The following is a 72,089-nucleotide window of genomic DNA, read 5'->3' on the forward strand; positions in this document are numbered from 1 at the left end:
TGTCTACAAGAGAATTTACCTCACCTTATAAGGACACAAATATGTGCCAACGGAAACCAAAACAGAGGAGCAGCAGCTATACTTATATCAGGTAAAACAGATTTCGAGACAAAAATGAGGCCATTAAATGATGATAAGGGGATCAATTCAGCAAAAATATATAACAATTTTAAATTTACATGCACCCAATGCTGGAGAATCAAGATTTACAAAGCAAAGATTATTAAGCTGATGAGAGAGATAGACCCCAACACAATAATAATTGTCGACTTCAAAACCCCACTTTGGGCATTTAATGGATCATCTAATGGATCATCTAAATAAATACTTAAACAATAACAACAACACGAGTAACAAGTGGCCAAGTGAACCTCCCTTAACACAGGGAAGTGGTGAGCGAATGTACACCCTGGGAAATAGTGCTCGATGTTTCTCCTAAGGATCTTTTAACACTCCAGTCAGGAGATCCCCTCATGATCCCACTTCACTAAGGCCTTGGGTTTCATGCACAGAGCTGTGTGAAGTCTTGGCAGAATAGCTGCTCAGGTACACACAGAGTATCAGGAGAGGTTGGCACACTTTGGGTCCAGGATCACCAGCAAAGGTAGCTGCAACTCAGGCAAAGTGAGAGATGAGATTTTTGTACATAACCTTAGGAAGAGAGCTGAATCCAGGAAGCTGAGCAGCATCCTTCTGTGGGCCCCACTTTCATGGCACCTCACAGGATAAGACTCACCAGCTTGGAATTCCAGCCAGCTCCTGGCAACAGTGTTGGGCCAAGCTTGAATGGCGCAGAGTTCTTAGGAGAAAGGGAAGGTTGTCATCCTTGCTGTTTGGATGGCTCAGCTGTTCCAGCCTGCAGGTTTAGGAGAGCACAAACAAAACTGACCAGGGGATGAAAGGGACTCCCTGGCACACCACAGCTGCTCTACCAAAATGTGGCTAGACTGCTTCTTTAAGTGGGACATCGACCTGCTTCTTATCTCTGGGGAGGGGCCTCCCAACTGGGGCCTCTAGCCACCCCCACCTATATTCTCCAGCAGTTTTAATTTCTCCCTGGATGGAGTGCCAGGGGAAGGGTTGGCCATGGTCTTTGCTGTTTGGAAAACTCAGCCATTCCAGCCTGTTGTCTTAGCAAAGTCCAAACCATGCAGGGGCAGACAGTACCCTAGTACAGCACATTATCTCTATGAAAGCATGGGCAGAATTATTCTTTAAGCAAGTTCCTATATGTTCCTCCTTACTTGGCGGGACTTCCCATCCAGGGCCTCCAATCACTCCCACTGATGTTCTCTGGCCAAGAGAGGTTTGAAAACTTCCTGGGACAGACTTCCTAGAGAGAGGAGAAGTTGACTTTTTTTTTGCTTTTTTGTCACCTTAGCAATTCTGGCCTGCAGGCTTCACAGAGTCCAACCAGATAAGTTCTGCAGAACTCTGCATCAAAACACAACAGAATATACATTCTTCTCATTGTCACATAGCACTTCATCTAAAATTGATAAAATAATTAGAAATAAAACACTCGTTAGCAAATTCAAAACAACTGGAAATAAACAGTCTGTTAGACCACAGCACAATCAAATTAGAACTCAAGACTAAAAAATTCACTCAAAGCCATACAATTTGCATAGACATTGAATGGCCTGCTTCTGCATGACTTTTGGGTAAATAATGAAATTAAGGCAGAAATCAAAAAATTATTTGAAACTCATGACAACAAACCTACAATGTGCCAGAATCTTTCCGATGCAGCAAAGGCAGTATTAACAGGGAAATTTATAGCATAAATGCCCACTTTAAAAAAAAAAAAAAGAAGGTTGTCAGGTTAACACCCTAACTTCATAACTAAAGGAACTAGATAACCGACAGTGAACGAACCCAAAAGTTACCAGAAGACAAGAAATAATCAAAAATTCTTTTGAGGTCAGGCCAAATGTTCCTATTCAGTCAGCCAAGATGGCCGAATAGGAACAGCTCCGGTCTACAGCTCCCAGCGTGAGTGACGCAGAAGACAGGTGATTTCTGCATTTCCATCTGAGGTACCGGGTTCATCTCACTAGGGAGTGCCAGACTGTGGGCTCAGGACAGTGGATGTAGCACACCGTGCATGAGCCAAAGCAGGGTGAGGCATTGCCTTACTCAGGAAGTGCAAGGGGTCAGGGAGTTCCCTTTCCTAGTCAAAGAAAGGGGTGACAGACGGCACCTGGAAAATCGGGTCACTCCCACCCTAATACTGTGCTTTTCCAATGGGCTTAAAAAATGGTGCACCAGGAGATTATATCCCTTACCTGGCTCGGAGAGTCCTACGCCAGTGAGGTCTCGCTGATTGCTAGCACAGCAGTCTGAGATCAAACTGCAAGGCGGCAGCGAGGCTGGGGGAGGGGCGCCTGCCATTGCCCAGGCTTGCTTAGGTAAACAAAGCAGCCGAGAAGCTCCAACTGGGTGGAGCCCACCACAGTTCGAGGAGGCCTGCCTGCCTCTGTAGGCTCCACCTCTGGGGGCAGGGCACAGACAAACAAAAAGACAGCAGTAACCTCTGCAGACTTAAATGTCCCTGTCTGACAGCTTTGAAGAAAGCAGTGGTTCTCCCAGCATGCAGCTGGAGATCTGAGAACAGGCAGACTGCCTCCTCAAGTGGGTCCCTGACCCCTGACCCCAGAGCAGCCTAACTGGCAGGCAGCCCCCAGTAGGGGCAGACTGACACCTCACATGGCTGGGTACTCCTCTGAGACAAAACTTTCAGGGGAACGATCAGACAGCAGCATTCACAGTTCACGATAATCTGCTGTTATGCAGCCACCGCTGCTGGTACCCAGGCAAACTGGGTCTGGAGTGGACCTCTAGCAAACTCCAACAGACCTGTAGCTGAGGGTCCTCTCTGTTAGAAGGAAAACTAACAAACAGAAAGGACATCCATACCAAAAACCCATCTGTACATCACCGTCATCAAAGACCAAAAGTAGATAAAACCACAAAGATGGGGAAAAAACAGAGCAGAAAAACTGGAAACTCTAAAAAGCAGAGCGCCTCTCCTCCTACAAAGGAATGCAGTTCCTCACCAGCAACAGAACAAAGCTGGATGGAGAATGACTTTGACAAGTTGAGAGAAGAAGGCTTCAGACGATCAAACTACTCTGAGCTACAGGAGGAAATTCAAACCAAAGTCAAAGAAGTTAAAAACTTTGAAAAAAATTTAGACGAATGTATAACTAGAATAACCAATACAGAGAAGTGCTTAAGAGCTGATGGAGCTGAAAGCCAAGGCTCGAGAACTACGTGAAGAATGCAGAAGCCTCAGGAGCCGATGCGATCAACTGGAAGAAAGGGTATCAGTGATGGAAGATGAAATGAATGAAATGAAGTGAGAAGGGAAGTTTAGAGAAAAAAGAATAAAAAGAAATGAACAAAGCCTCCAAGAAATATGGGACTATGTGAAAAGACCAAATCTATGTCTGATTGGTGTACCTGAAAGTGACAGTGAGAATGGAACCAAGTTGGAAAACACTCTGCAGGATATTATCCAGGAGAACTTCCCCAATCTAGCAAGGCAGGCCAACATTCAGATTCAGGAAATACAGAGAACGCCACAAAGATACACCTCAAGAAGAGCAACTCCAAGACACATAATTGTCAGACTACCCAAAGTTGAAATGAAGGGCAGCCAGAGAGAAAGGTCGGGTTAACCATAAAGGGAAGCCCATCAGAGTAACAGCGGATCTCTCGGCAGAAACTCTACAAGCCAGAAGAGAGTGGGGGCCAATATTCAACATTCTTAAAGAAAAAAATTTTCAACCCAGAATTTCATATCCAGCCAAATTAAGCTTTATAAGTGAAGGAGAAATAAAATACTTTACAGACAAGCAAATGCTGAGAGATTTTGTCACCACCTGGCCTACCCTAAAAGAGCTCCTGAAGGAAGCGCTAAACGTGGAAAGGAACAAGTGGTACCAGCCACTGCAAAATCATGACAAATTGTAAAGACCATCGAGGCTAGGAAGAAACTGCATCAACTAACGAGCAAAATAACCAGCTAACATCATAATGACAGGATCAAATTCACACATAATGTAAATGGACTAAATGCTCCAGTTAAAAGACACAGACTGGCAAATTGGATAAAGTATCATCACTTTACTGAATACATCAGTGTGCTGTATTCAGGAAACCCATCTCACGTGCAGAGACACACGTAGGCTCAAAATAAAAGGATGGAGGAAGATCTACCAAGCAAATGGAAAACAAAAAAAGGCAGGGGTTGCAATCCTAGTCTCTCATAATACAGACTTTAAACCAACAATGATCAAAAGAGACAAAGGCGGCCATTACAGAATGGTAAAGGGATCACTTCAACGAGAAGAGCTAACTATCCTAAATATATATGCACCCAATACAGGAGCACTCAGATTCATAAAGCAAGTCCTGAGTGACCTACAAAGAGACTTAGACTCCCACACAATAATAATGAGAGAATTTAACACCCCACTGTCAACAGTAGACAGATCAACGAGACAGAAAGTTAACAAGGACACCCAGGAATTGAACTCAGCTGTGCACCAAGTGGACCTAATAGACATCTACAGGACCTCTCCACCCGAAATCAACAGAATATACATTTTTTTCAGCACCATATCACACCTATTCCAAAAGTGACCACATAGTTGGAAGTAAAGCTCTCCTCAGAAAATGTAAAAGAACAGAAATTATAACAACTGTCTCTCAGACCACAGTGCATCAAACTAGAACTCAGGATTAAGAAACTCACTGAAAACCGCTCAACTACATGGAAACTGAACAACCTGCTCCTGAATGACTACTGGGTACATAACGAAATGAAGGCAGAAATAAAGATGTTCTTTGAAACCAATGAGAACAAAGACACAACATACCAGAATCTCTGGGACACATTCAAAGCACTGTGTAGAAGGAAATTTATAGCACTAAATGCCCACAAGAGAAAGAAGGAAAGATCCAAAATTCACACCCTAACATCACAATTAAAAGAACTAGAAAAGCAAGAGCAAACACATTCAAAAGCTAGCAGAAGGCAAGAAATAATTAAAATCAGAGCAGAACTGAAGGAAATAGAGACACAGAAAACCCTTCAAAAAATTAATGAATCCAGGAGCTGGTTTTTTGAAAGGATCAACAAAATTGATAGATTGCTAGCAAGACTAATAAAGAAGAAAAGAGAGAAGAATCAAATAGAGAGATTCTCTATTTGAGAATAGAGAGAAAAAAATAGAGAGAAGAAAAATAGAGAGAAAAAAATCTCAGGACCAGATGGATGAAGAGCTGGTGCCATTTCTACTGAAGCTATTTTTAAAAACTGGAAAAAAGGATCCCTTCCCTAACTCATTCTACGAAGTTAGCATCACCCTGATACCAAAATCAGGCAGAGACACAACCACCACCACCACCACCACCTCAGGCCAGTATCTTTGATGAACACCGATACAAAAATCCCAAACAAGATACTGAGAAACCAAATACAGCAGCATGTCAAAAAACATATCCACCACAATCAAGTAGGGTTCAGGCCCAGAATGCAAGGTTGGTTAAACATATGGCAATCAATAAATGTGTTTCATTGCATAAACAGAACTAAAGATTAAAACTACATGATTATCTCAATAGATGCAGAAAAGACTTTTGATAAAATTCAATATCACTTCATGTTAAAAACTCTCAATAAACCAGTCACGGAAGGAATGTTGTAGGATTTATTTAAAAATTACTATAAGCAGATGGGAGGGAAAGGGGTCCTTCAGAAGTTTTTTTTCTTTGAAAGCAGCTCCAGAAATGTTTCTTGTCTACCTGAATAGCCCCTGCTCAGAGAGCCGGGCAGCAAGCTATGATATGAAAATGCTGCCCATCAGAAACTGGGTCCACCCAAACATAACAATTCCTGCCCTTTTCTTCCTTGCCCCTACATGTACCTGGCAAAATGACCACCCCCACATACCCTACATGTGTAGAACATCATGGTGCCCTACATTTGCATATTAAAAGGCTAGGGTGGAAGGGCCAGATTTTTTCTGGGCTATGTAAATGGCAAGGCTGGTCAAACCAATCTCCTGAACCCTATGCAAATCAGACACCACCTCCACCAGCTTTCCCATATAAGCAGCAACTTTTCTCTGCACACAGGATTTTCTCTTTGTTAGAATCCCTCTTCCCCAACTCCATCTCTGTAATGGTACCTGTTTGCTTCTTCCTTGCTTCTTTCTTATTAAAGTTTCCACTCCTTAAAACCACTCACGTGTGTCCATGTCATTTTATTCAATTCAGTGCAAGAATAAGGATCCTAGTGCTACTCCACTTATCGGGGCCATATCTGGAACATACCTCAAAATAATGTAATGAAAGTCATGTATGAAAAACCCACTGCAAACATCATACTGAAAAGGCAAAAGCTGGAATCATTTTCCTTGAAAACTGGCACAAGACAAAGATGTCCTCTGACACTACTTGTATCCAATATAGTATTGAAAGTTCTGGGCAATCAGGCCAGAGAAAGGAATAAAAGATATTGAAATAGGAAGAGAGGAAATCAAATTATCCCTGTTTGCAAACAATATGATTCTATATGCACACAAATCCATCATCTCAGCCCCAAAGCTTTTTAAGCTGATAAACAACTTGAGCAAAATCTCACAATACAAAATCAATGTGCAAAAATCATTAGCGTTCTTATACACCATCAATAGTAAAGCCAAGAGCCAAGTCATGAACAAACTCTCATTCACCATAGCCACAAAAAGAATAAAATATCTAAAGTACAGCTAACCAGGGAAGTGAAAGACCTGTACAGGAAGAACTATTAATACAAATCACTACTCAAATAACTAAGAGATGACATAAACAAATGGAAAGTATTCCATGCTCACAGATAGGCGGAATCAATATCACTAAATGGCCACTCTGCCCAAAGCAATTTATAGATCCAATGCTATACCCATTAAATTACCATTAACATTCTTCACAGAACTAGAAAAATCTATTTTAAAATTCATGTGAAACCAAAAAAGAGACTGTACAGCCAAGGCAATTTTAAGCAACATAATCAAAACTAAATTCATCATGCTACCCAACTTCAAACTACACTACAGAAGTACCGTAACCCAAACAGCATGGTACTGATAAAAGAACAGACACATAGACCAAAGGAATAGAATGGAAAACCCAGAAATATGACTACATGCTTACAAGTATCTGATTTTCAAGAAAATTTACAAAAGCAATGGTGAAAAGACTCTCTATTTAATAAATGTTGCTCTGAGAAACTGGCTAGCCATATAGAGAAAATTAAAACTGGACCTTTTTATTACTCCATATACAAAAATTAACTCAAGATGGATTAAAGACTTAAATGTAAAACCCAAAACTATAAAAACCCTAGAAGCAAATCTAGGCAAAACCATTCAGAACATAGGCAGGACTAAAGACTTCTTGAAGAAGATGTCAAAAGCAATTGTGACAAAAGAAAAAATTAACAAATGACATCTAATTAAACTAAAGAGCTTCTGCACTAGCAAATAAACCATCAACAAATTAAATAGACAACGTACAGAATGGGAAAAAATTGTAAACTATGCATCTGACAAAGGTCTAATATCTAGCATACACAAAGAACTTAAACAAATTTACAAGGAAAAAACAAAGAACCTCATTAAAAAGTGGGCAAAGGACATGAACAGACAATTCTCAAAAGAAGACATACACATGTAGACAACAAACATCTTAAAAAGCTCAACATCACTGATCCTTATAGAAATGTGCATCAAAACCACAATGAGATACTATCCCAAATCTGTCACAATACCTATTATTATAAAGTCAAAAAATAACAGATTCAGGTGAGGTTCTGGAGAAATAGAAATGCTTTTACACTGCTCGTGGGAATGTAAATTAGTTCAGCATTATGGAAGACAGTGTGGCAATTCCTCAAAGACCTAAAGATAGAATTATCATTCAACCCCACCAATCCCATTACTGGGTATATACCCAAAGGATTACAAATCATTCTGTTATAAAGATACATGCACATGTATGTTCACTGCAGGTATTCACAACAGCATATGTACATTCACTGCAGCTATTCACGAAAGCAAAGACAATGGAATCAGCCCAAATGCTCATCAGTGATAGACTGGATAAAGAAAATGTGGTAAATATACACCATAGATTTCTATGCAGCCATAAAAAAAGACAAGATCATGTCTTTGCAGTAACACAGCTGGAGACCATTATCCTTAGCAAACAAATGCCAGAACCGAAAACCAAATACTGCATGTTCTCATTTATAAGTGGGTGAGTGGAGCACAGGAGGAGGGAGAGAAGCAAGAAATATAACTAATGGATATTAGGCTTAATACCTGGGTGATGAAATAATCTGTACAACCAACCCTATCACACAGGCTTACTTATAAAACAAACCATCATATCCTGCACATGAACCTCTCAACTTAAAAGTTAAAGAATATATGTATTACAATAAATGAAGTTAGCAAGGTGGCAGAACACAAGATCAACATACAAAAATCAATCATATTTCTGTGTATCACCAACAAACCCTTAATAGGGGAAATCTTTTAAAAATTTGATTCATAGTAGCAGAAATAGAATAAGATAATCTGAAGTAAATTAATTTCAAATACATATAATACATACTAAATACTAATATACATAATATACCAAAAACTATAAAACTTTGTTGCAGGAAACCAAAGAAGACCTAAATAAATTGAAATACATGCTTCGTCCATGTATAGGAAACTTAGATGGAAATATTTCCTAAATTTGTCTGTAGATTCAACATTTCTGTCTCAGTCCCAGCTTGCCTGTCTGTAGAAACCCCAGCTTGTTTTTCTGTAGAAACAGGCAAGGTAATAAAAATACAAGAAACAAATAATAGCCAAACAGTCTCGAAAAAAACAAGAAGAAAGTTGGGATTACTCACTTTTCCCAATTCAAACCTTCCACAAACTACAGCAATAAAAACAATATGGCATTAGAATATATACATACATATAAATATGGAACGAAATTTAGAGTCCAAGAATAAACCCATACATTTATGGCCAACGGAATGTTATCAAGAGTGCCAAGAACAATTAATGAAGCAATAATAATGTTTCCAACAAATTCTGGGACAACTGGATGGCAACACGCAAAAATATTGAGTTGGATCATTACTTCACAGTGTTTACACAAGTTAACTCAAAATGTATCAAAGACTTTAATGCAGAAGCTAATACTATAAAGGTCCTAGAATAGAGTATAAGAGTACATCCTTGTGATTTTGGGTTAGACAAAATCCCCTCAGAGGCAACACTGAAAGTAGAAGTGACAATAGAAAAAAGCAAACTGGATAAAGATCAAATTAAAAATCTTTCTGTTTAAAGTTTACTATTAGGAAAGAGAAAAGCCAGCTTACAGAATTATTTTTTATAAAAATCAAATATTTGATAAAAGAATCAGATAAGATTACAACTAAACAAAAAAAGACAAACCAATGTGAAAAGAGCCAAAAATTTTGAATAGACATTTCTCCAGAGAAGGTATATAAAGCATATGAACAAGCCAACAACCTTATGAAAAGATGCTCAACACTACTGTATCATTAGTAATTCAAGAAGTCCAACTCAAAACTCTGTGAGATCTCATACACATTGTAATGGTCAAATCAGTAAGTCATGTAATTATAGTATTGGTGAGGACATGAAGAAACTAGAACGGTATTCCACTTTAGATGGAAATTAAATGATGAAGATGCTTTGGAGAAGAAAAGTTTAAACCTAAATTTCCCATATAACCCACTAATTCTACTTGTAGGTGTATACACACGAGAAATGACACTAAGCATGCACACAAAAACCGGTACACAAATGCTAACAGCAACATTATTTATAGTAGCTAAAAGTAGAAATTGAAATATCTATTTACTAATGAATTAATAAAATATAAAGCTGTATTATAATGAATTATCTTGAACTGAGAAAAAAGATCTGATCATTTGAAATACTACAGGCTCTATAACTAATTTTATGAAATAGAACTCTATAACTCTAACTTTATGAAACAGAAAAAGTATGTAGATAAAATTGGGAAAATGAAAGCAGAAAATTAAGTAACAACTTTTGAAACAGGAATATATATGTAATGTAGCATAATAAACTCATGAAGCCGATAATCTAGATGAAATGGATAAATTGTTAAAAAACCACGGAAATGCCAAGAATCGTACAATACGAAACAATTGTCAAACTATCAAACTTGAAGGCACTTCTGGCAGTGCCCTTCCAAATAAAATCTACCATTTGATTTTTAAAACTTACCTTTTGCGTATTTTTCAAAAATATATGGAGAACAAAAAGATACTACAGTAGTGAACTGATTCAAAAAAAAACAGAATAGCAATGTACGGGGATTTTTGCTCAACGGGTGTAAAATATTGTAAATAAAATTATAGGAAATAAAGTGTAACATCTTGTTTTGAAATAAAACATCGCAATAAAGTATAATTTCCCTTAAAAACAGCATATTTCCACATCAAAAAACGGATCATTAGCAGTGTGTTTCTTTTGATTTATGGTACGTGTGTTTAGCGATGTTGAAGGTTTACTGTAATCTGTCCAGGTCTTTGTGATCATTTTAAAATTTAGGGTGCTCCTAGGTAATTTTTAAGGGATGTTTATCATGTGCAGTAAAGGTTTTATTCAAAAACATTTAGCACTTCTTTTCCCCGTCCTAAAGTCCAAGCTCGAGTTGGTAAAAAATCCAACGACAAATGTGCCCACTTGAAGTGCACTGTTAATGCAACAGTTTACAAGAACATAAATATATTGTACCGACATCCTGCCTCCTAAACGTCCTGTGACAGGAACGTTCTCGAGCTGAGAACCCAGTGAGTCTTCAGAGAATGTTAGTAAACACTTTCACATGAACGGATATCGCCAGCGGTTTGTCCTGGCAGGAAAAAAAAAAGGTGCGTTTCTACGGACATTTCCGCAAAGGAGGAATTTTCTCCGAGAAATCCTTCGTTGATCAGCACCACAGCCTTTTACGGTCCTTCCCTGCAATACGCAGGCGTAACTTGCGCAGTGGTCCCATTTTAAAAAAAGATCCGGCCATACTATTTTTATCTTGCTTTTTCGTTCTGTCGCAGTACTGTTTAATATGAGTCCAGCGACGGCTCTGTGACTATTTTCCTCTGGTAAAATCGCTCTTGCGTCCTCAGCGTTTATCTCAGGTGCGGAAGGTCTCACAGGTTTGGAAATAGCGCCGGAAAAATCGATCCGCGGAGTGAGACGGCTCGTACCACACCGCAGGGCTCGGAGGTCAAGATGGTGGTTGTAAAACTAGGATCCCTGACGATTGGTAAGCAGCTACGGGATTAAAGTAACCTTGAAATTCTCAAGAAAATGAAATTTTCCTAGGCCTTTTAGTAGGAGGAACCAGCGAGTCATTAAAGACAATGTGATTCTTATTTTACAGCTTAGCATTAAGGCCCGACATGGAACCGGGGTGTAACGAGTTCCTGCCGCCACCGGAGTGCCCGGTTTTTGAGCCTAGCTGGGCTGAATTCCAAGACCCGCTAGGCTACATTGCGAAAATAAGGCCCATAGCAGAGAAGTCTGGCATCTGCAAAATCCGCCCACCCGCGGTAAGTCTTTGAAACAAAATTTGGGAATGGGTAGCCTTTGGTTTGAACGTTGGGGCAGTTTACCACTTGGCGAGGCGTTATTTACACTCATGACCAGAAACCCTTAGCACCAAATTTCTCATTTAACTTTTCTGACCCGAACAAGCTGGCATCAGAATATTAGTATCAGATCGCCGCATTCCACGGGGTTCTAAACATCTGACTGCTGTAGGGACGAAAATATAAGATTCAAATATTTCTACGTTTTGCTGTTATTAAATATAGTTTAGGCATACACAAGCTTTTATTACATTTAACCGCAAAAAAATAGCTTACTCAGAAGTACTTGATCTATGACAGAAGCAAGTTATATAAGCTTGTGTGTTAACCCCTGGGACTGGTGTTTTCTTACTTTGATATGACCTTAGATGTATGTAGCAAATATAGCAAATAATGGGAGTGATGTGGCATCCTTTGCCATCAATTAAATTTATATTATTAAACGTAGACCATTTTGGTTTGCTATACTGAAAACTCCTAAATGAACCTCGTAGAAGTTTGACTGAATTAAGAATGTAAACTGAAATGAGCCTGGGCTGTCGTCGTGAACAACTAACAAAATATTCAGAGAAGTCAAAAAGTTTTCGCAGAGCATACAGCTTTTTTCTCATATATTGAACCAGGCTGCAACGGTATTTTTATGTGGATGTTCGCACTTCTCAGCATTTGCAATTAAACTTTTTCGTACTGCTGGGAGTGGGAAGAGATAATGGCTTAGGTTTTAAAAAATGAAACAATTTTTTATCTGCATTACATTTATCTTCATTTTAGTAAGGACTCATAACCCAAATAGCATAGTGTTTGTTCAGATGTGCGCGTCATTCCTTGGAAGTCGAGTCGCTTTCTAGCCTTGGGATTATAGAGGTTTTTTTTTTTTTTTTTTTTTCGTCTGTTACGAAGGACACATATCAAGGAGAGTTTTGGATTTGCAGGGTTTTTCCTTTTTTTTTTTTTTTTTTTGCAGTTAATCTTGATTATGAAGAAGGAATCATTTGAGGCCCTTGTGTACAAAAATGGTTACCAGAAGACTTTAAAAGAGTGGGAACAAATGATTGTGGTTTTCACTATCTTCATCCTTTACTGTGCCATAGTTACCAGGTCCTTACACTTTCTTCTAGGATTGGCAGCCTCCTTTTGCAGTAGAAGTTGACAATTTCAGATTTACTCCTCGCATCCAAAGGCTAAATGAACTGGAGGTAAGATTGGGAGGCACACTTTTTTTTAAAGGAATCTGATCTTTAATCTTGCCGTTGTAGTTTCATAATAATGTAGAACTTAAGTTTCGAAATCTAATGTATTAAATTTGAATCCGAACTCCACCATTTTCCAGAATACTGATTTTGGAGAAAGTCTTCTATAAAATACATAATTTATGTCCACAAAAATGGTAGAACACAAAGGCTTTAAATATCTGAGGAAGAATGATGCATTGTTTCGCTGTTCAATAGTTTCAGGTTAGAACTATCAAAATGACAGTACCTTTCCCATTTTGTCTTCTCGTACTCACATATTTAATGAATGAATTTTTTTTTTTTTGAAACAGAGTCTTACCTTGTCTACCAGGCTGGAGTGCAGTGGCGGGATCTCGCCTCACTGCAACCTCCACCTTCCAGGTTCAAGGGATTCTCTTGCCTCAGCCTCTCAAGTAGCTGGGATTACAGGTGCACACCAGCAGGCTCAGCTAATTTTTGTATTTTTAGTAGAGATGGAGTTTCACCGATTTCGTCATGCTGGTCTCCAACGCCAAACGTCAGGTGATCAGCCCGCCTTGGCCTCCTAAAGTGCTGGGGTTGCCGGCATAAGCCCCTGCACCCAGTGTGACTAAATTTTTTTTAGTTCTTTAACAGAAGCAGAGTTCAGACAAGAAATAGGATCTTTTAAATATCCAGCAACAGAGTGATGGTATTACATATGTTCTGCTTTAATAAAATGTCAGAGGCAAACTTGCTTTTTAAAGCAGTCAACTCAGTCTTCACAGTTTAGTATTCAATATAGAAAGTATATGAATGATTTGTCATTTTCTTTTACTCTTAGGATTTTGACTATGATCAGTAGCTAGAAGCTGTGTATGAGTTAGGGTAAGAAAGCAGTGATTCAGAAACTGGTTTTGTGTCCAGCTCTTTTACATGAACTAGAAAAATATTTTAATTCTTTGAATTATATATCAGTACATTCTAAATGAGAGTCTTGATGATATTGAGTCTAAATACTGTTGGAGCCTACATATTTTTGGTCAAGCCACCTTTAAGTCCAAGAATAATTCCTTAAATTTAGATATGATTTAGATTCTAAGACGGCACATTCTTAGCTCTTTATAGATTAAAGACTCAGCTTATTTGAGCTTTTCGTGGACCCCGCTGGTGAGATAAGACAGTGAAGCTGGGGCTCCGGCACGTTGGTAGAGAAGTGTAGATAGCATAGAATAATACTTGTTCATTTACTGCATACTCGACGAAGTCAGGTTAAGGAGTATGCCAATCTTATAAGGCCCTCTCTTTCCCAGGCCCAAACTAGAGTGAAATTGAACTATTTGGATCAGATTGCAAAATTCTGGGAAATTCAAGGCTCCTCATTAAAGATTCCCAATGTGGAGCGGAAGATCTTGGACCTCTACAGCCTTAGTAAGGTAAGAGTAGTCTACTTTCTAAAGGAAAAACAAAAAGCCTTGCCTCAAGGATCTTCTGTGGTAGAAATAATAGGCAGGAAAGGAAAGAACACAGAGCCTGGCAGCGTTTCTTGATGTAATCTGAGAGTCTTGGAATGATTGGTGTTAGGGGAAGGGCACAGCCCCCCATATTCAAGTCTCATTGCTGTGTTGGTAGCCCTTTCCAGTCTGTTCACAGTTCATCCATATTGTTTCTTATACTTTCAGATTGTGATAGAGGAAGGTGGCTATGAAGCCATCTGCAAGGATCGTCGGTGGGCTCGAGTTGCCCAGCGTCTCCACTACCCACCAGGCAAAAACATTGGCTCCCTGCTACGATCACATTACGAACGCATTATTTACCCCTATGAAATGTTTCAGTCTGGAGCCAACCATGTGGTGAGGGCCCTTAAACTGGTTTGTGGCCTGATTGGATTTTGTTTTCTTTTGTATTTTTTCTTTGGATTGGACTTTTCTCTTGAGTAGTCAGGGTCTATAGATTCTAAATCTCTAGAGTGAAGATGTTCCAGGAATTGGCCCTAGAAAATACTTTGCAGCCTCTTTATGTGGCATAGTTTTATTCCTGCTATACATAAGTAAGAACTAGAGTGACCTTTCTATCTTATGAGGTTGATGTTTACTAAGATCTTTTTATGGAGAAGATCTTAAACTAGAAGTTAGAGGAAACCATTTCCTATTTTAAGTATCTTACATGAAAAAGATAATCTTTTTTTTGAAATGGAGTGTTGCTGTGTTGCCCAGGCTGGAGTGCAGTGGCAGGATCTTGGCTCACTACAAGCTCCTCCCGGGTTCACGCCATTCTTCTGCTTCAGCCTCCCAAGTAACTGGGACTACAGGGGCCTGCCACCACGCCTGGCTAATTTTTTTGTGTTTTTAGTAGAAACATGATTTCACCATGTTAGCTAGGATGGTCTTGATCTCCTAATCTTGATCTGCCTGCCTCGGCCTCCCAAAGTGCTGGGATTACAGACGTGAGCCACCATGCCTGGCTGAAAAAGATAATGATGTTCCTAAGCTTTCATGAGGCTGGTTCACTTGAAGATAGTTTAGGTTAAAAGCTTAGTGTGACTTGGGTTTAACTCAGCATGTGGAAACTGATTTAGCAGGGTATTTTTACATAAGTTTTTAATTGTTTTTGTTTGTTTGTTTGTTTTGTTTTTGAGGCAGCTTATCACTCTCGCCAGGCGGCCTCCACCTCCTGGATTGGAGTGATTCTCCTGCCTCAGCCTCCTGAGTAGCTGGGGCTACAGGCGCATGACTATGCCCACTCATTTTTGTATTTTTCATAGAGATGGGGTTTCACCATGTTGGCCAGGATAGTCTCGATCCTTTGACCTCGTGATCCACCTGACTCAGCCTCCCAAAGTGTTGGGATTACAGCCATGAGCCACCACGACTGGCCAGTTTTTAGGTTTTATTATCCATAAAACTTTAAAATATTTTATAAAAACTGTGTATTTATGTTTATAAACGTTTCACTTAGCGTACATAATTCTAAAGATTCAGTATTTTTGTTTTGTTTTGTTTTGTTTTTTGAGACAGTCTCACTCTGTCACCCAGGCTCTACTAACTTTTGTATTTTACCGAGACAGGGTTTCACCATTTGGCCAGAATGGTCTTGATCTCTTGACCCCATGATCCACCTGCCTCAACCTCCCAAAGTTCTGGAATTATAGGCTTAAGCCACCACACCCAGATTGAGTATTTTTATTACTTGTTTTTCATCCAGGAAATTGAAGCACAAAGAGAGAGGTTCAGTATGTTTGCTGAAAGCACACAGAGAATAAGAGTAAAAACCCAGATTGATATCAATACAGTCCAAAGACCATGTTCTTTCATATTCTGTGCTGCTCATTCATAAGCAGAGGCACGAAAATTGTCAGGGTATGTGCTCTATCCAAAGAACAAGAGGAGTGGACCTGTGTAATTTAGAAAGAACTACAGCTTTATTTGCTAGAGTTGTAAATGAAGGAATCACTTATTACAAATATGACTCAATTTCTGATTCTATATATTTTTTCCTCTCTAGCAATGTAACACACACCCGTTTGACAATGAGGTAAAAGATAAGGAATACAAGCCCCACAGCATCCCCCTTAGACAGTCTGTGCAACCTTCAAAGTTCAGCAGCTACAGTCGACGGGCAAAAAGGCTACAGCCTGATGTGAGTGACTGTTACTCCTGTTATCCTATAGCTGAGAAGGTTCATCTAGACCTTGATATTGGGGAAAATTCATTGCTGAATGCATTGTTTTACATATGCCTGGTTCAAGATAAAATTAATTGAAATGAATTATGAATTATTTTGTTCATAGGTCTGGTTTATAATATTTTGTCTTTGTAGTTTTGCTTTTATAAATTTTAAAACATATTGCTGTTGTTTTAAGTGATGGGGTCTTGCTGTGTTGCTAGGCTATTCTCGAACTCCTAGGCTTAAGTGATTCTCCCTCTACAGCCTTTGGAGTAGCTGGGGTTACAGAGGTTAGCCGCCATGCCCGGTTATAAGGTATTGTTAATTTCTGTGAATCTTGGAATGATTTTTGCAAAGCACGCTGTACAAATCAGTTATTGTTAACTGTTGGTTTTATTCTATGATCTTCCATGTGATGGTCAGTAGGTGTGACCACAGAGACTCAGGAAAGCAAAGTTTATTATTATCACAGGCCTTAGAGAGGTAGTCACTATATGCTACACAGTGCTAGAGGGGAAAACCTATCTTGGACATGGCAGAAGAAGCAGGAATAAGAAAAGCACCTAGGCCATAGCCTATATTGGGTTTACCAAGGGAAAGGCAAGACAGAGCAGGATAAGAAGTATGGGATTGGCTAGTTTGAATAATTTTGGCAGGCTCTAGGCTACAGCAGTATTCCCTAGTTGCCTGACCCTAGAATTAAAGCAGAGGAACTTTGCCTCATGAATTGTATGGGCTGAATAGATAAGGATTAGCTTTGGATTTGTCAGTGAACATATTAAAGACACATTAAAGTCATACTCCTGGGTGAGCCATTTGGTATTTGTAGGAGTAGCTAACCCTGGGAGGACAATCTGTCATAACCAGAAAGATTTAAGATGTTAAAACATCATAATATTCAGAAAATGAAAATATAAACAATATATTTTTAATAACTTTTATGTAAGTGTGTTTTCACTGCTCCATATGCAACATTTTCATAAGATTTGGATGTTTTTATTTCTGAAATACCTTAAATAAGACAATGCTGTGTATCTTTAGGTGTTTTCTGGGTAATTCTAACAATATTTAAATTTTGAGATATTGTAATATTAGAAATTAGACCAAAGTGAGAAATTTTATCTAGTTAAGATTATCGAAATGCAGATGGATTCTGTATTAGTACTTTAGTTCTTTATAGTAAGAATTATGTCTGGAAGAAACTGAATAAGAAAAATGAACATGTAATAACTAGGAAATCAGTAAAATTTGTTTCAAGTTGTAAATACCAGTAAAAGGTCTTAACATTTTTCCAGATAAAATGGATCCTTAGACACTTTTTTGGCAGGGAGAGTTCATTGTCCACTTTGCAGGAAAGGTTTTAAAAATTGTTGGGCCAGGCACAGTGGCTCATGCTTGTAATCCCACAATTTTAGGAGGCTGGGTTGGGTGGATTACCTGAGGTCTGCAGTTTGAGAACAGCCTGACCCATGTGGTGAAACCCCATCTCTACTAACAATATGAAAATTAGTTGGGTGTGGTCGCAGGCAATTGTAATCCTAGCTTCTCAGGAGGCGAGACATGAGAATCACTTGAGCCTGGAAGACAGAGATTGCAGTGAGCCAAGATCATGCCACTGCACTCCAGCCTGGGTGACTGAGCAAGACTCTGTCAAAAACAAAACAAAATTGAAAACTGTACAGTGTACAAAAATCAACAGTACTTCCAAAATATAAAGAAAAAAAAAGTTACAAATTCTGCATAAAGCAAGAAAGGAGAAATAAGGACTAACACATCTTTTCTATTTTATGTGTGTTTGTAATTCAAGAATGGGTAGTAGACTGTCCGAAATGTAGAGTAGTATGGTATTACTTTATTCTAAAACAAGCAAATATCAGCTCTTTTAAAAAGTATTTAATGGTTAGAAACAACCTATGTGACATTAATGTAAAATATATAATGTACATAATATAATATTTCGTGTATAAAATTATATATTGTGCTTAAAAGTTGTAGAAGCACGAAACTGATTGAATCTTTTCTTTTTTATCATAGCTTATTTTCAGGTTTCCTTTTCTAGCAACCCTGATGAATAATAAATCAAAAGTGTTTAACCTCGCTTATACATTGAAAATATGAAGTAACCACATATCCCTTTCACATAACTGGTTAGGAAATGGCCAAAATGTGTCAAGGATATGAGGAACTAGGCATTGTGTGCACTCTTTGTAGTAGTGAAGGGTTGTATTAAAATTAAAATTTGAAGTTACTAAAATTTTAAATGTTTACGTCCTCCTGCTTAACTTCTGTTAATTGTCTTTTGAGAAGAATAATGCAGCAAGTACGTGGGTACTAATGATTTGTGCCCGAGTCTTAGTTTATAGACATGATTCAGTAATGGTGAGATGGAGAGGTCAATGCTAAAAGTTTAGTGTTGCTGACTGTTTATTTCCAAATGAGATGTACAACATACCCCACAGAGCCACAGTAGTCAGTCAGGAGGTAAAAGGTAAGGTGAAAGGCACAGGTCACAGCCTTTATTGGTATTTCTGTGAGACAGGCAAGGCAGGGCAATCAAATGTCGGAATTGGCTAGTTTGTTAGAATAATTCCAGGGATCTGTGAGGCATAGTGGATTCCGGTAGGTTTTTGGTACATGTCTGTGAGTTGGTTTACAGGAGGGGAAATACTGGTTGTATATGATAGTTAAATAAAGCAAACAGTTAGAGGTTTGGACTCGGGATTGTTTGGTTTATATGATAAAGGTATGGTTTAGTTTAGTTTAGCCAGCTCTGAAAGAGCTGGTCTCCCTAGCCCACGAGGTACCCCAGAAATGTCAAAACAATATAAGGTATATAAAATAAAAATTAGATTAATACAGTTAGTTACTTAGCTCTTCAGAATGTCAAAAAGTGGGAAACAGCCTCAATGTTGTATAATTAAAAAGTTAAATGATTGCTGGAATAGTATTATAATAAGCAATGTATTCTCATAGACGTAATGCAATATACGTTTCTGCTTCCAGAAATTGCCGTGGGAATAAAAGAAAAGCATAAAATATGTTACTGTGTCTCTCTGTGTATACATGTATGTGTGTTTATGTAAATAGAAGAAAACTTACCTCTGTATAGAAAATTTGTAAGAATAAAGCTTTAAAATAAACGGAAAATGTAATAGAGCTTAATTTCAAAATATAACAAATTATTTTAAACAATGATAAAATATATTTTACAGTGTCCTCTAAGAAGAGACAAGTGCTGAAAATGGTATATAATATATGTGGCATATGATTCGTATTTTGATACTTAAAGAGTTTCCATTTTCCCAGGTTTGTGATTATATTGTGGTCTGAAAGCAGTTATGATTCTAATGATATGAGTTTAAATGGAATAGAATTTTTCCTGTCTTAACCGTTTCCATCTTGAACTCAGTTGGAGAGGGGGGCTTATTTTTAATTACAAAATTCTCTATTGTAAGGTATAAATTTCTGACATTTAAGCTTCACTAGCCTTGGAAGCCTTGGATTATTTTGTCATTTTTTTCATAACATGAAAAAAGTTGAGGAAATTCATTACTTTCCAAATTTATCCATTTGCTCCTACCTGGCCATACCACACTCACAGTAAAAATGTGGTTAATAAACATTCAAAAATGGATAAAGGATGTTAGTTGATTTTAGCCCATCTGACTTGTCCACACCTTGCCTATAAAGTATTTATACCTGCATAAGTAAAGCTAACTTCGTTGTTTGAATCTTTTTTAAAACAGCCAGAGCCTACAGAGGAGGACATTGAGAAGAATCCAGAGCTAAAGAAGTTACAGATCTATGGGCCAGGTCCCAAAATGATGGGCTTGGGCCTTATGGCTAAGGATAAGGATAAGACTGTGCATAAGAAAGGTGAGGAACTTTAACAGATTGGGGAAGTGTGAGGGGTAAAATAGTAAAGTTTCATGGGAGAAATAGTTTGGTAATCTTGATGCAGGAGAGGATTGGTTTCATAGTTGTTTTTTACTTCCCTAGTCACATGCCCCCCAACTGTTACGGTGAAGGATGAGCAAAGTGGAGGTGGGAACGTGTCATCAACATTGCTCAAGCAGCACTTGAGCCTAGAGCCCTGCACTAAGACAACCATGCAACTTCGAAAGAATCACAGCAGTGCCCAGTTTGTAAGGACTCATGATTTTGTAATATTCTACTTTGAACCGTCAAGATTATATTGAACCTAAAATGAATTCATCATACTTTTCTTTTTTTCTTCCTTCTTCTTATTTATGAGCCCTTTTATCTGAAGAGACGGGTGGCTAGAAATGGGAGGAAATTTTTTCAAGATAGCTAAAGTCAAAAGCAAAATTTTTATGTCTTTTTAGATAGAACTTTTCACCAAACTATACTCTGTTTTTCAACTCTATTAGCATTTTCTGAACTTTTACAGCTTAATATAGGAGATAATGTGATCCGATATAAATTATGTTAAAGAGCTGTTTATTTGTTTTTGGCAAATTCCTCCAGACTCTCAAATCATCACATTTCATATAGTAGTGACAGTTTTCTATTATCTTCTTTTACTTTTGTCCCTTGTATGTTTACATCTTCTTTTATTCTTTCTACATCTCACTTGGAAGATTTTTATAATGTCTTACATATTTAAGTCTGCCCTACAAGAAAAAAAAAAGACAAAAATTCCTACCTTCCTCCTTACTCTTTAGCTAATCTCACCCTGTTTTGATAATTTTTGTTTGCCTTTCCTTTATGTAAATGATGTTTCCAGAAATTTTGTTCTTAAACAGACTTCTGTTTTGAGCTGCAAATTCCTGTGTTTCTCTTAGTCATTTCCACCTGATGATTGGGAGATCATGTTTACTACCACTGTCCTGTTCCCACTTGTCTCACTGTTTTGCATTTTATAGACACAAGGTAGAGCTGTCATCAGTCTTGAAGTGTAGGAGTCATTGATGACTACTTTCTAACCCTTACAGCTAGTAGTTAACTTCATTCCATTGCTTTTGTTTTTATTTCTGTATATCACCCATACACAAAAATATCTGGATTACTTTTAGTTGTTTGTGTACTTTCAATTAATCACCTGTTTTGTATTGGCTGCTTCTTTTAGTGGTTCAAAAAATGCATTTATATGGTTCTATTAATGCTCACGCTTGTGTTCTATTAAGTGTAGTTTTGTTAGGCATAGCTTTTTTTCTATCTGTTTTACCATTCAACTTTTGGTAGTTACCAATTTTTGGCTATTTCAAGTAATTCTGTGAATATTAAAGTATATGTTTCTAGGTAACGTATGTAGACATTTCTGTTACCTAGATAGACAGGATTGAATTGCTGTGACTGAGACTATGTATATTTTCACTGGTGGATTATTATCAGACTATTTTTACAAATGATTGACGAGTTTATCAGCTAGTATTGGATGCCAGTTCTGGTTACCACATGTCCTCACTAACACTTAGAATTGACAGTTTTGTTTTCATTTTAGCCATTCTGGGAGGTGTGTAGTATTTCATTGTAATTTTTATTTGCATTTCCCTGGTTTACAGTTTTTTATGTTGAGCATCTTTCGTAAGTTTAAAAGATTTTTATTTTATGAAACCTTTTCCTGATAATTCTGTTGAATTTTTTAATTTTTTTCTGAGATGGAATCTCGCTCTCGCCCAGGCTGGACTGCACTGGTGCGCTCTCAGCTCACTGCAACCTCCGCTTCCAGGGTTCAAGCAATTCTTCTGCCTCAGCCTCCGAAGTGGCTGGGTCTATAGGTGCAAGCCGCCACAGCCTGCTAGTTTTTTTTTTTTTTATTTTAGTAGAGATGAAGTTTGACCTTGTTGTCCAGGCTGGTCGTGAACTCCTGAGCTCAAGCAATCTGCCCACCTTGGCCTCTCAAAGTGCTGGGATTACAAGTTTGAGCCACCGCACCTGGCCTCTTACATTTATAAATATTCTGATTTGTCATACGCATGTGTGTATATGCATGCATATGTATGTGTATATATGCATGTATATATGTATATATACACATATATAATTTGTGTGTGTATGTTTGTGTGTGTATATATTTAAAAATATATTTTCACACAGTGTCTTCTGCTCTTGAGTTATCTTTAAAATTTTCTCTTTATTGATCAGTTTACTTCTAGATTCTTGTAGAAAAGCCCATCCTACTTATTGAAAGTAATTTTTTCAAAATATAAGTGTACCCTGCTAAAAATCTTACCACTGCGTTTTCTTTTTAAACTGGTAATTATTACTAGATTTTTTTCAATAGTATGTAAGAATCAAGTTATTTAGCCTTTGCTTCATGTTTCTCTTCGTGACATACTACTTGAGTGACTATTTATAATTCATCATCTAATCTAAGGTACCCTTTATAATGAAAGTAGACATCTATCAAACTTTTCAACAGAGGAACAACTATAACTGGATATTTGGTCACTTGACCTTTTTATGTTCAACTTGCCCTCTGTGCCAGATAAATTTTTAACTGTATGTAATTCTCTGATCTATGCTGCTTTATACCTTTATGATTTTTGTTTACGCTGTTGAACCTCTATAAAAAGTCTACTTTGCCCCCACGGTTTCTTTATTAACTTACTGTATTATAGTGTAATTATTTCCTGTCATAGTTTGCACTAGGTAGTAAACTCATAAATACAACACTGTATAGTTATTGACTAATGATAGATGTTCATGAATGGTCTAGAAACCTGCGATAAGGTGTCATGGAACAAGCAGCTAAATTTTTTACTTTTTTTTTGGTAGATTGACTCATATATTTGCCAAGTATGCTCCCGTGGGGATGAAGATGATAAGCTTCTTTTCTGTGATGGCTGTGATGACAATTACCACATCTTCTGCTTGTTGCCACCCCTTCCTGAAATCCCCAGAGGCATCTGGAGGTGCCCAAAATGTATCTTGGCGGTAAGATCTGTCTGTCACAGATGCTTTATTTTTGGTTGGTGATTTTCTGTAATCTCCCCTTCTGGGTTTTGGGAAGGTAGTTTCTGCCCTTTTATAAGTTAATATTTGTGTTAGGTTTTGATTAAGCTATCAGTGAGCTACTATACAAGAACGATTGGACACACTAACTCTAGAATGATAGAGTTAGTTGACTGAACCAGAGGCAAGGGACTATAATTCAAATGGCATGAAGCATGTTAGGAAAGATTATAAAATAATGTTTAATACCTACTGAAAGAAACAAACCTACCTGGAAACATATGAAAATGCAGAATTATTGCATGAGATATTGAATGTAACATGAAAAATTTATCTCCCCTTAGCTCTCCTGTTTTTTTGGATCTTTATTCCCTTTGTCTTGCTGAAATATATTTTATTTCAGGAGTGTAAACAGCCTCCTGAAGCTTTTGGATTTGAACAGGCTACCCAGGAGTACACTTTGCAGAGTTTTGGTGAAATGGCTGATTCCTTCAAGTCCGACTACTTCAACATGCCTGTACATGTATGTGATCTGAGGGCTGGACTGTAGGGATTCTGTTGTGGTAGTCTTAGTTCTCATGGAGACATGAGTCCAAAGTATAGTGGGCTATGATAATCTTTTACACGTGTTTTCACAGATGGTGCCTACAGAACTTGTAGAGAAGGAATTCTGGAGGCTGGTGAGCAGCATTGAGGAAGACGTGACAGTTGAATATGGAGCTGATATTCATTCCAAAGAATTTGGCAGTGGCTTTCCTGTCAGCAATAGCAAACAAAACTTATCTCCTGAGGAGAAGGTAATACGGTTGGTAGTTCATGTTAACATTAACTAGGGAAACTCATTTTAGCATGTAAAATTACTTTCCTAGGTTCTCCCACACAGTGTTGTCTTCACATATTTCGGATAATAATGAGGTTTGATGATACTGGTTCATGATCTGTCAGTGAACCAGAATATGGACAGTCATATTTTTTTTCTCTTGAAACTCTGATGGAGATAGATAAAAGGAACAGTATAAATCTTGATATTATCAATGAAGAGCTATAGTGTTCCTTCACCTTTCCTTAAATCTAAATATTGGAAGCTTACCATCTTTTTATGAAAAACAAGTACTATGACCAGCTTATTTTGAAATATTTGGAAGGGCGGAAAGAAGTATCTTTGTTAAGTGTATCAATTTGTGTTCATGTCGAACATACGGAGTAATGCAGAAACCACTGATTTCATTCATTACAAGGTGATTTCTTGTATTAGTCAAAGAAACCCATACAGCCATCCTAAATTCTGACTCATCACATTTACATTTCTCCTGTAGTGGAGAACCAAAAAAAATAATGCCTGAAGTAACATAATTTGGGGAGAGAAAGCTAAAATGTAGCCGTCCTTATGCATTATTTGAACATTTGAGAAATTAATTCTATTTGCTGTTTTACCATGTTGGCCAGAACCAAAAGAATTAGTATTGGGCATTGTATATAGATTAGTCTTACAGGAGGGTTGATCCAGACAGAAAAAATAGTGGTTTGAGGGTAAACTTAGCTAATAGCTGTGACTGACATTTTTAGGAAGTCTTACTCTGATTTTTCTGTATATATACTGTTTGTTCATGGAGATGTCTGTATCTGGATAAGCGCTATTTTATAGTCGGTCATATGCTGCGTAACAGTTTGAGTTTAATAAAGGAGCAATACTGTACTTTCACTATATCTTTTCTGTGTTTAGAGGCACAGATACTTAAACCATTGTGTTACATGGCCTATAATATTCAGTACAATAATGTCTCACTAATTTGTAGCCTAGGAGCAATAGTTATATACTATATAGTGTAGGTATGTAGTAGATTGTTTCTTCTTGGTTTGTGTGAGTATATGATGTTCAAAAAAGGACAAAATTTGCCTCTTTTGTTAAGAGATGTGTAGCTGAGTATAACAGTGCTTAAAAGTCTTACAGATAGTTTGGTTATAGTTCTTAAAATAGAAGTAAGTTAAAATTACTGAGGGATTGAAACTATAAATTAAGTAATTGGAAGGCAATCACCTATAGCCTCCATTGGTAACTTTGGTCTGTTTCTAATTCCCTTTTTGAGACAACCAAAAAACAAATTGTATTTTGAAGCCATAGACAAGTCCTTTTGTCGGTATAAAGCATGGTATTAAGTAATATCCCTGAGCTAACTTTTGAAAATAAGAATTGAAGTTTTGTGAGATAATATCTCTCCACAGGCTTTTCTGCAAGTCATACCTCCCTCTTTCTCTCCACTAACACCTAAATGTTCCACTGTCATGGGTTTGTCATAATAAAGAGTGTAGTGTTTGATTACATATGTATGTGTTTTTAAAAAGAATATTAATTTTCAAGCTTTGCTAATGTTATGTTGTGTGTTCTCTGACTTGTTCTGTCAGTATTGTGTTATGAAAATTCATTTATATTTTTGCTCATAGCTTTAAATTATCTGTTTTTTCACTATTATATAATATTGCATGCTGGGATTACATCTCATTTATCTTTCTTTCTGTTGGATTGCTTCTGGTGTTTAGCTGTTACTAACAGTGTATGAGCATTGTTTTACAGGTCTCCTGAAGCAACAGTTTCTAGGTTCTATGTTTAGAAGTGGAATTGAACGATACTCTGAATTGTTTTACAAAAGGATTCTGACAGGTTACACTGAAACTAATGAGAGAACTGGTCATCCATATGTTTAACAGAGCACTTCATACTGTTACCTACTTTTGTGGGTATGATATGTTCCCACGTAGCACTATTTCATTGATTACTAAGGTCAAACACTTTCCATTAGCTTATTCCAATTGCAAGCCTTTAAGAGCATCAGATTATCCCGTCTGCTAAATTATTGGACACACCATTTATGCTTAACTAATACATATATATGTGTATAGATATTTGAGTATACGCAGAATATTTGTATTAACCCTTCATGATGAATTTGTACTGCTATTAATTTTTTAACTTTTATAAAACAAATAAATACTTTGGTCTCTATACTGCCCCTCAGTCCCATTCCTGCTAGTTTCCTTTGGATCTTAGATCTAGTTTATCTTTCTGTATACATAGGCTTTAAATGTTTAACTTGTAACTAATGCAGAATTGATTTTTTTAATCCAGTGAGTTTTTATTTTTTAATTAGTTAATTTTCATTTGTTGTGACTGATGATTGCATCCATTTTTTGCTATCTTATTTTGAACTTAGTTTCTGCTGCCTTTTCTGTTATCTTTTTTTTGCCTTTCTTATTCCATTTTAGCCACTTGTAAGTTTAGCAACTTTTGTATGCTAGTTTTAATACTATTTTATTTTATTTCATTTTATTTATTTATTTTTTTTGAGACGCAGTCTCGCTGTGTCGCCCAGGCTGGAGTGCAGTGGCATGATCTTTGCTCACTGCAACCTCCACCTCCCAGGTTCAAGCAATTCTCCTGCCTCTCAGCCTCCCAAGTAGCTGGGATTACAGGCGTCCACCACCACGCCCAGCTAATTTTGTGTATTTTTAGTGGAGATGGGGTTTCGCCATGTTAGCCAGGCTGGTCTCGAACCCCTGACCCCAGGTGATCCACCCACCTGGGCCTCCCAAAGTGCTGGGATTACAGGCGTGAGCCACGGTGCCTGGCCTAATACTTTATTTTACATATAACCTAACATTTAATTTTTTTTTTACTTCTCCCAAGTAATATTAGACTATATAACTTACTCTTCAGTTCTCTTCTGACCTATAAAATTTTTGTGCATGTTTTTAAAGCTTTTTGCTCAACAAAATGGATGCTGTTTTTGTTTTCATTCTGCATATAGATTTATCCACACATGATTTTTTCTTTTGATTATTTGAAATTCTTGCAACCATTTTCTTTGTTGCTGAAGTAAATTCTTTAGAAATTTCTTAAAAAGCCCGGGCGCAGTGGCTCACGCCTGTAATCTCAGCACTTTGAAAGGCCGAGGCAGGTGGATCACGAGGTCAGGAAACCAAGACCATCCTGGCTAACACAGTGAAACCATGTCTCTATTAAAAATACAAAAAATTAGCCAGGCTTGGTGGCGGGCACCTGTAGTCTCAGCTATTAGGGAGGCTGAGGTGGAAGAGTGGCATGAACTTGGGAGGCAGAGCTTGCAGTGAGCCGAGATCGCACCATTGCAGTCCAGCCTGGGTGACAGCGTGAATCTCTGCCCAGAAAAAAAAAAGAAAAAAAGACATTTATTGAACAGAGGCATTTGTGAATTTTTATTCTTGTAAAGGTATTTCTCTGTATATATACGGATGTGGTTTGATAATTGTCTTTTCACAGTACATTAGAAATCTGTTTTGGCTTTTGACAGTGTCAATTCTGAATCTAACATTAATTTGTAGTAGTCTATTTTGCTTTCTCTATTTGACTGCTATAATATCTCTTTTAGTGTCTTGCAAGTTTTCTTGATGTGTGGAATGTGACTTTTTACTTAATATTTCTGGGAATAGATAGGAATTCTCAAACTTGAGAATTCAGCTTTTACCACTTCTGAAAAATTCTTGGTCATCAACTTTTAGAGTCTGTAATTTATTTCTCCTGTTAGCTAGAACCTTACTGTTCTAAGGTTCTCTTGTATGTGTTTCTTCACCTTTCATTTTTTTTTAATTCTTTTGCTGCTGTTGTCTTTTAAGTAACTTACTTAAAGCAACTTAAAAATGCACCAGTTTTTAAAATACCTAATCTATTAAACAACTTAGTTTATAATTTTTAATGTTATGTTTTTATCTTTAGAATTTCTGATTATTTTTCAGACTTTCCTAGTTAATATTGAAAACCTTTTTCTGCTTCATACTTCTTTTATCCTCTTATTTAAATTAAACTGATTTTATCTTCAACACCTAGTTATTATAGCATATTCTGAGAACTAATTATAGCTTGATGTTTTCTCAACAAATTTTTACTCATTTTACAACCCCCACTCCATATTTTATGGCTTTGATTTAATTAGTGTTTTTCGTTGCTGTTGTTTTTGTTTTCTGATGAACTTGTATTTCTTTGAACAACATGTATGGGAATTTTTTCAGAAACCTAGATTTTAATGTCCAGCTACAGAATAGACTGTTTCTGTTAAATGTTAAGGATTCTCCTAAGACGATACATTTTTAGCTTCACATTTCCAAGTAAATATAAATAGTGTTTTCAAGTAAATATGAATTCTTGTGTGGATGGCTGATAGATAAGAACTCTTAGGAGTATCTTTCCTTTTCTTCTTGTGGAAACAGTACCAAGATAAGGAAAGTATTTAATATCTGTTTCTTCAGGATGTTTTTCACCTCCTTCAGTTTTATAGCTAAAAGGATAATAGTACTGTCACGTTGTAAGTTAAAGACCCTAATATGACCTTCTTTGGAAGCTCCAAATTTTCTCTTTTATGGTTGACCCGAATTGTCATCAGTTTCAGAACTTTAATTTGTACATGTTATTTCTTAGTGTTATTCTCTGAGGATTTTCCTTATTTTCTAAGCAGCTGAGCCAAAACATTTAAAAAATACATTTTCTTATCTAGCATGTTGAGGTCCTTTGTGATTCCTCTGAACGTCTAACCACAATGTAGTTGAAAATTGAAGTTGTGTGTATTAAACTTGTAATTCAGAAGTTTTTGGAACTATTGTTTTACAATACTGCAGATAAGTATAATCATATAATTTTCTTAGTTTGTATATTTAGCTTTTTTTGGAATTTTTTTCAAATATATTCCTGTCATGTTAATTATTTCAAATAATAAAACATATTGAACACATGATACTTTTATCAAAAGAAATATAATATGGCCTTTTATTTGACCAAAAATTCTCCTATTATTCTGTAGTTTATTTATTTATTTTTTAATTATACATTAAGTTCTGGGTGCATGTGCAGAATGTGCAGGTTTGTTACATAGGTATGCATGTGCCATGATGGTTTGCTGCACTCATCAATCTGTGATCTACCTACCTTAGGTATTTTCCCTAATGCTGTCCCTCCCCTAACCCCCCAGCCCTGAAAGGCCCCCCAGCCCTGACAGACAGATGTTCCCTGCCCTGTGTCTATGTGTTCTCATTGTTTAACTCCCACTTAGGAGTGAGCACATATGGTGTTTGGTCTTCTGTTCTTGTGTTAGTTTGCTGAGAATGCTATTACCAGCTTCATCCATGTCCCTGCAAAGGTCATGAACTCATCCTCTTTTATGATTGCAAAGTATTCCATGGTGTATATGTGCAACATTTTTTTAATCCAGTCTATCATTGATGGACATTTGGGTTGGTTCCAAGTCTCTGCTATTGTGAACAGTGCTGCATTAAACATACATTTGCATGTGTCTTTATAGTAGAATGATTTATAATCCTCTGGGTGTATACCCAGTAATGGGATTGCTGGGTCAAATGGTATTTCTAGTTCTAGATCCTTGAGGAATCGCCACATTGTCTTCCACAATGGTTGAACTAATTTATACTCCCACCAATAGTGTAAAAGTGTTGTTTGTCCACATCCTCTCCAGCATCTGTTGTTTCCTGACTTTTTAATGATTGCCATTCTAACTGCCGTGAGATGGTATTTCATTGTGGTTTTGATTTGCATTTCCCTAATGACCAGTGATGATGAGCTTTTTTTAAATATATTTGTTGGCTGCATAAATGTCTTATTTTGAGAAGTGTCTGTTCATATCTTTCGGTCACTTTTTCATGGTTTTTTTTTATTCTTGTAAAGTTGTTTAAGTTCTTTGTAGATTCTTGATATTAGCCCTTTGTCGGATGGATAGATAGCAAAAATTTTCTCCCATTCTGTAGGTTCCTGGCCTGTCACTCTGATGATAGTTTCTTTTGCTGTGCACAAACTCTTTAGTTTAATTAGATCCCATTTATTAATTTTGGCTTTTGTTGACGTTGCTTTTGGTGTTTTAGACATGAAGTCTTTGTCCGTGCCTATGTCCTGAATAGTATTGCCTAGGTTTTCTTCTAGGGTTTTTATGGTTTTAGGTCTCATGTTTAATTCTTTAATCCATCTTGAGTTAATTTTTGTATAAGGTGTGAGGAAGGGATCAAGTTTTAGCTTTCTGCATATGGCTAGCCAGTTTTCCCAACACCATTTATTAAACCCATTGCTTGTTTGTGTCAGGTGTATTAAATATCAGATGGTTGTTGATGGGTGGTGTTATTTCTGAGGCCTCTCTCCTGTTCAGTTGGTCTGTATATCTGTTTTGGTACCAGTACCATGCTGTTTTTCTTGCTGTTGCCTTGTACTATAGTTTGAAGTCAGGTAGCTTGATGTCTCCAGCTTTGTTCTTTTGGCTTTGGATTGTCTCTTGGCTATGCAGGCTCTTTTTTCGTTCTGTATGAAATTGAAAGTAGTTTGTTCCCATTTTGTGAAGAAAGTCAGTGGTAGCTTGATGGGTATAGCATTGAATCTGTAAGTTACTTTGGGCAGTATGGCCATTTTCACGATATTGATTCTTCCTATTCACGAGCATGGAATGTTTTTCCATTTGTTTGTGTCCCCTCTGATTTCCTTGAGCAGTGGTTTGTAGTCCTCCTTGAGTAGGTCTTTCATATCCCTTGTAAGTTGTATTCTTAGGTATTTTATTCTCTTTGTAGCAATAGTGAATGAGAGTTCACTCATGATTTGACTATCTCTTTGTCTGTTATCGGTGTATAGGGATGCTTGTGATTTTGGCACATTGATTTTGTATCCTGATAAAGTTGCTGCTTATCAGCTTAAGGAGATTTTGGGCTGAGACGATGGGGTTTTCTAAATATATAACCATGTCATCTGCAAACAGAGACAATTTGACTTCCTCTTTTCCTAATTGAATATTGTTTATTTCTTTCTCTTGCTTGATTGCCCTGGCCAGAACTTCCAATACTGTGTTGAATAAGAGTGGTGAGAGAGGGCATCCTTGTCTTGTGCCAGTTTTCAGAAGGAATGCTTCCAGTTTTTGCCCATTCAGTATGACATTGGCTGTGGGTTTGTCATAAATAGCTGTTATTATTTTGAGATAATGTTCCATCAATACCTAATTTATTGAGAGTTTTTAGCAGGAAGGACTATTGAATTTTGTTGAAGGCCTTTTCTGAATCTATTGAGATAATCATGTGGTTTTTGTCATTGGTTCTGCTTATATGATGGATTGTGTTTATTGATTTGTGTATGTTGAACCAGTCTTGTATCCCAGGGATGAAGCTGACTTGATCATTGTGGATAAGCTTTTATTTTAAGTTTAGGGGTACAAGTGTAGTTTTATTACATAGGTAAACTTGTGTCATGGGGATTTGTTGTACAGGTTATTTTATCACCCAGGTATTAAGCCTAGTACCCATTAGTTATTTTTCCTGATCGTGTCTCTCGCCCCACCCTCCAAACTCCAAAAGTCCCTTATGTGTCTGTGTGTTCTCTCATCATTTAGCCCCTACTCATAAGAGAGAACATGCAGTGTTTGGTTTTCTGTTCCTGTGTTATTTTGCTAAGAATAATGGCCTCCAGCTCCATCCATGTCTTAACAAAGGACATGATCTTTTTATATGCTTGTTGGCCACTTGTATATATTTTTAAGAGGAGTGTCTACTGATGTCCTTTGGCCATTTTTAATGGAGTGATTGTTTTTTGTTTGTTGATTTGTATAAGTTTGCTATAGATTGTGAATGTCAGGATTTTATCAGATGTATAGCAAATATCTTCTCCATTCTATAGGTTGTTTATTCTGTTGACAGTTCTTTTGCTGTGGGAAGCTCTTTCACTTAATTAGGTCCCACTTACCTATTTTTGTTGCATTTCCTCTTGGGGGCTTAGCCAAAAATTATTTGCCAAGGCCACTGTCGAGAAGACTGTTTCCCTAGGATTACTGTAGTTCGAGGTTTTACGTTTAAATAAATCTTTGGTTCATTCCAAGTTAATTTCTTTTGAGACACGATTTCTGTGTCACACATTCTGGCGTGCAGTAGCACGGTCATGACTCACCTTATTGCAGCCTAGAACTTCTGAGCTCAAACACCCCTCACACTTCAGCCTCCCTAGTAGCTGGGAGCTATCACAATAAAATTTTATAAAATAAGAAATTTTTACAAAGTTGTTATTTTTTACATTAGTAGCTATTATACTTTGCTAATATTTAAAAAAAATTTTTTTAGAGACAAAGTCTCACTGTGTTGACCAGGCTGATCTCAAGCTCCTGGGCTCAAGCAGTCCTCCCACCTTGGCCTCCCAAAGTGTTGGGATTACAGGTATAAGCCATCATACCTGGCCTTGAGTTAATTTTTGCACATGGTGAAGTATAGGTGTCCACCCTCAGTCTTCGGCATGTCGGTAGCCAGTTACTCCAGCACCGTTTATTGAATAGGAAGCCCTTTCCCATTACTTACTTTCGTTGGCCTTGTCAAATAACAGATGGTAGTACGTGTCTGTCTTTATTTCTGAGTTTTCTGTTCTGTTCCATTGGTCTTTTTGTTGGTCTTTGTTACAGTACCATGCTGTTTTGGTTACTGTCGCTTCATATTATAGTTCAAAATTTGGGTAATGTGATGTCTACATCTTTGTCTTTTGGCTTAGGTTTGCTTTGGCTAGTTGGGGCTCTTTTTTTAAGTTCCAAATACATTTTAGAATTTTTTTCAACTTCTGTGAAGAATGATGTTGATGGTTTGATAGAAATAGCGTTGAATCTATAAATTGCTTTGGGTGGTATGGCCATTTTAATTATATTGATTCTTTCAATATATGGGCATGGAATGGTTTTCCATTTACCTGTGTTATCTCTGATCTTTTATAGCAGTGTTTTCTGGATTTCCTGGTAGAGATTTTTCACCTACTTGGTTAGCTGTATTTCATAGTATTTCATTTTCTTTTATCTTTTGCTCATTTTTAATTAGTTTTTTTTTTCCTATTGTATTTGTTCAGTTTCTTATGTTTTGGATATTAACCTTTTATCAGATGCAAATACATTTTTCCATTCTGTAGGTTGTTGCCTTATTCTGTTGATGTTTCCTTCATTATGCAGAAGCTTTTTAGCTTAATGTAATACCATTTGTCTGTTTTTGCTTTTGTTGCTTATGCTTTTGAGGTCTTAATCCACAAAATTCTTGCCAAGATCAATGTCATGGAGCTTTCCTCTTATGTCTTCTTTTAGTAGTTTGATAATTTTGGATTTTACATATTTTACATTTAAGTTTTTACTTCCTTTGGGGTTGGTTTTTGTACATGGTGAAAGATGGTTCAAGTTTCATCCTTTTGCATGTGGATATCCAGGTTTTCCAACAATGGATACTGAAGAGACTTTCCATTCCTCTCTGTGTGTTCTTGATGTCTTTGTGGAACTTCTGTTGGCTGAAAATGCAGAGATTTATTTCTGGGCTATTATTTTCCATGGAGCTGTGTGTTTGTTTTTAATGGCAGTACTAAGCCCTTTTAGTAACTATAGCTTTGTGATATAATAGTAAATTAGTGTGAATACTCTCAGCTTTTTTGTTTGTTGGTTTGTTTTGTTTCACATATTGCTTTGGGTATTTTGAGTCTTTGGGGTTCCATATCAATTTAAGGGTTGCTTTTTTGAAAATTTCTGTGAAGGATGCTGTTATTTTTGACAGGGATTGAATTGAATTTCTAGATCAGTTTGGATAGTATGGACGTTTTAGCAATATTAATTCTTCTGGTCTGTGAGGACAAGGTGTCTTAAAATTTGTTTGTGTGTTCTTCAGTTTACTTCATCATTATTGGTATAGTTTGCAGTGTAGTTTTTTTTTACCTCTTTAAATTTATTGCTAGAGATTTTTTCAGCTGTTACAAATGAAGTTTTTATTTTATTTTTTTCAGATAATTTTCTACTAATGTATACAAACACCACTGATTTTTATATTGATTTTGTATCCTGCAAATTTACTGAATTTGTTAGTTCTAACACCATTTTTACGGAGGCCTTAGCATCCTCTTAAAAAAGAAGTGTTTTCTTTAAGACTTTTTTATAAATCTTCAAACAGGGATAACATAACTTTTTCTTTTCCAATTTGAATGCTTTTTTAATTTCTTTTCCTGCCTCATTGCTCTGGCTGGGACCTCCGGCACTGTGTTAGTTGACAGTGGCAAAACAGGGCATTATTTTTGAGTTTACAATATGGACCTCTTGAATGACCAGAGGCAGCATGTTCTAAGACACAGTTGTCTTCTTATGTATGTTTTGCTCAGTTTGCCTCTCGTCATCGTATCCTACTCCCTACTCACTCTGGCAAATCTCTGACCCAACAGGAGTATGCGACCAGTGGTTGGAACCTGAATGTGATGCCAGTGCTAGCTCAGTCTGTTCTCTGTCACATCAATGCAGACATCTCAGGCATGAAGGTGCCCTGGCTGTATGTGGGCATGGTTTTCTCAGCATTTTGTTGGCATATTGAGGATCACTGGAGTTACTCTATTAACTATCTGCATTGGTGAGCATGACCCCAATGGCTCGGTTGGATATCAAGACTGCCCTCAAATGCAACGACGTATATAGACTTGACGTGTCTTCTGTCTACGTGAGCAGGGGTGAGCCGAAGACCTGGTATGGTGTACCCTCCCTGGCAGCAGAGCATTTGGAGGAGGTGATGAAGATGCTGACACCTGAGCTGTTTGATAGCCAGCCTGATCTCCTACACCAGCTTGTCACTCTCATGAATCCCAACACTTTGATGTCCCATGGTGTGCCAGTGAGTACCAAGGATCAAAACAATTTTAATTTTCTTCGCTGGGGTGAGAAGGGAATGAGAAAGAACTTAGTTTTGGAAGAAATAAAACCATATCCATTTTGCTGTGGAGATTAGGCTTAGCATCACACCTCTTTGCCTTCCCTTGCTGACTTCAAGTTGCAGATCAGTACCGTTAGCTGGGACACTTAAGAGAACAAGTAAAAGAGAGATTAGATAGTTACTTAACAGAATAGAAATTAAAACTTGGATCCTGGCCTTTTTATCTGCCTTCTAGTCTAGGATTGGTTTTCTCTTAATATTTCTGAATATAATTCTTACTTTGCAAAACCCAGGAGGGACTGGTTTCAGACTTTTGAGTATTTCTAGGAGTGAATTGTATCAGCTCATTTTGCTAAAGAATAAGCTAGCAATGTGTATGTGGTACATGGACTGAGTCACTGTCTTGTTACATGCTATGCCTTTTCTCCTTTGAAATTCTGTAAGCTTTGAGGTAACCGCTTTATAAGCTTTTATAACTTTCCTGGCCATCTTCCTCAGTTTTTTCATCTCAACAAAATGTGCTTCATGTCTCCAAAGGCCCACTTCGTTTCCTGACATTTTATACATTTTATGAATTCTAACTTGTACCTTTTTTTTCCTAGTATTCCTCGTCTCACAAGAAAAATATATTGATGATAATGAGCTCATCAAGCAATCTAATTACATCATTTGTCTTGCTTTCTGATTCTAGTTCTGAACTAACTATATATTTTTTTGTCTCTCATGCTGTATATGTAATACTGACTTTTATATATTTTTTTATAGTTGCCTTTCTCAGGGGTATTACATTCTTTATATAGCTCTGAACTACTCAGTAATATCCTTTCATGTCAGCCTGAAGGAGTCCTTCTGTATTCCCTGTAGGCACATCTTCTGGAGACATACTTCCACAATTTTTAATTCTCTGTCAATTTATTTAATTTTTTTTCCCATTGCATGACTTTAAACGTGTCATCCAACTGGCTTCTGGCCTCCGTTATTTCTAATGAGAAATCTATTGATAATTCTATTAAGCATCCATTATATGTGAAGAATCATGTCTGTCATACTGCTTTCAAACTCCATCTTGGTGTCTTACCTTTTGTTGGTTCGACTATGTTGTGTCTCCTGGAGTTTATCTAGTTGGAGTGCGCTGAGCTTCTTGGTTGTAGACTTTCAGGGCTTTCCACAAATTTGGAAATTGTTTAACCATTTTTGCTTCAACTGTTCTGCCTTTTTCTTTCTCTTTTCTTATGAAATTCCCATTCTGCATATATGGGTGCACTTGATGGTGTTACACAGGTCTCTTAGGATCTGATTAATATTCTTCTCTTTTTACCCCCTGCTGATTTATTTCAATTGACATGTCTTAGAGTTTTCTGATTCTTTCTTCTGCCTGCTCAAAGCTCCTGTTGAAACCATCTTGTGAGTTTTTCACTTCTGCTATGGGACTGAGAGCATCAGAATTTTGACTTGTTTCATTTTTGTAATTTTAGTGCCTTTCTTGAAACTCTTATTTGGAGGGACATTATTCTCCTGATACCCATTAGTCCTTTGTGCGTTGCTTCTTAAGGCATTTAAGCCTGTTTGAGAGTTGATAGACTTTAGTAAGTAAGCCTGGGCTATCTGAGAGCTTTTTTCTTTTAACCAAAGGGCTATACTTCTTTTCTTTGTATGCCTCCTAATGTTTTAAACTGAACACTTTTCAGAGTATTGCTTCAACTCTGAAAATCTTATTATCCCCCTTGTCTTCTCTCAAAAAATTTGTTGTTGCTTTTATGTACAATAGTTGTTGTTTGGTTAGTAAATTTTCTGAACTGTTTTTTTGGGGGGATATGTTTTAAAGGTGAAATTCACATAACACAAAACAAACCATCTTAAACTGAACAGTTTAGTCTCATTTAGTACATTGACAGTGTTGTGCAACCACCGTGTCTACTTAATTCTAAAACATTTTAATTTCTCCAGAAAAGTCTCAATACAATTAAGTTATTTCTCATTCATCCCTGCTTCTAACCTCGGACCACAGGTTTACTTTTCTGTTTCTATGAATTTATTCTGCGTATTTCTTATAAATGGAATCATACAATATGTGATCTTTTGTATCTGATTTCTCAAAGTTCATCTGTGCTATGGCATGAGTCAGAGTTTTATTACTTTTCCATGGCTGAATAATATTGCATTGTATGGACAGATCACATTATACTTATCCATGGGTCTGTTAAAGCACATTTGTGTTGTTTCCACCACTAAGCTATTGTGAATATTTCTACTGTGAACATCTGTGTGCAAATATTTGTTCAAGTTCTTCCTTTCAGAGTTTTAGGTATATACCCAGAAGTGGTATTGGACAGTCATATGATGGTTCTCTGTTTCAACTTTTTAAGGAACTTACTGCTTTCCATAGCATTGTCATAGCCATTTTGCATTCTTACCAGCCATGCTCAAGGGTTCTAATATGTCTGCATTCTTGCCAACACTGTTATTTTCTACCTCTTTTTGTATGGCAAGAAATAGTATCTTGTGTGGCAAGAAATAGTATCTTGTGGTTTTGATTTGCATTTTCCTAACAACTAAAGATAGTGAGCAATTCTTTGTATACGTGAGTAATCTTTTAGTTTTATGTTCTTTTTCTGCTTTCTGTTAACCTGTTGGTCATCTACCAACCTAACAAACTCTTTCTTAAGCCAAAACAATAATGATAATAACTAATAATAGTATTAACTACCCACTCTTTGCAGATTGTGTCTGATTGGTGAAACTTTTTCGGGGCTATTTTAAAAACTATTTTAGACTCCACCTTCTGCTTCGGAAGAGCATGAAAGTCAGATAGAGGTGACGTTAGGGTCTTAGATCTTTTCTGAGCGTGTATCTTGCCCTGGATGTTTAATGTGGCTTTCTCAGTTCTCAAATACTACGTGGAAGCTTTTTTAGAATCCCTTTTTCCCGAAATATCTCTTTCTCTAGGATTTGCCTCCCAGGCACTTAAAATTATCTGTTGTTTTTCTAGTCGCTCTCTTTCTCTCTCTCTCTCCTCCCCACCCCCACCACCCCATTTTAAAGCTGGAGGTGGCTGTGACTAATACGTTTGCTTTTTTATACTTTCCAAAAACACAGCCTGGGAAGTCTCCTGTCTTCTAAGTGAACTGTCAGGCAGGTGAAAGAAAATCAGGCCCTTGAGGTAGTCCTCCAGGAAGCCACCAGACAAGTCAAAACACACCACCTTAGTTCTTCGGGAAAAAGGTTCACATCATGGTTCCTGGCACCAATCAGCTGCACCAGCATCTCAGGTTGCTTTCCCACAGTAGCTGCTGACATAGGAATTGGGGCAAGTGTTTGTATGCAGGGAACTTACTGCATTATAGCACTCTTGTACCACAATGTAAAAGCTTTTAAAAATCCATTAAGTGTTCTCCTGATTTGGGTTTTTTATTTTATTTTATTTTATTGCACTGCTCTGAACATTTCAGCACTAGATCATTGTTTGAGTAGAGGGACAAAGTTGTGGAGTTTCCAACTTCATCATTTTTGGTGACTTAATTCTATGACTTTAAAATTTTGCATTTCTTTGATTATAGAAGCAAAGAGTCTTTTCACTTGTTCGTGGACCCCTCTATATTTGTTTCTTGAATTACACATATTTTGAGTACTTTTCTATGAATACCACTTTTAAACTCACAATCTCATTTTTCTTTTAGGACACGTACTTGAAGATAGAGCCTTTCCACTCTTCCTACATCTAGAGACATCTTTGAATTCACATCTGGCCCATTAGTTCTGACCCACACCTCTTTCTGCTTTTTTCTCCTTTTTAGGTTGTCCGCACAAACCAGTGTGCAGGGGAATTTGTCATCACTTTTCCTCGTGCTTACCACAGTGGTTTTAACCAAGGCTACAATTTTGCTGAAGCTGTCAACTTTTGTACTGCTGACTGGGTGAGTGAGCATGCAGTGGGCCTGCAGGTAGAAAGTATAAAGAATACGGGTAAGGATTATTGTGGAGAAGCTATGCATTGTGGTCTCCAAATAGCCACACACAATCTTGAACGCACTTGCAGCTACCTGCTGGACGCCAGTGCATTGAACACTACCGCCGGCTCCGGCGCTATTGTGTCTTCTCCCACGAGGAGCTCATCTGCAAGATGGCTGCCTTCCCAGAGACGTTGGATCTCAATCTAGCAGTAGCTGTGCACAAGGAGATGTTCATTATGGTTCAGGAGGAGCGACGTCTACGAAAGGCCCTTTTGGAGAAGGTGGGTGGTCAAGAGCAGAGCTTAGGGATTTAGTCACATATATTACATTACAGAGACACAGACCAACATTGAGTAACCACTGTGTGCCTGATCTTTAAGTCATGCATTTTGAAATGTAAAGACAGAGTCTGTATGTGTTTATATTTTTTCTTCCAATTTCTCTACAGCTGTCCTTACAAGGTTGAGTCCACATCAGGGCTCAGTGTTGGCTGAGGTGGGGTGTCCACAACCCTACTCCTAGTCTTTACAGTATATGTGGGTTGAACACCCCCAGGGCGTCACGGAGGCTGAGCGAGAGGCTTTTGAGCTGCTCCCAGATGATGAACGCCAGTGCATCAAGTGCAAGACCACGTGCTTCTTGTCAGCCCTGGCCTGCTACGACTGCCCAGATGGCCTTGTATGCCTTTCCCACATCAATGACCTCTGCAAGTGCTCTAGTAGCCGACAGTACCTACGGTGAGCATGGGAACACTGTGGGGACGTGGAGGAGGTTTTAGAGCTGGGCCAGATGTGTACCCTTCCCGGCTTTCTTCCTCTAGGTATCGGTACACCTTGGATGAGCTCCCCACCATGCTGCATAAACTGAAGATTCGGGCTGAGTCTTTTGACACCTGGGCCAACAAAGTGCGAGTGGCCTTGGAGGTGGAGGATGGCCGTAAGCGCAGTGAGTGACGGGAAATGGAAGGAACCCTTGTGTAAGCCTTATTTCTTTCTTTTGGGTATTCTTAACCTTCATTTTCTGCTAACACTGCCTACCTGTTGCAACTTACACTCTCCAGGCTTTGAAGAGCTAAGGGCACTGGAGTCTGAGGCTCGTGAGAGGAGGTTTCCTAATAGTGAGCTGCTTCAGCGACTGAAGAACTGCCTGAGTGAGGTGGAGGCTTGTATTGCTCAAGTCCTGGGGCTGGTCAGTGGTCAGGTGGCCAGGTACGTGAGAGGAGAAGGCAAAGAAGGGTGTCAGTGTGTGAAAATGAATAACAAAAATGGATAGACTATAAACACACAATCCTGTTTGAGGCTGAGGCAGGAGAATTGTTTGAACCCAGGAGACAGAGGTTGCAGTGAGCCAAGATGGCATCATTGCACTCCAGCCTGGGCAGCAAGACCAAACTCCATCTCAAAACAACAGCAAAAAAAAAGAAGCACAGACTCAGATTTTACTGAGAAAGAGAAGATAACACATGGACAAAAAGCAGTATAATAGAAACTAGAAATTACTGAACTAAACAGTTTCTAACAAAATAATGTGGCAATAAGATATAAATATATACTAGCAAAATTGCAGTTTTTTCCTACTTCTTAGGAAATCTCATAGCGTTATGCAGACATCAGAATTTCCACAAACTTAACTTTTGGCTGTGTAGTTAGGTAAAACTTTAGAGGTTAAAATAATCCTAGAAATTTATTTAACTGTTAGTTTCCAAATGTGTAAGACAATAGATACATATAGTTTTTAGATTGAAAAGTAAGTGATTATGTACAGTCAGGCATCACTTAATGATGGAGATGTGTTAGGAGAAAAGCGTCATTAGGTGGTTTTGTCATTGCTGCATACGCACCGTCTACTTACATAAACCTGGATGCTGTGACCTCCTACACACCTAGGCTGTGTGATAGAGCCGGTTGTTCCTAGCCTGCAAACCTGCACAGTGTGATACTGTACTGAATATTGTTGTTAGTTGTAACACAATGGTGAGTATTTGTGTATCAAAATACGCAAATGTAGAATTACTACAATAAAAGAATTGTGGAAGACATAAAATATGGGGCACTTACCATGAATGAAACTTGCAGGACAGGAAGTTTCTCTGGGTGAGGAACCGACTGGTAAGAGAATGTGAAGACCTTGGACATGACTGTACACTACTGTAGACCTAATAAACGCTTTACACTTTGGCTATGTTAAATTTATATAACGGTATCTTAAAAAAAGATAGTAAATTAGCCTCAGCTACTGTAAATTTTTAAAACTTTTTTTCAGGGTACATGTGCAGGTTTGTTATATAGGTACATTTGTGTCATGGGGGTTTGTTAACCCCATGTACATAGGGGTTTTATCACCCAGGTATTACATTCAGTACCCCTTAGTTATTTCTCCTGATCCTCTCTCTCCTCCCACGTTCCATTCGGTGATAGTCCCCAGTATGTGCTGTTCCCTCTATGCGTGCGCCATGTGTTCTCATCATTTATCTTACACATATTAGTGAGAACATGTGGTATTTGATTTTCTCTTCCTGTGTTAGTTTGCTAAGGATAATGGCCTCCAGCTCCATCCATGTTTCTTCAAAGGGCATGATCCTGTTCTTGTAATATCTGCATTGTAATTCCATGGTGTATATGTACCACTTTTTCTTTATCCAGTCTATCATTAATGGTCATTTAGGTTGATTTCATGTCTTTGCTTTTGTGAATGGTGCTACAGTGAACATAACACGTGCATATGTCTTCATGATAGAACAATTTATATACCTTTGGGTATATACCCAGTAATGGGTTAGCTGGGTCAAACGGTATTTCTGCCTCTAGATCTTTGAGGAATTGCCACACTGTGTTCCACAATGGTTGAACTAATTTTACGCTCCCGCCAACCCTGTATAGCAGTTACTTTTTCTCCGCCACCTCACCAACACCTGCTATTTCCTGACTTTCATAATTGCCATTCTGACAGGTGTTATCAGGTGGTACCTCACTGTGGTTTTGTTTTGCATTTCTCTAATGATCACTGATGCTGAGCTTTTTTTCATATATCTGTTGGCTGCATGTATGTCTCTGTTTGAAAAGTATCTGTTTATGTCCTTTGCCCACTTTGTAATGGGGTTGTTTTCTTCTTGTAAATTTGATTAGGTTCCTTTATAGATGCTGGATATTAGACCCTTGTCAGATGTATAATTTGCAGAAACTTTCTCCCATTCTGTAGGTTGTCTGTTTACCCTGTGTGTAGACAGTTTCTTTGTGCAGGAGCTCTTTAATTAGGACTCGTGTCAATTTTTGCTTTTACCGCAGTTGCTTTTGGCGTCTTCATTGTGAAATCTTTGCCCATGCCTGTGTCCGGTTGTCTTCCAGGGCATTTATGGTTTCAGGTTTTAAATTTATGTCTTTAATCCATCTTGAACTGATGTTTGTATAAGGTATATGGCAGGGGTCCTGTTTCAGTTTTCTGCATATGGCTCAGCCAGATTTCTCAACAGGATATACTAAATAGGGAGTCCTTTCCCCATTGCTTGTTTTTGTCAGCTTTGTCAAAGATCAGATGGTTGTAGGTATGCATCCTCATTTCTGGGCTTTCTATCATGTTTCATTGGTCTATGAGTCTGTTTTTGTAAACTGTTTATTTTGTAAACATTTAATTTCTATGTGAATGTTTTACTCTTTTCTAATAATGGTTAGCTTAAAACACAAATGCATCATAGAGTTGTACAAAAATATTTTCTTTCCTCATATTGTCATTCTGTAAACTTTTCTGTGTAAACAATTTTTAAGTTTGTTTTCCATTTTAAACATTTTTGTTAAAATCTAAGATGTAAAGACACACATTGGCCTAGGCCTACACAGAGTCAGATTCTGAATGTCACCATTTCCCCCATCTATATCTTATTTTAGTGGAAGGTCTTCAGGGCACTGACACACGTAGAAAGGGATCTGTTAAGATAACCATGCCACTTCCTGGAATACTTCCTGAAATACTTTTGAGGCTGCCTGACAGTTAACTTTTGTTTATAGTAGGAGTATATTCTAAAATAATAGTTTAGAAAAATGTGGTGTCAAGCATTAACCAGTATATGGCTGTTTGTTATCAGGTATTATGTGATGCATGTGCTAGACAGACTCTTACATGATGGACAGCGCATTGGGTTGTTTACATCAGCATCACCACAGACACATGAGGAATGTGTTGCTACTTTACAACTGCTATGATGTCAGCAGGTGATAGGAATGTTTCAGTACCGTTATAATCTTACAGGCACACTATCATACATGTGATTTGTCATTGAAGTGTCATGTGGTTCATGACAATGTTAAATCATGTATTTGTAGAAACTATATAAAAAATAATAAAGCTGTGTTAGTAGGAAGGAATTTTAGATAAACTACTCTATTTAAAAAAAATAAAGCTGTGTTAGTAGGAAGGAATTTTAGATAAAGAAGGGATTTTTTTGTCATTAGGTTTAAGGGTCAGAATAAAAGTATCAAGACTCTAAAGCAAGGGTATACATTTGAACCAGTTTCTACTTGAGAATATAAGTAATTTTTTCAATAAACTTTAAGAAAACATAGAAAGATTTTTGAAGTGGAGAAGTACATAGCAGAATGGATATTTGAAATTTATTATTTTGGGCCTATTTGGAGGATAGGTCCCACAGGATGTGGCATGGTCTGATTTAAATTAAATAAACTGATGAGGAAGCTTTTTAAATAGTCCATCACATAATTATTAGCCTGAGCTATAATTGAGATGCTAGATTGCCTTTTTGGCTTTTCTGTGCCACCTAGATATTCAATGACCCATGCTTACTTAACTTAGTTTCTTGGGTTTGTCTTCATTCTCATGTCTGTCATATTTTACAGATACATTATTTCAAATATTCTTTTTTTTTTTTTTTTTTTTTTTTTTGAGACGGGGTCTCACTCTGTCACTCTGGCTGGAGTGCAGTGGCACGATCTCAGCTCATTGCAAGCTCCACCTCCCGGGTTCAGGCCATTATCCTGCCTCAGCCTCCCAAGTAGCTGGGTCTACAGGTGTGTGCCACCACACCTGGCTAATTTTTTTGTATTTTTAGTAGAGATGGGGTTTCACCATGTTAGCCAGGATGGTTTCAATCTCCTGACCTTGTGATCTGCCTGCCTTGGCCTCCCAAAGTGCTGGGATTACAAGCATGAGCCACCGTGCCTGGCCCATTATTTCAGTATTTCCTACTTGTTCTTAACCTTTTTTCTCATTGCTGCCTTTCTTTAAAACATGGAAACTTAAAATTTTAGAATAAATTTCACTTTTCTGGATAACTCCTTTCCCTACTGTGGGGTTCAAGAGAAATAAGGCTTTTCCAGATTGAACCCATGATACCCAAATAACATGCCCTGCATTTCCATTTTAATCTGCCTCAAGTTTTCCTCATGCATTTAACTTCCTGGCCTCTTCACTTTTCTTTGTCTTGTAAGCAGTTGGAACCAAAGAGTAAATCTCAGAAGTTGTCATCCTGTAGTACTGTTTTGCTTCTGACATAATGAACTCTCATTTCTTGTCTAGAATAAATTTATTATTCTGACCATACTTATCATCACTTAGCCCTCTTTCCTTCGTAATCCTCCCATTGCATTTATACTTCAGTTTCTGGCTTAATAGATGTTTTGTCTCACTGTGAAAGCTACTACTTCTGAATCCTAATGGCTGTTTTTACATCTCTTCCTCATTCTTTAACTCTTAACTGGATGACTGATGAAAATATAACTTAAACTATCCGGGGGCCTTTTCACATTTTTCTTTTCTCTTGCCCCACCTATTTGTATTTATTTCTGTTCTTCTGTCGAATAGTACTAGCCAGGTAGTACCGTGGTGGCATGGTATTATTAGCCATAGTGGTAGCAGATTAATACTGTTACGTTTTCTCAGGAAGCTGGACTCTCTCACTTTGATATCTGTAGTCTCTATTAACTGCTGTCAGACGCCTACGGGTGTTTTTTCAAATCTTAACTTGTCAGTATCGCCGAACTTAGAAAAAAACCTTTGTGGGTGTTACTGAAATATGAAAGGGAAGGAAGTATATTAAAAGTCTCAAATTGTTTGAAATGTGGCATTACGAGGTGTTCCTTCTGGCTCCTACAGGATGGACACTCCACAGCTGACCTTGACTGAACTCCGGGTCCTTCTTGAGCAGATGGGCAGCCTGCCCTGTGCCATGCATCAGATTGGGGATGTCAAGGTAAGAGGGGCCTGGAAAGGTGGAATTTTTGTTAACAGCAAATACTCAGGAAGTTTGACATGTCAGGAAAACTTGAGAACCTAATTATTCTAAACAACCTTCTCATAATAACAGGTTCTTTCCTGGAAGTGGCGGAGATATGTGTTCCCATACCATCTCTGTCTTTACAGCATGCAAGGAAATATCCTTCCATACTGAAATAATTAAAAACTCTAAACTGGGCCTACATAAGACACTGGCTCTTGGAAATGGGATGGAGAGGACTGATTGGTTGGTTGGTTGATTTCCCTCCAGATACCAGAGTCTTAGAAAGCTTACTAGATGGATAAGATTGTATTAAAGTGGGTTTGGAAAAAGAAATTCAGGTAATTAAAGGAGAAAAATGTCATTCTAGGTAAACAGAGGGCCTTTGTTATTATCAGATAGATCATGTTTTAGGATGTGGTTGAGAATAAGTGTTAAGCAATAGGAAATGCCTATAAGAGAAGATGAGAAGTGGAGCAAATCTAGGTGGTTGAGTATTTATGTGGCTAAAGAATCTGCATTTTATGCTATGTCCTTGCAGGATGTCCTGGAACAGGTGGAGGCCTATCAAGCTGAGGCTCGTGAGGCTCTGGCCACACTGCCCTCTAGTCCAGGGCTATTGCGGTCCCTGTTGGAGAGGGGGCAGCAGCTGGGTGTAGAGGTGCCTGAAGCCCATCAGCTTCAGCAGCAGGTGGAGCAGGCGCAATGGCTAGATGAAGTGAAGCAGGCCCTGGCCCCTTCTGCTCACAGGGGCTCTCTGGTCATCATGCAGGGGCTTTTGGTTATGGGTGCCAAGATAGCCTCCAGCCCTTCTGTGGACAAGGCCCGGGCTGAGCTGCAAGAACTACTGACCATTGCAGAGCGCTGGGAAGAAAAGGCTCATTTCTGCCTGGAGGCCAGGTGGGGCATAGTCTCTCCCTGTCTGTATCTTGACTATAATCCTCAAAGTTTTGGGGTGACCCTAAGTATTTCTGTGGTGACCCTTGGGCAACAGACTCCCAGTTGGGCATCTACTAAACTCTAAAGGATTGGCATGACATATCATGTACTCCCATCTATATGACATGTCATGTTGATGTTTCACTGTTGTAAAGGCAACAATTGGGGGAATGTTCTTGGATGACTTAGTTCTCAGGTGAATGGATGCAGCATGTGACTTACAAGAGACCTATATAGCCCCTGCAATGTTAGAGAGTTCCTCAGTGTGGCTTCCTTACTTTGTCATGCAACACTTTTTATTGCTTATGTTTTTAGCAAGGAAACCTAGGACTTAGAAAAGGGGCATGTATACCTGTAACATGTAATGATAGATTTCTCTTTTTCAAAAAAAATTTAGGCAGAAGCATCCACCAGCCACACTGGAAGCCATAATTCGTGAGACAGAAAACATCCCTGTTCACCTGCCTAACATCCAGGCTCTCAAAGAAGCTCTGACTAAGGCACAAGCTTGGATTGCTGATGTGGATGAGATCCAAGTGAGGATCAGTGTTTCTGCTTTACTGCGTCAGGCCAGCAGTTAGAAGAGAGATAGATATACTTTATAGTTTTTACTCGGTTGGGTTGCGCTAGAAAGTGAAGGTGGGAAGTTGGAGGATTCTTTGAGGTACCTGAGCATGTCAGAATAGGAACCAAGGGAAGAGAAGCATGAATATGGGTGTATACCTAAGCAGAGACTATTGATATATAGAAGTGTACAGAGGAAGCAGGTTACAACAGAGTAACTTGCATATGTGGAATCTTTGGTCTGAGCCAATGAAAGTAGGAGTTCTGAGAGAAAAGAGTTTCTGTCACATTTTTCTGTTGCAGAAAACATCTCCAGATTTTCAGCCCTGGGATTATGCAGTATAATACCCAGTATTACTTAGGACAAATTTAGACACAATATTGTTGACATAATTTAAATAATGTTTCTTTCCCCTATTCCAGAATGGTGACCACTACCCCTGTCTGGATGACTTGGAGGGCCTGGTGGCTGTGGGCCGGGACCTGCCTGTGGGGCTGGAGGAGCTGAGACAGCTAGAACTGCAGGTATTGACAGCACATTCCTGGAGAGAGAAGGCCTCCAAGACCTTTCTCAAGAAGAATTCTTGCTACACACTGCTTGAGGTAAGGTCTGAGACCCTGACCCACAGCCTCTTCTTCATATGGCCTGGCTGCTGTGAGATGGCACATATAATGAGAACATAGATTTTTTTAGGCACCTGGGTAGGAAGGAGACGGTGTAGTTGGTGAGGGAAGCCTGGTCATTTCCTGTATGTCTGCCTGCCTGCCTCAGGTGCTTTGCCCGTGTGCAGACGCTGGCTCAGACAGCACCAAGCGTAGCCGGTGGATGGAGAAGGCGCTGGGGTTGTACCAGTGTGACACAGAGCTGCTGGGGCTGTCTGCACAGGACCTCAGAGACCCAGGCTCTCTGGTAAGGAGCATGGCCCAGATGGGGAAAAGATGGGTTCTGGGTTTCTCTCTGAAAAGAGAAGAGCCGCTGATGATAGGGTGTCTGAGCCCTGTTACAGGTCTCCTGGTTTGGGAGCCGGGCATTAGGATGCCAGACAAGGGCGAGGGTGGACTGCTGACCTACTTTCCCCCTCTTCTGGACATGGCAGATTGTGGCCTTCAAGGAAGGGGAACAGAAGGAGAAGGAGGGTATCCTGCAGCTGCGTCGCACCAACTCAGCCAAGCCCAGTCCACTGGCACCATCCCTCATGGCCTCTTCTCCGACTTCTATCTGTGTGTGTGGGCAGGTGCCAGCTGGGGTGGGAGCTCTGCAGTGTGACCTGTGTCAGGACTGGTTCCATGGGCAGTGTGTGTCAGTGCCCCATCTCCTCACCTCTCCAAAGCCCAGTCTCACTTCATCTCCACTGCTAGCCTGGTGGGAATGGGACACAAAATTCCTGTGTCCACTGTGTATGCGCTCACGACGGCCACGCCTAGAGACAATCCTAGCCTTGCTGGTTGCCCTGCAGAGGCTGCCCGTGCGGCTGCCTGAGGGTGAGGCCCTTCAGTGTCTCACAGAGAGGGCCATTGGCTGGCAAGACCGTGCCAGAAAGGCTCTGGCCTCTGAAGATGTGACTGCTCTGTTGCGACACCTGGCTGAGCTTCGCCAACAGCTACAGGCCAAACCCAGACCGGTCTACACTTCAGCCACTGCCTGTGACCCTATCAGAGAAGGCAGTGGCAACAATATTTCTAAGGTGAGCTTTCCAGGCCAGCCATTGTCCTCACATTTCTGTCTTCTAGCCCCTGTCCTTCTTGTAGCTCCAGTCTTGTCCCTGTTCCCCAGTTTTCAATCTCCTTTGGCCTAGTCCCTTTGCTCCATTCTATACCTATCCAGATCCTAAACTCTGATCCCTGTTGGAAGCCTGTGTCTACTCTGCTTCAGGAGATAGAGGCTCCCAAGTTTTGGAGTTGTGGGAGGAAAGATAGGACCTGGTTCATCAGCTCAATTATTGTTACCCATTCTTTTTTTCCCTGATAGGTCCAAGGGCTGCTGGAGAATGGAGACAGTGTGATCAGTCCTGAGAACATGGCTCCAGGAAAGGGCTCTGGTAAGACAGGTGTGGTTTGGGTAGGCTGTTGGCTAAACATAACTGAGTGACCCATGTATTTGTCACCTCTGTTGTGGCCATGGAGGATAAGACCAAGAGTGGCCTCTAACCCAGTCTGTCCCTGCACCCTTCACTGCACCACCTTCCGCCCAGACCTGGAGCTACTGTCCTCACTGTTGCCGCAGTTGACTGGCCCTGTGTTGGAGCTGCCTGAGGCAATCCGGGCTCCCCTGGAGGAGCTCATGATGGAAGGGGACCTGCTTGAGGTGACCCTGGATGAGAACCACAGCATCTGGCAGCTGCTGCAGGCTGGACAGCCTCCAGACCTGGACAGAATTCGCACACTTCTGGAGGTAGGAAGCGGGGTCACAGGCAGGGCAGGAGATCAGGTCCAGCAGGCAGGGATCCCAGTACTGACGTTTTTCGCCTTGTGTGGGTATGATTGCAGCTGGAAAAATTTGAACATCAAGGGAGTCGGACAAGGAGCCGGGCTCTGGAGAGGCGACGGCGGCAGCAGAAGGTGGATCAGGGTAGAAACGTTGAGAATCTTGTTCAACAGGAGCTTCAGTCAAAAAGGGCTCGGAGCTCAGGGATTATGTCTCAGGTGGGCCGAGAAGAAGAACATTATCAGGAGAAAGCAGACCGTGAAAATATGTTCCTGACACCTTCCACAGACCACAGCCCTTCCTTGAAAGGAAACCAAAATAGCTTACAACACAAGGATTCAGGCTCTTCAGCTGCTTGTCCTTCTTTAATGCCTTGGCTACAACTCTCCTACTCTGATGAGCAACAGTTGTGACAGTGGCACCAAAGGTCATTTGTGGTTGTTTTTGTTTGTTTGTTTCTTAAATCCTACTATCTCCTGGCCTGGACCTCAGAAGGAGCTTATTGCCTATCTATAATTTTTCACTGCCAATTTTTGATATCCTCTCTCCTAGAGTTACTGTTAAAAGGTTGGTTCTTAAAAGTCCACACTCCAATGCTCAGAAGTGTCTTGCCAGCAACATTCCTGCTAGCATACAGGAGTGATTTCCTAAACCAGTTTCATTCTAGTCTGAATAGGGACAAACAAATCTTGAGGAAGCCCAAGTGCGTACCTTTATTTTTGCCCCCACCACCCTCTTTCTGTACTTCAATTTTTGTTTGTTTTTTGTTTTTTTGTCCCTGTCATAAAATATTTTGGTGCTTCAAAACTTGTACCTTCATTGTACATCCTTTTCTTTTCTCCCCTTGGGTCTTATTATAAAAGAAGACAATGTACGTTGTAATTACTTGTAAAGACCAAAAAGAATAGAGAAAAACAAGAATTTCATGACTCTACCTGTGGTCTATCTTTAATTTCATTTCTTTTGTTAAAAATAAAACAATGAGTATGTTTGGATACTATGAATATGATTTGAACTTGTTAAAGTGTACGAGTGAAGGACTGAGGTTAGGAAACAGCAGTAGCATGGATCAACGTAATTTTTAATAGTCTTTTTCAGGGGAGTGGGGAAGGGTAAATTTTTCTTAGAAAACATACATGAGACTTAGGCCAAGGTTAATGTTTTCTCAAAGGATGTCCAGTTGACCCAGCACCAGCAGTAGAAAACTTACCTGTCCTACACTTAATTGCTTTGTGCTTTTTATTGAAAATCTGTTGGCTGGACTTGCATGTGCCAATATCTGAGTTAACTTGTTGCATTGCATCATTGAACTATGTGTCTGTCCCCTGTGGCCAGATCACAATGTCTTGGTTACAGTCGCTTTATAGTAAGTCTTACATCAGGGTAGACAGATTCATCTCAGTTTTTTGTTTTTCAGATTGTTTTAGCAAGTTAAGTCACCAGCTCTCTTTTTCATTATGTAGTTGCTTTTGTGTCCTAAATCTGATTGCGTTGCACTGACACAAGTTATCTCCCTCAGTATTTTCTGTTCTTTCAACTGGTGAATACAATAGCTAATCTAAATCATTTGTTGTAAGAATTCAGTAGGATTGATGTGTAAATATTTCAGGTAAAACCACTATATTAGTATACCACTAATTCAATTCATGGTTCTTGTTTTGTGTGTCTCTGGGTGATCTAATAATATAGACTATATTATACTTCTCTTAATCCCTTTTAGTGAATGCATTCTGTCATCCTGGATTGAATCTCTCGCTTTTCCACCTACTCTTTGCTGACTTGAGTCAGTGTAGATCACGTTACTACCCATAGCATTTCTCATGCCTATAATCATACTTACCTTCCTTATTGTCTACTCTTTTCACCTCTTTCTTTCTTTGATACTGTCATAGGGAACTATAATTAGCTTTCCCAGTAACAAAGCTATGCTTGGTGATGACCTAGTAGAGTAGAAATTGCTTCACCTGTCCAAGTACAGTGTACTTTACCTTAACACACCATAGGGGCCAGGTAAAATAGATAGAAAATCCTGAGATAATTTATCTAAATCTGAGAATTGTCTTCGAAATTTCTTTTTTCTCCTCTTCCATAAATAGGAGGAAAGTCATCATTCTCAAGCCATTACAGATTCTCTGACACTTGTTAATGGAAAATTCTGATGAGGCATGATGAGAACTTCTGCCTATAAAAATCTCACTAAAGTTCTGAGTCACAAATTGTTCAAATACTTCACAGTAAGCAGGCAATCCAAATTCAGGACAGTTGTACACCTTTCTTAGGTTGCCTCCCCTAATTGGGGCTGTATTTGACATGAGGGGCCAGTTTTGACACTTTTTAAAACCATACACAAGGGTGCAGCACTAAGTTTTTGCACATAGGCAAGAATTTATCTTGTGATTAGAAGTTAGTTATATGTTCATTAAGAAACATGACGAAATCTGCAACAAAAATTGAATTTCACAGGCCATTCAGTGTTCTCTGCGATAATTCTAATTCAGAAAAAAATTGAATCTTGGTTTTAAAAAATTGTAATAAAACTTTACCACTGGTAAGCCAGCTGTCTTGGTCTCTTCTGCTGTGAGAAAAAAACATATCAGACTGGGCAATTTATAAACTTAAATATATTGCTCACAGTTCACATTGTAAACATACACAGCACAAATTTCTGGAGGGACCTGCACCATACCTGGGCCCATTTCAGCCACAGCTAACAGAGCCAAGGAGTGCTGCACCAGAATTCCGGAAATCAAGGTTTGGGGTGGTACTGTGCAGTGAGCCCCACGTCCAAGGGCACTTTGGGCCTCCCCTTTAAAACTGTCCACTTTCAAGACCCTAACTAACACTCTGGGCCTGTGATGGGTATGACATCAAAGAACTCCAAAATATTTTATGGTAATTCTTGTTAGGATGAATACCATCTGACTCCCTTATGTCTGCTAATCTTAACGAAATGTTCCCATGGACACACGCCTATTTTCTCCTGAACACGCTTTTTCATTCTTAACATGGCCCAGCTGAGAACTTTCCAAATCTTTAAGTTCTGCTTCTTTTTCAGTACAAATTTGATCTTTAATTTATTTCTCCTCACATTTTACTGTAAGCAATTATGAGAACCATGCCACACCCTTAACCCTTTGCTTAGTTACTTCTTCCACATGTGTTAGTTTCATCACTGTTCATTTCTGCCCTTCAGAAACACTAGGACACAAAACTCTGCCAAGTTCATTGCCACTTTCTAACCAGGATGGCCTTTCTCCAGTTTCCAATAAGATAATCTTTATTCATCTAACATGCCATCAGATTTTTTTCTTCACCCAGTTTTTTATTTGGAAAAGTTTCAAGATTTCATAATTTGAACAGGACAATGAACATCTCCGTCCTTCACATAGATGTACCAGTTAATATTCTGTGCCCATGGACTCACTCCTCTCTCTCTCTCTCTCACTCTCTTTCTCTCTCCCTCTTACACGCACGAACACACACATAACACACACACACACATTTTTTGATGAACCATTTGTAAGGAAGTTCCAAAAACCATGTAATTCACTCCTAACTTCTTAATTATCTCCTAAGAACAAGAACATTCTCCTGCCTGTTTTCATTCATCCTCAAGATAATGATGTTCAGCTCGCAGATGCTGTGATTCTCATAAGCCAGTAAGAAAAATGGTGTCTGTTTTCCCTGTAACACAGGATTCACTCAATGGAATTAATTCTACTCTGCCTACTTCACAGGGTGCGTTGCCAGAGGTCTGCTTTCTGTAAGCCTCTCAAAGAATAGGAAAGTATTTCTGCCCTCCAAAAGCTTACAGTGCTGTGGAAAATGTTGGCAAATCAGATGAAATAATACATATGCAAGTACTTAAGTTTTATCAACTTTTAATGCCGTTACATATATGAAAGACACTATTATTCTCTCTATTTTCTCTCAAAGAAAATGGGATTTAGGAAAATGAGAAAACATCAAAAAATATCAGAGGGACTCTAGTAGCATTTGGAAAACAATGACAGTTTTTTTAAGATGTTTGAAGGCATAGTGAGTATGTCTTAAAACTATTATTTTTTTCTTATCAGAGGAATATAATGTGATTGTACTGCCTTGTAATTTCAAGTATTGTGCACCCTATTAACTGGTGTTCTTTTTTTAAAATATTTATTTCTCTGCATATAGCCTTGCTTTTTTCCTTCAACTTTTAAGTTCTGGGGTACATGTACAGGATGTGCACGTTTGTTACATAGGTAAACATGTGCCATGGTGGTTTGCAGCACACATCGTTCCATCACCTGGGTATTAAGGCCTGCATGCATTAATTCCTCCTGATGCTCTCCCTCCCTGATGCCGGAACCCCTTGCACTGACAGGTCCCCATGTGTGTTATTCCCCTGTCCCCACCCATGTGTTCTTACCATTCACCCGCCACTTGTGAGAATATGCAGTGTTTGGTTTCCTGTTCCTGCATTAGTTTGCTGAGGAAAACGGCTTCCAAGTCCATCCATGTCCCTATAAAGGATGTGATCTTGTACTTTTTATGGCTGTATAGTATTCCACAGTGTATATGTACCACATTTTATTTAGTCTATCATTTATGGGCATTTGGGTTGATACTATGTCTTTGCTGTTGTGAACAGTGCTGCAGTGAACATACATGTGCATGTATCTGTATAAAAGAATAATTTATATTCCTTGGAGTGTATGCCCAGTAAGAATCATGATACTGACTCTTCAATCCATGAGCATGGAATGTTTTTCCATTTGTTTCTGTCACCTCTGATTTCCTTGAGCAGTGGCTTGTGTTCTCCCTGAAGAGGTCCTTCACTTCCCTTCTTAGCCATTTTCCTAGATATTTTATTCTCTTTGTAGCATTTGCGAATAGGAGTTCATTAATGATTTGACTCTAGGCTTGCCTGTTGTTGGTGTATAGGAATGCTTGTGTTTTTCACATTGATTTTGTATCCTGAGACTTTGCTGAAGTTGCTTATCAGTTTAAGTAGCTTTTGGGCTGAGACTGAGACAATTTCACTTCCTCTCTTACTATTTGAACACCCTTCATTTGTTTCTCTTGCTTGATTGCCCTGGCCAGAACTTCCCACACTGTGTTAAATAGGAGTGGTGAGAGAGGGCATCCTCTCCTTGTGCAGGTTTTCAAACGGTATGATACTGGCTGTGGGATTGTCTTAAATGGTTCTTACTGTTTTGAGGTCTGTTTCTTCAATACCTAGTTTATTGAGTTTTTAATATGAAAGGATGTTGAATTTTATTGACCTTTTCTGTGTCGAGGTAATCCTGTGTTTTTTGCCTTTGGTTCTGTTCAAGTGATGAACTATATCTATTGATCAACCTGGATCCTGGAGAATGAAGCTGACTTGGTAGTGGTGGATGAGCCTTTTGGTATGCTGCTGGATTTGGTTTACCAGTATTTTATTGAGGATTTTTGTGTCGATATTCATCAAGGATGTTGGCCTGAAGTTTTTTTGTTGTACCTCTGACAGGATTTGGTACCAGGATGATGCTGGCACTGGCTGTATTTCTAGCAGACTTCTGGTCACAACCATTTAGATAATGTCTAAGAAGACTGAGGCTGTGTCTACAGCTCTCTTTTTTTGTGTGTCCTTATGAGAATCATCCTCATGGTCTGTTCATGGCAAAATAGGCTTTCTGCAACATGTTCCTTTATATTTTTCCTGCCTCTTCCCCATAACTCCTTTTGAAGATATTTCCATATTTTCATATAGCAACACTCCACTCTGCTTACCAATATCTGCCTGAGTCTCTTCCTGCTGCTATAACAAATTGCCTTACATAGAGTCATCTATAAACAGCATAAATTTAATAGTGACAGCTGAGACTGAAAAGTCCAAGATCAAGGCACAGCAGCTTGTTGGTCTGGTGAACGGTGCTCTCTCCTTTCACAACAGTGCGCTGAATGCTGTGTCCTCACCTGGCACGTGGACAGGCAAGAGTGTGGGGAAAAGAAAGAGAGATCAGATTGTTACTGTGTCTGTGTAGAAAGAAGTAGACATAAGAGACTCCATTTTGTTCTGTACTAAGACAAATTCTTCTGCCTTGAGATTCTGTTAATCTATAACCTTACCCCCAACCCCGTGCTCTCTGAAACATGTGCTGTGTCAACTCAGGGTTAAATGGATTAAGGGCAGTGCAAGATGTGCTTTGTTAAACAGATGCTTGAGGGCAGCATGCTCGTTAAGAGTCATCACCGCTCCCTAATCTCAAGTACCCAGGGACACAGACACTGCAGAAGGCCGCAGGGACCTCTGCCTAGGAAAGCCAGGTATTGTCCAAGGTTTCTCCCCCATGTGATAGTCTGAAATATGGCCTCGTGGGAAGGGAAAGACCTGACCATCCCCCAGCCCGACACCCATAAAGGGTCTGTGCTGAGGAGGATTAGTATAAGAGGAAGGCATGCCTCTTTGCAGTTGAGACAAGAGGAAGGCATCTGTCTCCTGCCCGTCCCCAGGCAATGGAATATCTCCATATAAAACCCAATTGTATGTTCCATCTACTGAGATAGGGGAAAACCGCCTTAGGGCTGGAGGTGGGACGTGCGGGCAACAATACTGCTCTGTAAGGCATTGAGATGTTTATGTGTATGCATATCTAAAGCACAGCACTTAATTCTTTACCTTGTCTATGATGCAGAGACCTTTGTTCACGTGTTTATCTGCTGACCTTCTCTCCACTATTATCCTATGCCCCTGCCACATCCCCCTCTCTGAGAAACACCCAAAAATGATCAATAAATACTAATGGAACTCAGAGGCTGGCGGGATCCTCCATATGCTGAACGCTGGTTCCCTGGGTCCTTATTTCTTTCTCTATACTTTGTCTCTTTCTCTATACTTTTTCTTTTCCAAGTCTCTCGTTCCACCTAACGAGAAACACCCACAGGTGTGGAGGGGCAACCCACCCCTTCACAAGAGGACTAGCTAGGTTGTTCCTTCACCCCTTGAATAAGGTAGTTAATCCTTTTATGAAGGCTCCACCTTGATAGCCTGGTCATCTACCACTTAATATTGTCATACTGAGTTTCTAGTCTCAAAATGTATTTTGGAAGGGACAAAAATATTCAAATCAAATCCTGTCAAACTGTATGGTAGGTAAGTAGGCTATTTCAACTGGTATTTTGATGAAAATTTATGGAATGGATGATGTTTAAGTTGATAAAAGTGAGTACACAATTAATGCTGTTGTTACAGAAACAGATGTTAGGCTTAAATATTTTCTGCATAGTGCCTGCAGATAACTGAAATACAGTGAAAAACTATTGGCTTTAAACACCACATATTTTCACATGGCTTGTAAACTATTTTGTTTTGATTGTTTTTTGTGTTTTGTTTTTGTTTTTGTTTTTTGCTACAATTTCTAGCTCATCTTAGCATATACGACTTCAGATTCTAATGGTGGACACTTATGGGAGCCTCCATATCTTAGCTACTGTGAATAGTGCAGTACTGAATTTGTGTTCTCTCAGCTTCTTTAAAAATATTATCAGCTGCTATAGATTAAATATATACCCCCAAAATTCATATGTTGAAGGCTAATCCTTAATTTGATGGCATCTGGTGGTGGGACCATTGGGAGGTGGTGAGGTCATAAGGGCAGAGCCCTTGTGAATGGAATTTGCACCCTTATAAAGACACCCCAGAGAGTTCCCTGTCCCTTCCACTGTGTGAGAACACAGTGAGATCCACTGTGAACCAGGAAGTTCACACTCCACAGATACCAAGTTTATCACCTCTTTGCAGTTGTCAACAGTTGGAGCTATGAGAAATAAATGCAGCATCCAGAACTGTGAGAAATAAATATCTTTTGCTTATAGGCCACCTAGTCTAAGGTTAAGTTTTTATAACAGCCCAAATGGTGTAGCATGTTGCCTATTACTGTTTCATACAAAGCATACAAGGCTAATTCCATAGTTACTTCCAGCTTAAAAATGGCTTCCCAAATGCAAAAATGAGCAGTATTAGTAATGTCTGTCAACTTAAAAGTGAAGGAAATTAATTTGCCATTATTTATTTTATTTTCATTGCATTTCTCAGTGTTTTCAACTCTTCAATCAGCTGTTTTTTCCAAAACACTAATTGTCATTATTTTCTCGGGACACAGTTCTGAAGCTGCTTTAATCAAACACACTGTAATAGATTCAATATTGGTAAATTGCCATGCCTCCTTGGCCACCAAATCGGCTATTTGTAAACATACTTTAGTTCCATGCTGATACTCATTTTTTATTTTTGTGCATAAATTCTGCTTTGATGAGATACAAATTTTCTGCTTTTTCTAACGACAGCTTTCCTATGAATTGAAAATATGAGTGCTTAATTGGTGGTCTCCTTTTTTCTTTTCAGTGCTTCTCTTTTATTTCTTTCCTTTTTTCTTTTGTTTGCCCTACCTACTATACTTGCATTCCTTTATTTACAATGTCTTATTTATTACAATTCCCATTTTGCACAATAGGTTACTAAAACTAACTGCACCTGTTTAAAACTTTATCCCACACTGATCAACGTATTTCTTTTTTCATACTCCCCCTCCACCCACCCTTTGCCTTCTGGTAACCATCAGCTCTTTACTTATATGAGTTGAACTTTCTTAGATTTCATGTATAAGTGAGATACTGTGATATTTGTTTTTCTGTGTCTGGCTTATTTCACTTAACATAATATCCTCCAGGTTTATTCTTGTCCCAAATGAGAGAATCTGAATCTGCCCCCTATTTTAAGGATAACTAATAATTTCATTGCAAATACTATTATATAATATTATTCCATTACTGTTAGGAATACATAAATGTCCACCATCACATGAATGGTTTTCTAACGGTGGACACTTATGGGAGCCTCCATATCTTAGCTACTGTGAATAGTGCAGCAATGAATATGGGAGTACAGATATATCTCCAACATAACCAATTTCATTGTTTTCACATGTACCCAGAAATGGCATTGCTGAATTATTTGGTAATTCTATTTTCAATTTTTAGGAAATTTAATGCTGTTTTTCCTAGTGACTGTATTAACTTCCATTCCCACAAATAGCACACAAGAGTTCCCTTTGCTCTGCACTTTCACCAACACTTCTTATCCTTTGTCTTTTTTATAATAACCATTCTATCAGGTATGAACAGTAATAACTCACTGTAGTTCTGACTTGCATTTTTGTAACAATTAGTTACAATGAGCATTTTGTCATATACCAGTTGCCTTTCCTATGGCTTTTTGGAGAAGTGTCCCTTTTTGTCCTTTGCCCATATGTTGATTGGCTTATTTTCTTGGCATTAAAGATATTTCAGTTTTTTATACATTTTGGATACTAGCCTCATATCAGATGTATTGCTTGGAAACATTTTCTTTCAGTTGATGGGTGGTCTCTTTAGCCTGTTGTTTTCTTTACTGTGCAGAAGCCATTTTGTTTATTTTTGCTTTTGTTCTCTGTGCTTTGAGGTCATGTCCAAGAAATGCTTTCCCAGACCAATTGTTGTGGAGCATTTCTTCTCTGTTTTCCTTCAGTGCTTTCACGGTTTCATGTCTTAACTTTAAAAGTCTTTAATCCATGTTCCATTGACTTTCCTATATGGTATGAGATAAGAGTCCAGTGCTATTCGTCTGCCCATGGGTATCAAGTTCTCCCAGCACAGTTTCTTAAAGAGACTGTGCTTTTCTCATTTTATGGTCTTGACATCCGTCAAAAATCACTCCATCACAAATGCATGGGTTTATTTCTGGGCTCTACATGTGTCTGTGTCATACTAATACCATGAGGTTTAGTTAACCGTTCCTTTGTAATCATTTTTGAAATCAGGTAGTGTGATTCCTCCAGCTTTGTTGTTTTTGCTCATGATCGTTTTTACTATTTGAGGTCTTTTATTACATACAAATTTGGGGTTCATTTTATTCTATCTCTGTGAATAAAGACATTTGGAATTTTGATAGGGGTAGCATTGTGTCTGAAGACCTCTCGGGATAGTATAGAAATTTTTCTTTTTTCCTTTTTTTTTTTTTTTTTTAATCATGGAGTTCGCTCTTGTTGCCCAGTCTAGAGTGCTGTGATGCAATCACGGCTCACTGCAACCTCTGCCTTTGCCATTCTCCTGCCTTAGCGTCCCAAGTAGGGATTAAAGGTGCCTGCCACCATACGTAATTTTTGTTATTTTTAGTAGAGATGGAGTTTCATCATGTTGGCCAAGCTGGTCTTGAACTCCTGACCTTGTGATCTGCCCACCTCAGCTTCCCAAAGTGCTGGGATTACAAGTGTGAGCCACTGCACCTAGCTGATAGTATGGACATTTTAACATACTTTTTCCTGACCACAAAAGGGGTATGTTGTATATTTGTATCATCTACCACGTCTCTTCAATGTTTTATAGTTTTCAGTATGCAGATTTTTCACCTTCTTGGTTAAATTTACTGCTAGGTATTTTTTAAGATGATGCTATTATTCAAGTTGTTTCTTTTTTAAAAAATAATTCTTTATTACTGTGCAAAAATGCTGCTGATTTTTATGTATAGATTTTGAACGCTGCAACTTTACTGCATTCACTTATCAGTTCCAACAGTTGTTTAGTGGAGGCCTTAGGGATTTCTATACACCAGATTATGTCATTGACAGAGACCATTTTAATTTTTCCTTTTCTATCTGAATGTCTTCTATTCCTTACTTTTATTGGTGGTGGTTATAGTAAGTGTCCAATTGCTGTGATTAGATCTTCCAGTAAGGTGTTCAACACAGTACCACCACTTCTATTCAATACATTAGAATACAAGTGATGAGAGTGGGTATCTTTGTTTTGTTGTTGATCTTCCAGAAAAAAAAACCTTGTTTCATGTTGAGTATTATGATGAGTAAGCTGTGGGCTTTGTATTCTTTTGTTCCTCATTTATTGAGAATTTATATTTTGAAAGTATGAGGAATTTGTTGAAATGCTTTCTTTACATATAATGAAATGATTGTATGGTTTTTTTGTTCTTCATTATGTTAAAATGGTGTATCAGATTTTTTCTTTGCATATGTTGAACCACTGTTTGCATCCCAGGGATGAATCCCACTTGATCATGGTGAATGACCCTGTCGGTGTGCTGTTGAATTCAGTTTTCTAGTGTGTTCTTGAGGATGTTTACATCAAACTTTATCAGAGATACTGGCCTACAATTTTCTTTTCTTGTAGTGTCCTTTTTTGCCCTTTATATCAGACTGGTATCTAGCCTTATAAAATCAGTGAGGAAGTCTTCCTTCAGTTTTTTTGGAAAACCTTGAAAAAGATTGGTCTTAGTGAGAGACCAGACTAGCTGGATTTCCTAGGCTGACTAAGAATTCCTAAGCCTAGCTGGGGAAGTTGACTGCACCTACCTTTAAACATGGGGCTTGTAACTCAGCTCACACCCAACCAGTCAGGTAGTAAAGAGGGCTCACTAAAATACAAATTAGGCTAAAAGCAAGAGACAAAGAAATAGTCAAATCATATATCACCTGAGAGCACAGGGGGAGGGACAGTGATTGGGATATAAACCCAGGCATTGGTTTATATCCAATGGGCAACCCCTTTTGGGTCCCCTCCCATTGTGTGAGAGCTCTGTTTTCACTCTATTAAATCTTGTAACTGCACACTCTTTCTGGTCGGTATTTGTTCAGGCTCGAGCTTAGCTTTCACTTACCATCCAGTCCAGCACTGCTGGATGCTGTGACCCACCACTGACTCCCACCCCTCCAGATCCAGCAGGGTTTCTGCTGTGAGGCGCCCATTGCTGCTCCTGATTAGGCTAAAGGCTCATTGTTCCTGCATGGCTAAGTGCCCGGGTTTGTCCTACTCAAACTGAACACTAGTCGCAGGGTCCCACGGTTCTCTTCCATGACTCACAGCTTCTAATAGAGCTGTAACACCCACCGCATGGCCCAAGTTCCATTCCTTGGAATCTGTGAGGCCAAGAACCCCAGATGAGAGAACAAAAGCCTTGCCTCCATCTTGGGAGTGGCCCGCCTCCATCTTGGGGGCTCTAAGAACAAAGACCTACTGATAACATTAGGTCCTCATTAAACGTTTGGTAAAATTTACTCATGAAGTCACCAGGCTTTGCTTTAGTGGAAGACTTGTATTGCTAATTCTGTCTCCTTATGTATATGATCTGTTCAGATTTTCTATTTTTTTCTGATTTAGTTGGTAGATTTTGCTTGTCTATGCAATTACCCATTTCCTGAGGATTTTCCAATGTAGAAGCATATAATTGTTCATAGTGGTCTCTTATGATTCTTTGTGTTTTTGTGGTATCAATTGTAATGTCTTCTCTTTTGAATTGTGTTCGAGACATCTTTTTTCTTCTTTTTAAGTTAGTCTGGCTAACGTACGCTGTTTTATCATCTTAGTGAACCAATGCTTAGTTGCTTAGTTGCATTGATCTTTTCTGTTGTCTTTCTGCTCCCTATTTGTGTATTTCTGTGCTTTCTTACTTTCTTCCTTCTACTGATTTTCGGTTGTTTCGGTTTTTCTTTTTTATATTCTTGAGATGTAACAGTAAGTTATCTATTTGAGATCTTTTTGGATGTAGGTATTTATTGCTATAAACTTCCCTCTTGGAACTGCTTTTTCTTCATTCTTTAAATTCTGATGTGGTTTTATTGTATTCATCTCATAAGACTTACCTTTTACAGTTAAAATGTTCTAATTTAAGCTGATAGTACCTTAATTTTATTACCTCATGAAGACTCTTCATTTGTTTCATATTTTGTATGTTCTGCTGTTGAAGGGAAAATTCTATTATCTGGTAGGTATATCTAGTCTAAAGTGTTGTTCTAATTCACTAATTCAATAGAACTGTTGGTTCTATTGAAATGTCCCGTTGTTACTAAATGGAAGTTCGTAGAATCTTTCCAATCTATTACATCGTTATATATATAGGTATGCTGATGAAGGGAGTGTGTATTTTTACAATTGGTACAGAATTTTAATTAACTGACCCCATTATCATAATATAATAATATTCCCCCACGCTCTTTACAGGTTTTGACTGGAAGCCTTTTTTTCTGATATGAGCATAGCAACATCTCCTCTTTTGCTTGGAATAGCTTTTTTAATCAGCTTTTTTTAAAAATAGCTTTTTTAAACATTTAATTTTAATGTTGATTCCAAGCAAATCAACATTTGCTTGGAATAGCTTTTTTAATCTCTTTACTCTCAGTCTCTGTGTGTTGTTAAGTCTAATGTGAGTGTCTGGTTAGTGGCGCCATATTGTTTAATATTTTTTGTTTTGTTTTGTTTTTTAAATCTAACTTGCCTTTCTGTGTCTTTTGATTGAAGAATCCATATAGTTAACAACTTACTACTTGCATTTTGTTAATTTTTGACTGACTGTTTTGTTCTCTTCTACACTTTCAGTCTTTGTTTTTGATTAGTTGTGTTTTATCAGTGGTATATTTTTATCTCGTGTAACTACTAGAGATTTTTTTCTATTACCTAGCATGGTTCTTATGTAAAACATCTTGCATTGTTCTAATTTAAGCTGATAGTACGTTAATTACTATATGAAGACTCTACTTTTTCATTTCCCACGTTTTATGTTATTAATATTATACTATGCAACTATTTGTATTGGGTATCCACTAAAGAGTTCTGTATAGTATAGTTGTTATTAATACATTTGTTATTTATATTTGTATACTAATTTTAATAGTAATTTAAACATTACTTTTAGAGTAGGAGAGAATACTGTATTGACTGTTCATTTAACTTTACTGGAGAGCCATATGTTTTGTTATTATTATTTATCATGCTCTTGTTTCACATAGAAAAACTCTTTAGACATTTCTTGTTAAGTCTTGTCTGATGGTGACAAATTCTCAAATTTTGTTTTTGTTAAAATGTACTTACCTGTTTTTTATTGCTGAAATACAGCTTTGCAGTTTAGAGTATTTTTAATAAGCTTTTTTAAATTTTATTTTAGCACTTTCAACATGTCATCCCACTTTCTACTCACTTGCAAGTATTTTGTTAAGAAGTTTCCTGATAGCCTTACCTAGAAGACCCCTTTGAGTTTATCCTCTTGCTGCTTTCAAGATTCTTTTCATCTTTGATATTTACAATTTGATTAATGTGTCTTGGAGTATTCTCTTTTAAATTGATCCTAATTGTGGCATTTTGAATTTCTTGAGTTCATATCCCGCCTAGAATTCGGGAAGTGTTTGTACAATACATATTTAAATAAGCTTCCTGGTCTTCTTTCTCTTCTCTTTTGGGTACACTCATAATTGTTATATTTATGCATGGATATGGTGCCACAGATCACTTTTAACCTTTTCCTCTTTTTTTTTCCCAATCATTTGTTGTTGTTGTTCCTCTAATTGGCTAATTTTCATCTGACTGCTATTTGAGCTTGTCAGTTCTTTCTTCTGCATGATCAGCTATGCTGTTGTAACTATTGAAAATTTAAATCTAATATTAAATTGTAAATATTTAAAATTCTTTCTTTGCATTTATGTAGCTGTAGGGGTCCTGGTTCTTTTTTTAAAAATCTGTTTCTTAATTTTTAAATTGTACTCACGCATTCTTTCCTTAATATTTTTTTTTTTTTTTTTTTTTTGAGACGTGTCTCTGTTGTCCGTGCTGTAATGCAGTGGTGCAACCTCGGCTGACTGCATCGCTGCAACGTCCACCTCCTAGGTTCAAGTGATTCTCCTGCCTCAGCCTCCCGAGTAGCTGGGACTACAGATGTTTGCCACCATTCCTGGCTAATTTTTTTGGCTTTTTTGTTTCTTTCTTCTGAGTAGAGATGGGATGTCACCATGTTGGCCAGGCTGGTCTCAAATTCCTGACCTCTGGTGATCCTCCTGCCTTAACATCCCAAAGTACTGGCATTATAGGTGTAAGCCATCACTCCCGGCCCCTAATAGCCTTTTATTGTCTATTTGTATTTTTTCTCATGCGTGGAGCTTTTTAAGACTCGTTTTGAATTCTTTCTCAGGAATTTCATAGATCTCCATTATTTTATGTCAGTTATTGATTATGTCAGTTACTGATTTGCTTTGTTGGTATCATTTGTACCTGTATAGCTTGTGTTGTTGTTTGTGCATTTGGAGGAGCAAAACAACACTGAATCTCACACAGTGATTTTGGTTAAAGTCTTCTTTTGTTAGGTCTATGAGCTGATAATTTTGCCTCTGAGATCACAGTTGAGTTGGTTTGACATAGATCTTCTAGCTGATACTGGGTCCAAAGAAACTGACTTTGCCAGGCCTATCTTGGACACTACCAGTATTTTACAGCCTCGTACTGAAATCCCATGATTCCCACAGAGAGACAAGAGACTGTAAATGAGAGCAGAATTTGTTTTGTTGTGATGGGATATGAGTGGGTGACCTTTTAGCTGACTACTGTCACCCTCTATCACCATGGCTCACACTTGTAATCCCAGGAATTTGGGAGGCCAAGGTGGTTGGATCAGATGGTCAGGAGTTTGAGACCAACCTGGCCAACAGGGTGAAACCCCATCTCTACTAAAAATATAAAATTAGACTGAGGCTGACAAGATGGCCGAATAGGAACAGCTTTGGTCAGCAGCTCCCCGCAAGATCAACCTAGAAGGTGAGTGATTTCTGCGTTTCCAACTGAAGTATCCAGCTCATTTCATTGGGACTGGTTAGGCAGTGGGTGTAGCCCATGGAGGGCAAGCCAAAGCAGGGTGGGGCATCACTTCACCCAGGAAGCAAAATGGGTCAGGGATCTCCCTCCGCTAACCAAGGGAAAACATGAGGGATTGTGCCTTGAGCACTGTGCCCCTGGGATTCCAGCACAAAACTGGGCGGCAATTTGGGTAGGCACTGAGCTAGCTGCAGGAGTTTTTTGTCATACCCCAGTGGCTCCTGGAATGCCAGTAAGTCAGAACCTTTCACTCTCCTAGAAAGGGAGCTGAAGACAGGGAGCCAAGTGGTCTAGCTCAGTGGATCGCATCCCCACTGAGCCTAAAAAGCTATGCTTTACTGGCTTCAAATTCTTCTTGCTAGCACAGCAGTATGAAGTGGACCTGGGATGCTTAAGCTTGGAGCGGGAGGGGTATCCGCCATTACTAAGGCTTGAGTAGGTGGTTTTCCCCTCACAGTGTAAACAAAGCCATGGGTAAGTTTCAACTAAGCGGAGCCCTCTACACCTCAGAAAAGCCACTGTAGCCAGACTGCCTCTATACATTCCTCCTCTCTGGGCAGGGCATCTCTGAAAAAAAAAAAAGGCAGCAGTGCCAGTCAGGGTCTTAGAGATAAAACTCCCATCTCATGGGACAAGCACCCAGGGGAAGGGGCAGCTGTGGGCACAGCTTCAGCAGAAGATCTGAAGAAAGCAACAGATCTCCCAGCACAGCATTTGAGCTCTGCCAATGGTAAGACTGCCTTCTCAAGTGGGTCCATGAATCCCATGTTTCCTGACTAGGAGACACCTCCCAGCAGAGGTCGACAGACCCCTCATGCAGGAGAGCTCTGGCTGGCATCTGGTGGGTGCCCCTCTGGGAGGAAGCTTCCAGAGGAAGGAACAGGCAGCAATCTATGCTGTTCTGCAGCCTCTGCTAGTGATAGCCATGCAAACAGGGTATGCAGTAGACCTCGAACAAACTCCAGCAGACCTGGAGCAGAGTGGCCTGATTTTTGGAATGAAAACTAAGAAACAGGAATAGCATCAACATCAACAAAAAGGAAATTCACTCAGAAGCCCCATTCAAAGACCACCAACATCAAAGGCCAAAGGTAGATAAATCCATGAAGATGAGGAGAAACCAGCACAAAAAGTCTGAAAATTCCAAAAACTGGAACACCTCTTGTCCTCCAAAGGATCACAACTCCTCACCAGCAAGGGGACAAAACTGGATAGAGTACAAGTTTGATGACAGAAGAAGGCTTCAGAAGGTGGGTGAGAACAAACTCCTCCAAGCTAAAGGAGCATGTTCTAACCCAATGCAAGGAAGCTAAGAACCTTGAAAAAAGGTTAGAGGAATTGCTAACTAGAATACCCAGTTTAGAGAAGAACATAGATGACCTGATGAAGCTGAAAAACACAGTAGGAAAAGTTCATGAAGCATACAGAAGTATAAATAGCCGAATAGATCAAGTAGAAGAAAGGATATCAGAGATTTAAGATCAACTTAATGAAATAAAGTGTGAAGAAAATACTAGAGAAAAAAGAAAAAAGGAATGAACAAAGCCTCCAAGAAATATGGGACTATCTGAAAAGACCCAAACTACGTTTGATTGGTGTACCTGTAAGTGCAGGAAAAATGGAACAAAGTTGGAAAACACTCTTCAATATATTATCTAGGAGAACTTCCCCAAACTAGCAAGACAGGCCAACATTCAAATTCAGAAAATATAGAGAACACCACAAAGATACTCCGCAAAGGGAAACACATCAAACTAACAGTGGATCTCTCTGCAGAAACCCTACAAGCCAGAAAAGAGTGGGGGCCAATATTCAACGTTCGTAAAGAAAATAATTTTCAACCCAGAGTTTCATATCCCACCAAACTAAGCTTCATAAGCAAAGGAGAAATAAAATCCCTTACAGACAAGTACATGCTGAGATTTTGTCACTACCAGGCCTGCCCTACAGGATCTCAAGAAGGAAACACTAAACATGGAAAGGAACAACTGGTACCGGCCAGTGCAAAAACAGACCAAATTGTAAAGCCCATCAACACTATGAAGAAACTGTGTCAACTAATGGGCAAAATAGCCATCTAGCATCATAATGACAGAATCAAATTCACACATAACAGTATAAACCTTAAATGGAAACAGCTGAATGTCCCAATTAATAGACACCAACTGGCAAATTGGATAAGGAGTCAAGATGCATCGTTGTGCTTTATTCAGGAGAATAAAGCACACAGAGACACACATAGGCTCAAAATAAAGAGATGGAAGAATATTTATCGAGAAATGGAAAGCCAAAAAAATCCTAGTCTGACAAAACAGACATTAAACCAACAAAGATTAAAAGAGACAAAGACATTCCATAATGGTAAAGGGATCAATGCAACAAGAATAACTATCTTAAATATGTATGCACCCAATACAGGAGCACCCAGATTCATAAAGCAAGTTCTTAGAGACCTACAAAGATGATTCCCACACAATAATAGTGCGAGATTTTAACACCCCACTGTCAATATTAGACACATCAGCGAGACAGAAAATTAACAAGATTATTCAGGTCTTGAACTCAGCTCTGGACCAAGTGGACCTAATAGATGTCTACAGAACTCCCCACCCCATATCAACAGAATGTACATTCTTCTCAGCACCACATTGTACTTACTCTAAAATTGGCCACGTAATTGGAAGTAAAGCACTCCTCAGCAAATGCAAAAGAACTGAATTCATAACAAACAGTCTCTCAGACCACAGTGCAATCAAATTAGAACTCAGGATTAAGAAACTCATTCAAAACTGCACAACTACCTGGAAACTGAACAACCTGCTCCTAAATGATTACTGTGTAAGTAACGAAAGCAGAAATAAACATGTTCTTTGAAACTAATGACAACAAGGACACAATATACCAGTATCTCTGGGAATCCAAGAGCTTGTTTTTTGAAAAGATCAACAAAATAGATAGATAGATCTGTGGCCAGACTAATAAAGAAGAAAAGAGAAAAGAATCAAATAGATGCAATAAAAAATGATATAGGGGATATTATCACTGATCCCACAGAAATACAAACTACCATGAGAGAATACTATAAATACCTCTATGCAAATAAACTAAAAAATCTAGAAGAAATTGACAAATTCTGGGACACATACACCCCCTGAGTCTAAACCAGGAAGAAGTTGAATCCCTGAATAGTCCAGTAATAAGTTTTGAAATTGAGGCAGTAATTATTAGCCTCCCAACTAAAAAAAGTCCAGGACAAGATAAATTCACAGTTGAATTCTACCAGAGGTACAAAGAGGAGCTGGTACCAGTCCTTCTGAAATTATTCCAAACAATAGAAAAAGAGAGACTCCTCTCTAACTCATTTTATGAGACCAGCATCATCATGATACAAAAACTTGGCAGAGACACAACAAGAAAAGTTTAAGCCAGTATCCCTGATGAACATCGATGCAAAAATTCTCAATAAAATACTGGCAAACTGAATCCAACAGGACATCAAAAAGCTACCCAACATGATCGAGTCAGCTTCATACCTGGATGCAAAGCTAGTTCAAACATACAGGAATCAATAAATGTAATCCATCACATAAACAGAATCAGTGACAAAAGCCACATGTTTATCTCTATAGATGCAGAACTGTCCTTCAATAAAATTCAATGCCCCTTCATGCTAAAAACTCTCAGTAAACTAAGTATTGATGGAAAGTATCTCAAAATAATAAGGGCTATTTTATGACAAACTTACAGCCAATATTATACCGAATGGGCAATAACTGGAAGCATTCCCTTTGAAAACTGGCATAAGACAAAGCATAAGACAACATAGTATTGGAAGTTCTGGCCAGAGCAGTCAGGCAAGAGAAAGAAATAAAGGATATTAAAATTGTAAGAGAGGAAGTCAAATTGCCTCGGCTTGCAGATGACATGATTGTATATTTAGAAAACCCTATCATCGGAGGAGCCAAGATGGCCGAATAGGAACAGCTCCGGTCTACAGCTCCCAGCGTGAGCGACGCAGAAGACGGGTGATTTCTGCATTTCCATCTGAGGTACCGGGTTCATCTCACTAGGGAGTGCCAGACAGTTGGCGCAGGCCAGTGGGTGCGCGCACCGTGCGTGAGCCGAAGCAGGGCGAGGCATTGCCTCACCTGGGAAGCGCAAGGGGTCAGGGAGTTCCCTTTCCGAGTCAAAGGGGTGTCGGACGCACCTGGAAAATCGGGTCACTCCCACCCGAATATTGCGCTTTTCAGACCGGCTTAAAAAACAGCGCACCACGAGACTATATCCCACACCTGGCTCAGAGGGTCCTACGCCCACGGAGTCTCGCTGATTGCTAGCACAGCAGTCTGAGATCAAACTGCAAGGCGGCAGCGAGGCTGGGGGAGGGGCGCCCGCCATTGCCCAGGCTTGCTTAGGTAAACAAAGCAGCCCGGAAGCTCGAACTGGGTGGAGCCCACCACAGCTCAAGGAGGCCTGCCTGCCTCTGTAGGCTCCACCTCTGGGGGCAGGGCACAGACAAACAAAAAGACAGCAGTAACCTCTGGAGACTTAAATGACCCTGTCTGACAGCTTTGAAGAGAGCAGTGGTTCTCCCAGCATGCAGCTGGAGATCTGAGAACGGGCAGACTGCCTCCTCAAATGGGTCCCTGACCCCTGCCCCCGAGCAGCCTAACTGGGAGGCACCCCCCAGCAGGGGCACACTGACACCTCACACGGCAGGGTATTCCAACAGACCTGCAGCTGAGGGTCCTGTCTGTTAGAAGGAAAACTAACAAACAGAAAGGACATCCACACTGAAAACCCATCTGTACATCACCATCATCAAAGACCAAAAGTAGATAAAACCACAAAGATGGGGAAAAAACAGAACAGAAAAACTGGAAACTCTAAAACGCAGGGTGCCTCTCCTCCTCCAAAGGAACGCAGTTCCTCACCAGCAACAGAACAAAGCTGGATGGAGAATGATTTTGACGAGCTGAGAGAAGAAGGCTTCAGACAATCAAATTACTCTGGGCTACGGGAGGATATTCAAACCAAAGGCAAAGAAGTTGAAAACTTTGAAAAAAATTTAGACGAATGTATAACTAGAATAACCAATACAGAGAAGTGCTTAAAGGAGCTGATGGAGCTGAAAACCAAGGCTCTAGAACTACGTGAAGAATGCAGAAGCCTCAGGAGCCGATGCGATCAACTGGAAGAAAGGGTATCAGCGATGGAAGATGAAATGAATGAAATGAAGCGAGAAGGGAAGTTTAGAGAAAAAAGAATAAAAAGAAATGAGCAAAGCCTCCAAGAAATATGGGACTATGTGAAAAGACCAAATCTACGTCTGATTGGTGTACCTGAAAGTGATGTGGAGAATGGAACCAAGTTGGAAAACACTCTGCAGGATATTATCCAGGAGAACTTCCCCAATCTAGCAAGGCAGGCCAACGTTCAGATTCAGGAAATACAGAGAACGCCACAAAGATACTCCTCGAGAAGAGCAACTGCAAGACACATAATTGTCAGATTCACCAAAGTTGAAATGAAGGAAAAACTGTTAAGGGCAGCGAGAGAGAAAGGTCGGGTTACCCTCAAAGGGAAGCCCATCAGACTAACAGCGGATCTCTCGGCAGAAACCCTACAAGCCAGAAGAGAGTGGGGGCCAATATTCAACATTCTTAAAGAAAAGAATTTTCAACCCAGAATTTCATATCCAGCCAAACTAAGCTTCATAAGTGAAGGAGAAATAAAATACTTTACAGACAAGCAAATACTGACCGATTTTGTCACCACCAGGCCTGCCCTAAAAGAGCTCCTGAAGGAAGCGCTAAACATGGAAAGGAACAACCGGTACCAGCCGCTGCAAAATCATACCAAAATGTAAAGACCATCGAGACTAGGAAGAAACTGCATCAACTGACGAGCAAAATCACCAGCTAACATCATAATGACAGGATCAGATTCACACATAACAATATTAACTTTAAATGTAAATGGACTAAATGCTCCAATTAAAAGACACAGACTGGCAAGTTGGATAAAGAGTCAAGACCCATCAGTGTGCTGTATTCAGGAAACACATCTCACATGCAGAGACACACATAGGCTCAAAATAAAAGGATGGAGGAAGATCTACCAAGCAAATGGAAAACAAAAAAAGGCAGGGGTTGCAGTCCTAGTCTCTGATAAAACAGACTTTAAACCAACAATGATCAAAAGAGACAAAGAAGGCCATTACATAATGGTAAAGGGATCAATTCAACAAGAGGAGCTAACTATCCTAAATATATATGCACCCAATACAGGAGCACCCAGATTCATAAAGCAAGTCCTGAGTGACCTACAAAGAGACTTAGACTCCCACACATTAATAATGGGAGACTTTAACACCCCACTGTCAACATTAGACAGATCAACGAGACAGAAAGTCAACAAGGATACCCAGGAATTGAACTCAGCTCTGCACCAAGCGGACCTAATAGACACCTACAGAACTCTCCACCCCAAATCAACAGAATATACATTTTTTTCAGCACCACACCACACCTATTCCAAAATTGACCACATACTTGGAAGTAAAGCTCTCCTCAGCAAATGTAAAAGAACAGAAATTATAACAAACTGTCTCTCAGACCACAGTGCAATCAAACTAGAACTCAGGATTAAGAATCTCACTCATAGCCGCTCAACTACATGGAAACTGAACAACCTGCTCCTGAATGACTACTGGGTACATAACGAAATGAAGGCAGAAATAAAGATGTTTTTGAAACCAACGAGAACAAAGACACAACATACCAGAATCTCTGGGACGCATTCAAAGCAGTGTGTAGAGGGAAATTTATAGCATTAAATGCCCACAAGAGAAAGCAGGAAAGATCCAAAATTGACACCCTAACATCACAATTAAAAGAACTAGAAAAGCAAGAGCAAACACATTCAAAAGCTAGCAGAAGGCAAGAAATAACTAAAATCCGAGCAGAACTGAAGGAAATAGAGACACAAAAAACCCTTCAAAAAATCAATGAATCCAGGAGCTGGTTTTTTGAAAGGATCAACAAAATTGATAGACCGCTAGCAAGACTAAAAAAGAAAAAAAGAGAGAAGAATCAAATAGACGCAATAAAAAATGATAAAGGGGATATCACCACCGATCCCACAGAAATAAAAACTACCATCA

The 72,089-nt window shown here is 38.9% G+C and overlaps 1 protein-coding gene across 12 annotated transcripts; it reads left to right on the forward strand.

Annotated features, from left to right (window-relative positions):
- The first annotated feature begins 11,049 nt into the window (after positions 1-11,049).
- KDM5D (lysine demethylase 5D) lies at positions 11,050-50,279 on the forward strand. Of its 12 annotated transcripts, none has more exons than XR_010154958.1 (27): positions 11,098-11,379; positions 11,497-11,665; positions 12,823-12,900; positions 14,208-14,330; positions 14,577-14,747; positions 16,399-16,533; positions 20,307-20,436; positions 20,560-20,705; positions 23,302-23,460; positions 23,882-24,001; positions 24,117-24,275; positions 34,700-34,881; positions 34,977-35,139; positions 38,973-39,092; positions 39,215-39,409; positions 39,684-39,865; positions 39,949-40,073; positions 40,189-40,336; positions 45,231-45,327; positions 45,893-46,251; positions 46,688-46,826; positions 47,278-47,457; positions 47,627-47,764; positions 47,952-48,539; positions 48,824-48,893; positions 49,079-49,246; positions 49,342-50,279. XR_010154958.1 is itself a non-coding variant. In XM_009439890.4 (27 exons), the coding sequence occupies exons 2-27, from the start codon at positions 11,516-11,518 to the stop codon at positions 49,690-49,692; spliced, it is 4,608 nt and encodes a 1,535-aa protein (XP_009438165.1). In that variant the 5' UTR covers positions 11,098-11,379; positions 11,497-11,515; the 3' UTR covers positions 49,693-50,279.
- Positions 50,280-72,089: the final 21,810 nt, after the last annotated feature.

This window comes from Pan troglodytes, chromosome Y (assembly GCF_028858775.2).
Source record: "Pan troglodytes isolate AG18354 chromosome Y, NHGRI_mPanTro3-v2.0_pri, whole genome shotgun sequence".
Classification (NCBI taxonomy): Eukaryota; Metazoa; Chordata; class Mammalia; order Primates; family Hominidae; genus Pan; species Pan troglodytes.

What these genes read in the sequence shown, in the direction of transcription:
- KDM5D (XM_009439890.4), top strand. Translation starts at nt 11,516, where the DNA reads ATGGAACCGGGGTGTAACGAGTTCCTGCCGCCACCGGAGTGCCCGGTT. An exon ending in GTCAGTGGTCAGGTGGCCAG is followed by an intron (nt 40,337 to 45,230) that starts GTACGTGAGAGG and finishes TGGCTCCTACAG; the next exon opens with GATGGACACTCCACAGCTGA. An exon ending in TCAGAGACCCAGGCTCTCTG is followed by an intron (nt 47,765 to 47,951) that starts GTAAGGAGCATG and finishes TGGACATGGCAG; the next exon opens with ATTGTGGCCTTCAAGGAAGG.